Raw genomic sequence first — 72,089 nt, 5'->3', positions numbered from 1 at the left:
AAAATAAAAGCGCGTATGATATAGGTTTTAAACCTCAAATACTAAACCGATCTGAAGCTTGGTATGATAATTTACAGAAATAAAACAAGATGAAACATGTTTGGGTGAAGCATAAAAAGAATTAAAAAATGTAAGAAAGAATTTTGAATGCCGTATCTTCACAAAACGAAAAAGCAACCAATCTAAGATGAGTGTAGTCTTTTGAAATGTGAAGAAAGGAGATGCGATTGCAAATGATAATATTTCATTATAAATATTGAAAGTGAAGAGGAATATGAGAGCCATATGAAATTGTTTCCACAGACAGCATTCTGCGCAAACAGTAAAACATTTAGACAGTGCCTCGAAGGGCGTACTTACCCGCAAAATAAAACCTTCCTCGGCCACATATTGCATCCCGGCAAGAAAAGTGACACAAGTCAAAAAACGACAATTTTTAGTTTATGTCACTAGATAATACATGTGAAGCGCCCCAACGTTCAGGAGAAAAGTCACAGTTCTATCTCGCAGTTTGTCGTATTACAGTAAGTGTACATATAGGGTGACAATTATTAATCTGTATGAATGAAAGGTAAATCAGTAAATCAGTAGCAAACAACGACGCGCATCCAGTTTATTCAGCATGTAATGATGAAATGCTTACTCAAACTCAAGCGATTAGAGAGAAAAACGAACAAAGTATGGAACAGAGATAACCTAAAGTCTGAAGAACTAGTGATCCCTTATGCACGGAAAACTGATGAGATGGCATCAAACATTATTCCCGGGAGTACTAACGAGGAGTGGAAACAAATCAAAGAAGGCATACATAAAGCAGCAGAAGAATTTATTGGGAAAGCCAAACCTGTAAACAGGAAAGAGTGGATAACACCTGAAATAATTTGTCTAATGGAAGAAAGAAGACTATACAAAAATGCCTTTGACGAGCAAAGCGAAAACAAATATAGACAGCTTAGAAACCAAATAAACAGAGAATCTAGGAAAGCAAAAGAAAATTACCTCAACAGCATTTGTAAAGAGGTGGAGGAAAACATGGTTAAAGGAAAAACTGACTTGGCCTACAGAACAATAAAACAAAACTTTGCTAAACGGAAAGTAAAATCTTCAGGAACTATAAAGAACAAAGAGGGCAAGGTACTATTTGGATATGACACGCTGAAGAGATGGCAAGAATACATTGAAGAGCTATATCAAGGAGACCCTCTAACAGATAATATGATAGAATTAAGCGAAGAAGTAGAGAAAGAAGAACTAGGGGACACAATTCTGAAAGATGAATTTGAAAAAGCACTAAAAGAACTACCAGATAAGAAAGCGGCAGGTGTTGATGATATACCTTCTGAACTAATTAAGAAATCAGGAGACAAAATGAAAGCTACATTACTGCAACTCATACAGAAAATATACAAAACAGGTGAAGTTCCTGAAGACTATCAGAAATGCATCATATTCCCCATACCTAAGAAAGCATCTACTATGGACTGTGAAAACCATCGAACACTCAGTCTTCTTTCACACGCATCAAAAATTCTAATAAGAATAATCTTGAAAAGAGTTGAAAACCAATTGAATAGCACTCTAAGTGAAGACCAATTCGGTTTTAGAAGCGGTGTAGGGACGAGGGAAGCAATCTTATCTTTAAGACTAATAATTGAGAAACAAATTTCCAAAAACAAACAAGTATTTATAGCCTTCGTAGACCTCGAAAAGGCATTTGACAATGTTGTATGGCCAGAAATGTTTAGAATTCTGAAGAAGGCTGGTCTGAAATATAATGATAGAAGGATAATCTTTAAAATATACCAAAATGAAACAGCCTTAGTTAAGAAGGAAAACAAAGAAGAAACAGCAAGAATAAGGAAAGGAGTGAGACAGGGATGCCCACTATCTCCAGTAATTTTCAACGCATATATCCAAGAAGCAATAGACAAAATAAGAGAGAATATCGAAGTAGGAATAAAACTTAACGGAATGAAAATAGATATGTTGCGATATGCAGATGATATCGCCATAATTACAGAAAGGAAAGAAGATTTAGAAGCCGCACTCAATGAAATGGAAAACACCTTAAAAGAACAGTATGGAATGAAAATAAATAAGAAAAAGACTAAAGTGATGGTGAGTGGCGCCCTGAACTACAATGAACCCATACGAATAACAATAAAGGGAGAGAAACTAGGGCAGGTTACAGAATTTAACTACTTAGGTAGCAAAATAACAGCAGATGGAAGGAGCAAAAGTGACATTAAAAACAGAATACAACTTGCCAAAATAGCATTCAATGGAAAAAGAAACTTACTGACGAGTAGAAATGTTAGTTTAGACGTAAGAAAGAGAGTCATGAAAACCTATGTGTGGAGTACAGCCCTTTACGGATGTGAAACTTGGACTTGTGGAAAAGAAGAAAAGAGAAGATTAGAGGCATTCGAAATGTGGTGCTACCGGAGAATGGAAAAAATCAGCTGGCGAGACAAGGCTACAAACGAAGATGTCCTCAGAAGAGTGAAAGAAAACAGATCTCTTTGGCGAAATATACAGAAAAGAAGAATAACCTTCATAGGTCACATTTTACGGCATAACAATTTCATTAAGAGAATATTAGAAGGAATCATTGAAGGAAGAACTCGCCGAGGACGACCTAGATTAACCTACATTCAACAAGTAATAAATGACATCGGGTGCCAGACCTATGCAGATATGAAGAAGAAAGTTGACAAAAGAACGGAATGGCGTGCTGCTGCCAACCAACCTGTGGGTTGATAACCGAAGAAGAGAAGAATCGTCAGCATGTAATCGTCACTACAGATAATCGGATTTAGGTAATGACATGTTCGATATGTTCGCCATCATTGGCGACCATGCGCAAAGTAACAGCCAATTCTACAAAACCCGCTAGTGTCGGAACATCGATTCTGTCGATATATAGAGATGGGCAAACTGAAACACGTACGCTGTTTCGAAACAGTTTGTGTTTTGTAATTTAATACACCTACACATTTTATCATATTGAATGTCTACTGTATAAGTATGTCCATATAAACACAAATGAGGTGCGAGAGCGCTAATCATATCGCAGAAAGTATCAAACTATTATGCGTCTTGGCAGTTTCGTATTTCATGCAGCAAATGCGCTGCTTTCGTGTCGTGTGACTTTCGTACTTTTCAATCGGCTGAGGACAGCCATAGCTGAAGACAGAAGAACCACCACGAACGGAACTGGAGTTGAGAGCAAACTGCAGAAACAACGGATATGCTACTGGGATTCCCACATTCCGATAGTATGGGTAATATACCCATCCCGCTAATTTCCATGTACGCAAAGGGAATCATTGTGGATAAGAGGCACAGTGACTATAGAGTCACAAATTAATGCCAAATAATTAGAATAAATAACAAAATATAACAGAAAAAATTTTGTCTTTCAAATTTCGAACCGTTACTATGAATTCACCATGCTTCCCAGCCCTTCCCGTACACCATTACACTATCAGTGATATGTCAGATTGCTTGCAATTATACCTACATCAAATTTGTATATATGTCTAATAACTGTCACTCTACGCCTTTTTTTATTCAAAATGTTGTAGGCTTACTTGCGTTTCTTAATATGATTACTGTACATGAATAGAGAAGCGTATGTTATACAAAAGTGTAATTTAACTCAACGATTTTCACATATTTATTATTTTGAATGTGAATAGTATGCGTTATTTTATTGTTTGGTTAGTGTTTATAAAGCAGATGTTACGCCATTTCGGAATAGGACAGTCAGCTAGAAGCGAAGCTTTATTTTAGGATATCTTAAGCCACTTGCTATTGCTTGTCAAAAAGATTTCGACACTCTTGAAAGTGTTTCACGAAGTGGTATGTTGTGTTTCAGTATCTGTGCCGAGCCCGAATCTCGTCCTACACAGAGCTGAATGAAACATCACTGTTTCGATACAATTAGTCCGTTCCAAGCACAGGTGGACTGAAACAGCCTTATTTTGAAACAACGAAACAGTTTCTGTGTCTCGCTCGAGATCGAATCTGGCCCGGTTATCCGAGGCAGGGGCGGAATGAAACACCACTGTTTCGAAACAGTGACCACAGCCGTTCCGAAACCTGAAACAGTTCCACGTATCGATACACTGTATCGAAACATAGAAACAGTGGCCAAGCCTAGTCGATAACCTCCTGAATGGCCGGCTTCAGCTCATCTATGGTTTTGGAGTTATTGCTGTGCACCTTGTCTTTAATATAACCCCACAAAAAGGAGTTGCATGTGTCCATGTGGAGAATATGGCGGCCAATCGAGGCGCATGCCAGAGGCCCTTGGTTATCCCAGAGCCAGAATGCGGTCCCTAAACTCCTCCAGGACATCACTCTCCTGCTTCGACGGTGTCGAGCTCCGTCTTGCATGCACCGTATCTTGTCGAAATCAGGGTCACTTTGGCTAATGGGGATGAAATAATCTTCCAAAACATTCACGTACCGCTCGGTAGTTACCGCGCCATCAAAGAATATCGCACCGATTATTCCGTGACCGACACTGCACACCACACAATCACTCGTTGAGGGTGAAGAGATTACTCGATCGTAAAATGTGGATTCTCAGTCCCCCAAATGCGCAAATTTTGATTGTTGACGAACCCATCTAAATGAAAGTAGACTTCGTTGCTAACCAAATCGAATAAACTATACTAATTCCTATCATGCTGCCGGCCGATGTGGCCGTGCGGTTCTAGGCGCTGCAGTCTGGCCTCCTGCCTCGGGCATGGATGTGTGTGATGTCCTTAGGTTAGTTAGGTTTAATTGGTTCTAAGTTCAAGGCGACTGATGGCCTCAGAAGTTAAGTTGCATAGTGCTCAGAGCCATTTTTGAACCTATCATGCTCCGCGGCTAACAGTGCAGTTAGACCTGGCCGTCTTAACACAGATCGTTCAGAAGTTACGATAATTGTCATCCTGTGTCTACGGAGATCAGTGTGTTGGTTGTTTTTTCTATGGGTGAAAGAGTCTTTCCGCTAACACATCACATAATTTACTACCTGATGTTTCCGTGGTCCTAAATATCTGGGCATCCAACAATTTATTAATATACTGACAAGGTGGTAATGTGATCTTGATATGGTGGCAATGGCTATTGAAACAGGTAGCATAATTTAATAATTATGATTTTATAGTTTCAATAAATATTTTTCAATAAGTATTAACTTTTCGCAGCAATGAATACTTGAGGCAAAAGTGTCAGTGTGTCATTACCACAGTAGCGCAGCACAAAACTATTACCCTGTCAGTGCAAAAAGTTTCGGAGCTGGTTTGATAAAAACCAGATTAATGTTGAGATGGTGGGTATAATGTCTCAAGTGTTATGCATAGTTCATCTCAGCTTGAGTACGACGCACAGATCGTTCTTATGACCATGTGAAATTGTCAGGGAAGTCCTTCTTTGGAATGCTCAACAAACGTTGAATATCGCTTATTTCGTCAATGCTTTGACCCTTCATGAGAATTTCACTTCGTCATTTTGTAGTAGATTCATATTGATGACAATAAGTCTAGTCACCTGTGGTGATTTTTCCCAGAAAAGGTTTAGAATTTCAATGAAATAGCGACAGGCGCCCACGGTCTTTGTTTTTGTGCAGGATTCAATGTGTGTGGGACAGACTTTGCACACATTTGTATGTTTTTTGAAAGCCAAGATAGCTTGATTTTAAGACCTTCATTCCAATTACTATTTTCGACAGAATCGTACTGAGAACAAAAAGTCGACGACACATACATGTGAACGTATATGCAAAGTGTAATGGGCCACAACAACGTCGACACACTGCTGCCGCTCATACGCCACTAAACACTGCTTGCTTACAATTGACTGATCGAGTTGTCATTTCAAGCTGCCACCGTAGTTATTGCGCCGATCTCGCTTATACGCCAGGAATAAAATCAGTTTGGGACTTTTTGAACTGATGGTATATGCTTAAAGCTGCGACACTGCACTCGGCTTGCTTCATCTGTACGAACTAGTGCAGTGTTAAAAATTAGGATGGCAAGCGGTGATGTGGGCATTATGTAACGGTAGATTGGGATAACCCATTCCATACAAAGTTAATGAGACTTAATTTGCTGGACAATTTGAGATTGTGGCGTTAGCAAGTTGGAGGTAGGTCAAACACAAAGGCGGCAGGTGCCTGAATGTTCGTCCTTCGAACCGAAGTTCCGACTATGACGCGTGGTGATGACAGATTGATTGTTATGGTTCCAACTACGGCCAGCCGTTACTGCTATCACCGGAAGTGCGATACTGTCTGGCAGTGCGCGACCACAGAAGGAGTTACGAAGGTGATGTGTATGCGAAGCGACCCGCCAAGCTTGTGCACTGCTCAGCGCCCGTCAGTGGAGGAAGCGATTGTAGTAGTCTCCAGACAGGTTACAAAGGAAAAACGCGAAGGAACGGAGATTAGCTCAACATACAGTCGTAAGGTGCTGATTAGAGGCGGAGCAAGTCCCAGTGGATGAAGTTCGGGCCAAAAATCGGTCGTGGCCGTTTTAAACAGAGCCTTCAAGGCATTATCTATGAGCGATTTAGGAATTCGAGGAAGAAGACTACACATATGGATAGTCTGAGAGGATTTGAAACTAGGTTTTCTCGAATGCGTTGCTAGCGCCTTAAACAATGTGCATCTTACTGATATCGATTTGACAAGAAGCCAGAACCTCTTACTGTTCATGACGCATTGCTGAAGGGATATAATTTCGGATAGTACTGGGGTCTATGCGTGTAGATGGATATCTGGACATCCATGTATTTCCAAGTAAATTCATGAAGGCGCACGCCTCTAGATCGCACTATTGGCGCATAGATACGTACTTGTCCGGTGCTGCTATGCATGTAGCACCTTGTGCAAGTTACGCGTGCACTTAAAGTATTACAATTCTGATGTCACTGTGATAATAACACTAATGAAAATCAAGTTGTCTGTTGCCGCTTGGTCAGCGACCTGTCCATGTAAGGTGGCGATAGCAATTCCTTCTTGTTTACAACTGCAGAAAGACGTTCCCTAACCTCACATGTAACACATACCATTTATGATTGAATTGTCGTCCTGCCGAACACAGGTAAAGTTGTGTCCTTCTTTGCACGCTACTAACATCATATGCGTTAACCATTCTGATCACCTGCGTAGCCAAGTGGTGCCGGCACGGTAGCTCAGCGTGTTTGGCAAAAAAAAAAAAAAAAAAAAAAACAACAACCTGAGTGAATGGATCAACGATGAACTTGAATTGGTGTCATGGGACGTCCACCCCGAACAAATTCAAGGGACACTAATACAATTAGATAAAAAATGGTCAATGTAGATGGCTGCCACGCGGTGGATCCGGGTTCGAATCCCGGTACTGTCAAGAATTTTTCCTTGGTGTATCTCAGCCTCATAATGCCTCATAATGCCATCCGCGGTCTGAAAAGTCTGCGCCGGAAGACGTGCCTTAACGTGGCGAGGGTCTCGTTTCGATTATCAGGAATCTTCACTAATAATTAACATATTATTTGCCTGTCACAAAGCAGAAAGACACGAAAATCGTCTGTTGGGTGACCTGTAGTCCATTCATATCACGGTCTACAAATTTTTAACCACCTTCATTCCCATTGGGATAAGGTTAGATTGTGGTGTATGTTGTACCCTGATATTTTCTGAAGACAGATGAATGCTCAGAAAGCGGTAAATTCTGCAAACTTGTGGTGCTTTAGGCCACATGTTTTTCGCTTGGTTCAAAAAATGGTTCAAATGGCTCTAAGCACTATGGGACTTAACATCTGAGGACATCAGTCCCCTAGACTTAGAACTACTTAAACCTAACTAGCCTAAGGACATCATACACGTACATGCCCGAGGCAATATTCGAACCTGCGACCGCAGCAGTAGCGCGGTTTCGGACTGAAGCGCCTAGAACCGCTCGGCCACAGCGGTCGGCCTTTTCACTTGGTGAAGACGCCGTCAACGGAACGTGCTCAATTAGTTGTCCGCAGAGACAAGGGCACATTTAAAACTGTAAAATATCTGCTATTTTTCAGCCTTGTACTTTGTGTACAACAAAGCGTTCCACAGCCGAATTGTAACTCTCGCAGTCCTAGTATTCGTATTTCATGAAGACGTTTCGTAAATTTAGAGTGTCACTTGTCCTAGATATAATGACACATGGCATTCAATATAAATGTAAGTGGACCAAGTTAATTATCATTATGGCAGGCGAAATATGCACGTCGATGTATGCCGAGCGATCCTGGATTGGCCAATAATTATGAAGATGCAAATTGGCCAGTAATTATGAAGAAGATAATTTCAGTTAAGATCTACTTGCGGTGTGTTATTCGCTGCAGACAATACTAGTTTGAACACTTTGTATCCACTGTTTGCATTAAACTTTCATGGATTGCTTCATAATAGGTACATCAACAAATTAAAGACGGTCATGAGAATCCGCTGTCACAATTTGCTAGTAGTTTTAAGAAAGCGTTGCATGCTTTCGTCTTTGAGCACAAAGGCACTCTTTTTTGGAGAAGGTAATGTGCTGAGCGTTGAACCAGAAATCTGGCGACTGCCCATCTCAAAAAGAATTGCAGTGAAGAAAAAGTTCGTTTTCTACTTCATCATTTTCTGTTATGCTTTGTCAGTCGATAAAGCTAAGCGGTTTGCGAGCACACTCCTGTATTTCCTGGACTTGTTACTAGAAATTATTTTTGCGTGACTGTATTCGACTAATGGGCGTTGAGTAGGTATGATGAAACACATTTTTAGCAAAATCGTTGAAATCACTGCGTACTAAAGACTCCATCGAAACAATTTATTGTTGATATGAACTACTTTTTGAAAGAGAAACGTATGATTTTTCAATTTCTGGGTGAGTGAGACTAATGTGAAGATTATGCTGCAGTAAAGTTTGGGTACAATCTAAAGATTCGCTCACACTTGCATTATCTGTAGTATATAACAACTTAATTGCAATTTTCCAGGTGAGTTGTCTCCTGGCGACTGTTGCACCAGTCTGATGAAACATACATTATAGCAAATTCATTGACATTACTGACATCTAGAATCACCATTGAAGCAATTTCATACTCACGCTGACTACAATATTTCTTTGTCAAACACCATTGTGATAGGTTCCCCGAATGTACAAGTACTGTATCTTTCCACTTGTAATATTGCCTAACATTTGTCCTTTGAGTGTATTAATTTTTGTGAGAGTGACGCTGAGCTGAAGATTATCTGCAGTAGAATCTCTGCCTAATTCAGAGGTATGGACCCTCTTGAATTGGTTAGTTTACACCTGAGGACGCACTGGACCATTACCATGCCTGCTAAGAGTGGTTTATCGCCGCCAGCGTACAAGGACTGACCGAATACGTACGACAGAACTTTTGTGACGATATCACGCCTACATAGAAGTTTGGCAACTGATTTTAATTTAGCACATTTCACGAATTATGCAGGTAAATAAAATTATCATAAATATGAGCCAACTTGGAGTCCATGGACAGAAGGTGGATTTCAGATTTTACATTTTCGCCTATTACTCGTTACTGTACATACTCACAAGCTATAAAAGACTTGAAACTATGTTTCTCGAGCTGATTTTGCTTCCGCTCTTAGCTAATTTCTCGACTGCCCTTGCACGAAATTTGACGGCAAACATTGATGGGTTTTGTGTAACTTTTCTCTTCTCACGAATTTTCCAAGCCTTTGAATTAATTGTGTCGTGTATGTAATCATCCTGTGGCTGTCAGTTTCAGTCAACCGAACACATCCTCAACTCTCCGACCACACTGAGTTTGTGAGTTGCCGCTTGCCGCCTGTCATCTAGTATGCAGAAGGTACTCGCGGAGTCCATTTTTTTTTTTTTTTTGACCTGTAGTAATCATCCAAATACAGCAAGATCAGGTGCTTTTACAGACCAACTGTGGGTTCTCGATCGAAAGGTATGACCTGACGGCACAAGTAGTTTGCTACTCATCACTGCAGCAATGTTAAGGCTGTATTAACTCAAGACTGCGCCGGATCCACTATTCTCCATTTTCTACGTCTTATATTGGACATAAGATATCCCTTACGACTTTTCACTCGAAAGGAAGAACATTGAGAAACTCTTGTTTCTGAATGTTTCGCATCTCACACCAGTACCGTAAACTGACTGAACCAATGTCGTATACATCTACCGAGCGAGGTGGCACAATAGTAAGCACGTTGGACTCGCATTAGTTAGGACAACGACTCAAATCCGCTTTCGGCCATCCAGACTTAGGCTTTTCTTGATTTCCCTACATCATTTTCCCTACAAACATAATCATTCCCTACATCGGTCCAGGGAAATGCCGAGCGGATTTGAAGGGCACGTCCCATTTCTTTCCCCATCCTTGAAACAGTCCAAGCTTGTGTTCTGTCCCTAGTGACCTCGATATAGACGGGAAGTTAGACCCTAATCTAGCTTCCTTCCTTCCGTGTACGTCTGACGTTAGAAAATTGTCTGCTGGTTTCATGACGTAAGTAGACCGCCAAAATGAATTTTGAAGTGTTTCGCAGGCAGATTAAATTTGGAAACTGGATATCAATTTCCTCCAAAGCCTCTTAACAATTTTTACTCGAAATAACTCGTGAAGAGGGTTTTGCTCGTATTTTCAGTAACACGAAGGTTGCTTTTGTAAAGGCATTATCAAAAGGACAACACAAGCCATAATAAGCTAGCACAAAATGTTTTCCGGTGTATGGTGACAAAGCAAAATAAGTAGCAAAAATATCTGTTGTACTGTTGCTACAACAGATTTGGACAATACTCATAAACTCAAGATACGGAGTTACAAGTAGGAAATGATAACCAAGTCCATTTCAAAAGTGAAGAGTAAAAATTTCGGTTAAATATGTTTCTCGTTAACAACTCTTTCTATACCACAGAGGAATTCGAATAGAAATAATTTGTCATTTATACTCAAAAAAGTGCAACTACTTATTATGAAAGTTAGACGTCTATGATTCTGCTGTGTGTATATATAAAAACTCTGAGACTGAGTCAGAGTCTCGCGAATAGTAGCGATAGGGGAATCGGAAGTGGACGGACGCAGCGTGCGGTGGAGAGAAGTCGTGCCACATGAGAGGTCGCAGTCTTCCGTGATCGTGCTAGTGGCGCCGGAGGAGACTTTGGCATTAATTGATGATTTTTTGCAATTTTCCTTTTATATACATGAAGATGGTATCTGTACTTTCGGACATGGCCGAAACAACAGATACCATCGGTGACCATGCAGCTCGTTAGAATGAAATTATAATGAAATGAATGCCCCTAATTGCATACAGGCGTTGATATAAGTCAACGGGGACAGTTCATAATGTGTGGCCCGACCGGTACTCGAACCTGGGATCTCCTGCTTACATGGCAGACGCTCTATCCGCTCTATCCATCTCAGCCACCGATGAGACGGAGGATAGTGCATGCCCGAAAGTATATATAGCAATGAGTATAATGCGCAGTCGCACTATACTCTATGTTCTTGGTGGCTCAGATGGATTTGCCGGCCGGTAAGGTAGCTCAGAGTGTTCGGTCTGAGGGTTTAGTTACCCTCTGCAACTGAATAAACGGATCAACGAACAACCTGAACGAGTGTCATCAGTCGTCCGCCACGAACAGATTCAACGAACAATATGTAGAACAAAATTTAAATAAAAAAAGATGGATAGAGCGTCTGCCATGTATGCAGGATATCCTGGGTTCGAGTCCCGGTCGGAGCACACATTTTCAACTGTCCCCGTTGACTTACATCAACGCCTGCATGCAACTAGAGGTAATCATTTCATTATAATTTTCATTTACGCTGCATGTAGTTGTTGGTTGCTTGAGCACTACGGGGATTTTGTCAGATTTGTGTTGCATACATTGAGAGCTATATTCGTATCTTGTTGTTGCCAGAAACGTGTTTATTGAGTAAGGACCATGTGAAATGTCAGTGTTTAAATAATACATTTCAAATGTAATAGACATAATGGGTTTATTTTTTTTTTCGCTGTTTAAGGCTAGTTGACCAAACCTCTCCAGAGTTTTTATTATATATATATATATATATATAACAGTAGTTGTTGCAATTAGTCCATGCATTGCACTCTGCTCTGCATGAATCGCCGTGCTCAAATGGCTCTGAGCACTATTGGACTTAACTTCTGAGGTCATCAGTCCCCTAGAACTTAGAACTACTGAAACCTAACTAACCTAAGGACATCACACACATCCAAGCCCGAGGCAGGATTTGAACCTGCGACCGTAGCGGTCGCGCGGTTCCAGACTGTAGCGCCTAGAACAGATCGGACATCCCGGCCGGCGAATCGCAGTGCTGCTTTTGAAATATTTTAACACGTTGCTGATCAAGCAGCTACAGCACCAAGGCGAGGTAAGTTGTCTGTTGCGTACAGGAGCACTGCATAACAGTTGTTAGGGGACGTTAGAGCATATTTTAAAACTCGCAGTGAACTGATTACTTTGTAATTCGTATGAGGCGTTACTTGTAATTTGTTGTCACAGACGCAGCATCGTACCTGTTTCCGTATGTCTTACAAAATAATTATGAACTCATTTCAATGTTGCCAAATACACTATCTGATCGAAAGCATCCGGACACCTGGCTGGTCCGCAGCTCGTGGTCGTGTGGTAGCGTTCTCGCTTCCCACGCCCGGGTTCCCGGGTTCGATTCCCGGCGGGGTCAGGGATTTTCTCTGCCTCGTGATGACTGGGTGTTGTGTGCTGTCCTTAGGTTAGTTAGGTTTAAGTAGTTCTAAGTTCTAGGGGACTAATGACCATAGATGTTAAGTCCCATAGTGCTCAGATCCATTTGAACCATTTTGAACACCTGGCTGAAAATGACTTACAAGTTCGTGGAGACCTCCATCGGTAATGCTGGAATTCAGTATGGTGTTGGTCCACCCTTAGCCTTGATGATACCTTTCACTCCCGCAGGCACACATTCAATCAGGTGCTGGAAGGTTTCTTGGGAATGGCAGCACATTCTTCACGGAGTGCTGCACCGAGGACAGGTATCGATGTCGGTCGGTGAGGCCTGGCACGAACTCAGCGTACCAAAACATCCCAAACATGTTGTGTAGGATTCTGGTCAGAGCTCTGGGAAGGCTCTGTTATTGAAGTGTAACCACTCCGCCACAGGCCGTGCATTGTGAATAGTTGCTCGATCGTGTTGAAAGATGCCGTCGCCATCTCCGAATTGCTCTTCAACAGTGGGAAGCAAGAAGGTGCTTAAAACATCAATGTAAGCCTGTGCTGTGAGAGTACCACGCAAAACAACAAGGGGAGCAACTCCCTCCATGAAAACCACGACCACACCATAAGACCATCGCCTCCGAATTTTTCTGTTGGCACTACCCCCGCTGGCAGATGACGTTCATCGGTCATTCGCCATACCCACACCCTGCATCGGATCGCCACATTGTGTACCGTGATTCATCACTCCACAAAACATTTTTCCACTGTTCAATCGTCCATTGTTTACGCTTCTTACATCAAGTGAGGCGACTTTTTGTCATTTACCGCCGGGACGTGTGGCTTATGAGCAGCCGCTCGACCATCAAATCCAAGTTTTCTCACATCCCGCCTAACTGTCATAGTATTTGCAGTGGATCCTGATGCAGTTTGGAATTCCCGTGTGATGCTCTGGATAGATGTCTGCGTATTACACATTACGACCCTCCTCAACTGTTTCTGGTCTCTGTCAGTCAACAGACGAGGTCGGGCTGTACACTTTTGTGCTGTTTCCCTTCACGTTTCCATTTCACTGCCACATCGGAAACAGTGGAGCTATGGATGTTTAGAAGTATGGAAATCTTGGGTAGAGACGCATGACACAAGTCACACCCAATCACCTGACGACGTTCGAAGTCTGTTAGTTCTGTGGAGCGCCCAGTTCTGCTCTCTTGTGATGTCTAATAACTACTGAGGCCGCTAAGTACCTGGCAGTAGATAGCAGCACAATGCATCTAATATGAAAAACGTATATTTTTTGAGGGTGTCCGGATACCTTTGATCACATAGTGTGTATCTGTAGTATGTCTACGTCACGTTGTAACTTTTGTCGTGAATTTGATCTATGGTACACGTAATTAACTAGCTACTTACAGAAATCGAACTGTAGGCAAAATTGATGCAAACATACTGTTAATTGGGAACACATAGGCTCTGAAAGTGTCATAAAGACGAGGAACGTACGTTATTTTTCGACCTATCCAGCAGGGAGGGGGTGTCTCTGAGCACTATGGGGCTTGACATCGGTGGTCATCAGTCCACTAGAACTTAGAACTACTTAAACCAAACTAACGTAAGGACATCACACACATCCATGCCTGAGGCAGGATTCGAACCTGCGACCGTAGCAGCCGCGCGGTTCCGGACTGTAGCGCCTAGAACCGCTCGGCCACCGTGGCCGGCTATCCAGCAGGGAACTCAGTATCCGTGTTCAGTCTTGCTGACACTGGCCACCGCTCTAGCTGTAACGGTTACTGTATTTTCGCAGCAGCTGCTACTAAACCTTGACGAGGCGTTAGTTCTGCTGATCGCAGCTCCGGCGCATGTTGCGGCTGTATCTCAGTGGCTGTAAGCAGGCCGCCGAAATAAGCAGAGTGTCTCCTCACAACGGCCGACAGTAAACGCCACAGTCACTGCCGACAGCCCTGTAAACAAACCGACGCGAAAAGGTGGCCTTCCGAATAACGCAGCCTTACTTGGTCTCGTCACACGTGCTTTGGAACAGACAGATGATATACACAGTACCTCACCCCTGACCCGTTAATAGTGTTAGGGGTACACGCTCAAACAACGAACTACATACACCGATAGATCGCGAAATAAAATGTTGTGAGCTAGAACAGAAACAAATCTGAATTCCGGTCTTACACGACCCGCTGCACTGGCTTTTCACGGATGGACGGCACACGTTGCTCTCAGCATATTTTACGTTCTGCTAAAGTTGTGGCGGCAGGAACGACGTCCGGCGACAGAAATACACGCCAGACCTACGATGTACCATCGCCTACTCGTGGGTACTGCAGAATCTGAGAATGACGCCAGGACGGAGAGCAGGTCATGGATTTACTCCTCCAATGTATACACGGTGTCCCACAAAATCACCCACAAACTTTAGGGACAGGTTCTTTCTACAGAAACAAATGAAAAATGTCTGGTAAACGTGGTCCCTAAAATGCATACCTTAAGAGTTTTGAGCACTTGTTCATCTTACTTGTAGCTGCTGTGAAACAGACCTCTTTTACTGCAAGGTCTTTGCGTTCCATATTCTCGAAGTATTGACCAAAAGAAGAAAAAATGCTTGGAAAACATGAGTGTCTAAAATGCATATTTTAAGAACTGTCTGCACTTGTTTTCTTCGCTAGTATGAAACACATCTGTTTTACTGAACAAGTGCTCATAGCTCTTAAGGCGTGCATTTTAGACTCCATGTTTACTGGAGTTTTTCTCTTGATTTAGTCCGTACTGCAGCCTCCGAAAAAGTGAAAAGCAGAGAAGAGATGTATTTCATAGTATCGAAAATGAACGAGTTCTCAAACCTCATAAGTATGTGCTTTAGAGCCCTTGTTTATTAGACGTTTTATTGTTTTAGTGTAACGAGTCTGTCCTTTAAATTTCTCGACGCTTCTTTTTTTGGACCCCCTGTGTAGGACGATGGTTTGTATTCTGGACGATCATGAAGATTGCGGGATGTAGTACACGCAAAAAAACGTGGGTTTTGAGAGGGAACGTTGATGAAAAAAACACACTATTTCAAAAATGCACCAAATCCTCAGTTATGGCGATATGGCAATGAAATTTTGTACCACGCTTTACATGAAAGTAACACATTTATATATAAAATCCTTTCATTATATATTTTCAACTTTTTTATCGAATGAAAAGTGAAGTTTTATTTTCAAAAAATAATGTATGTTTCTTTTTCTCAGAAAGTATTCAAGAGATTTCTACAAAAATTTCTCTGTTTCATCTCTTTATATGTTGTAAGCTTCTCTCAAGAGTTTTTCGGAATATGTCAAATAGGAGAATTGTCATAATTTTTTAAATTATAATTCCACAAGTAGAATTTTAAATTCATACAAAATTCCAAGCACTTTGGTCCATATCTCAGCTTGCAATAGGAATTTCAAAATTTGCACTTGAGACAACGTTTATTAGGTTTCCAGAAATATGAGCAAAATTTTTCGTAATTCTAGCATTCATAGAATCTGAGGAAAAAGTACATAAACTTTAATAAACAAACTTTTCAGGAAACGCAATTTAATGTTCAATATAACTTTTTTTCCTTACGTCACTTCTTCAGAAGGCATCACATTTGTACTCTGGGTCGTCTTTTCCTTCAAGGATTCTTTTGTGATTTCTTGTTGGCTGTCTTCGTTCCTTTACCAGGTCTTCAACTGACTTTTCTGCTGCAGAGACGTAGCCTCATTGCTGGTTTGTCTTTGTTTCTCACATCTTCCATTCACTAACTCATTCAAACGCAGTTTATCCACTTTCTTATACACTCTTTGTGATCGTGGCATAACTGAATGAAGAAAGAATCGAAAGCTTGTATAAATCTCCGTCAGTATCACAAGGCCAGAAAAAAAAATTGCTTCGTCAGCTAGTTTGTTATTGTTTATAACATACGGAACAGAGTCAAAGATAATCTATAAAACCAGAGAGTATGTATCAAGGTCTTCTAGATGTATTCCGCACACGTTTGGTTGAAAGCAATATACAGAATCGTTGTTCAGTGAGCTGGTATTGAAGTGCTGCTTCATAACGTGGGCGTGGCAGGGAGGCCGCGTCACACTTTTAATTAATTTTCAGGCCATTCGGATGCGATTTCAACATTGAAACTTTGGGAACTTATTGTCCCTGAGTTGTACTAACAAATAAAAAATAAATCGAAAGTGTGACATTTTTGGTCAATTTCATCAGCGTCCCCCCTTAAATAGAAGACTTTTTCAATGAATATCGGTTACTTTTATTTTCATGATGTAAGATCACGTTTCCTCCTAACAACACAACACCACCTTTCTTCAAAACCATCAAGTCACTGTGAGTGACAGTTGGACACGAGAGAGATCGTCCCATTTGTTACGTCTACGAGAGGACTAAACGATACCGTATGTATATACGCATCTATGTTCTCCTGTATGTTTTCCTGGAATCCAGCAGAGAGTTTTCGGGTCCATCTACCATTGATTCGCCATCTATACAGGGTGATTTTGCGAAATGGAGACGAAGTGCAGGAAACAACATCTGAATGGATAAGGACCAAAATGTTATATGGACTTACTCTCAGAAATGCGCTGCTAGGGAGGTACACTCACTAGAAGGTGGAGATACAGACTGAAAGCACAAATCGGACCACACCAGAAATGTGGAAATATTCTGTCTATACAACCGTTTTAGCACTCCGCTTAAGAGGGCAGTGAGCAGCACCATCATGCAGTAGCCACATTACACTCCTTATCAGTATATGCAGCGTGGAATGGCGGCGGAGGGGTGGGGGGTGGGGTGGAGGGGGGGGGGGAAGTGCAGATATGTCTCACCTGTGAGGCGTTGTGGAAGGATGACTGGTCACAACGACTGTAGCGAGTTACCCCTGCCCACACACTGAGGCTGAACCACGGCTGATGGTTCATTGCCAGCGCGTATGACGATTCCACATAGCTCATTCGAGGCGTTGTGATGAATGACGATACCGACTCTCGTACAAGTAGCCTCATCTGTGAACAGGTCGGATGAGAGAAATCCCTGCCTCGCTAGGACCTTCGCGACGAACCAGTGCAGAGGCAAATCCATAGGTTATATGCAGCGTACGTGGTAGTTGTCGTGGAGAATGTTTCCGATCATTTGGTTTACCACACGCTGGCGAACTACGTGCCTGGTATTGATACAGGCGTCAATGTGAAATAACTTTCATGTGTACATTCCCCTGGAAAACATTTCTAGACTTCTACCACCTTTTTGCTCCTTAACCTCCCAGGTATTGTTCACTGCAGATTCTCCACATTCAGCAAAAATATATTACACATCTAACCTCATATGTTTAATTTTCATTAGAATCATAATTACGTCTTCTGCCGAAATCTCTTCCCTGATCGAGCTGGTTTCATATTTCTCACAGTTACACCCAATATGCATCTCTCCCTTGTTCGCAAAACTAACATAATTTTTAACGCTTCCCGAATTAAAAGTTCGTGTGTCGATGCCATAACTGAAAACTGATAACACAAGCACTTATAAGAAAGGAATCACTTGATTTTAAGATTTCGTTGTTATTTTATACGTCCAGCATCGCGTACTGTTTATAACATCCACAAATCACTTGGACGATTAAACAACTGATGTGATTCCCGCAGTAAATAAAAAGAAGTTTGAAAACACGTGCCGGTATATAATTTTAGTGGTTTATTGTTCTTAACGAGTGTGGTGCTGCTGAAGCGGCTGAAGTTATTTTAATTTTAACAATGTAGTCACTCTAACTAAAATTTAAGATTCTTGAAAAGGAGACGTGCATATTTTGAAGTCCAAGAATCATTTCACTTGGACGCGGAAAATAGCCACAAACATATGCAGAATGATAGAAATAAGCGGCGTACTCGAACAGGGAAGGGATTGAAACATCCTTTAAAATTACACGCAATCCATGAAGCTCCACCTCTCCGTCATGTACTCAACACACTCTTGCAGACGCGCTTAGAGAGGAGAGACGGAGAGAGAGAGAGAGAGAGAGAGAGAGAGAGACAGACAGACAGAGAGGGGCACAGAGAGAGAGGATAGTGGGATGGAGTGCCGACGGCAATGAGGTAACAAGAAGACAAAGGAAAAGAAGTCGTAAAGCCGTAATTAAACTTTCTAAAATTTAATGCTAATTGTTTTCCTGCTAGAGAGTTATCTCCCCTTCAATTTCACGTTTAAAGTCCTCTTCGCCTCCAGATGGTCATTACTAATATGATTATTACCCCAAGACAGAAATTTTAATATCTCTACTTCCATTCAATAGTGGACTTACGTTTTATAGCTTCTAGGGCGATCTAGACCTTCAAATATTATCATTTCGATATACATGTTTACGTTTTTCTATCCACTAAGATTGTCCTGTGTCTTTTTGTACGGTCCCCTCAATCTCAGAACACTGTTCTGAGATTAAATTTTTGCTCCAAGTATGATGACGAACGAACTTGTTTACATGAATGGAATTACGATATATTGGCTTAAAAACACAACTATGGGTGCTATTGGATAAGGAGCTGATGTTTCAAAAACGCAATTAGATTTCCGAATAAATCTTAAGTTTTCTTTCTCCAGCAACAAATCTGTAGTGGTATGAGAAGTCACTTAATTACACGAACATTTGTTGCAACTTTACTGCTCTGTGGCAATGAGTGCAAACGGCTCACAAAATGATATTCTGTGTACTCTTCTGCACTTCCATGAACCATAGCTCATATGCATTGCAAGAAGATAATTAGAAACATCACAAATACATATTTTTTAAATATGTCATTACACCATTAGGAAACCGTGATCTTAGTGGAGTTTATTACCGGAGAGTAGTGCTTAAGATTTCCAACGGTTTTGCCGCAGTGGTAACACCTGTTCCCGTCAGATTAGCGCAATTAAGGGGCTCCGGAACGCCCTATACTTGCAATGTTAAAATAACGCTTATAAATGACATCTTTCCTGACAAAGTATTTGAGGTAGGAAGTTGAACTTTTTACAGATTATTTATTGGAATATGGGCTACAACATAACACAGGGATTTTACAAAATTTTAGTTCAGTTATTAAAGATGATTTTTTTTCAATTGTAATGAAAATTCACAACATTTTTTTGCAATTTTTTATTTATATATTCAAAAATATACAGTTTTTTGGAAAAAGGCTGCGTTAAATTATGCAGAAGGTACTGTGTAATATTTACTGAAAGTTTGAAACAAATATGTTTGGAAGATCCTTAGAAAACATGTAATTAGTATGAGAAAATAAAAGTTTTGGGAATCGAGCGACAAAGATTGGATTAACTTTTTAGTGCATTCCAGGTCCATAGGATGGATTATCTTCATCCTCTGCAAACTCCTCCTCCAGCTTCCTCTTGTTCCTCCTCCTGTTTACTCTTGCTTGTATTTCTAGACTCTTTACAGCCCTGTCTGCAGCCCGAAGGCGTTCCTTGTCTAAAGCAAGCATCGCTCGTACCATGTTAGAACCTATCTTCATTCCCATATTTCTAAATACCTTGCACCTTACAATGTTGCCATCATTGAAAGTCGCAACAGCATCATACACACCAAAGTGAAGTGTTTCTATTCCAACAAATACAGTCTTGGAGATTCTCGACCATATAACACTATTTACACTTTCATTGGGGTTTTGAGTTTTTCCGTGAATACACTTTTTCAACAGTTCAGGTGCTGCTAAGTCTCTGAAAATAGGTTTTATCACCTCCATTATTGCATGAGGCAGACTATGCTTATGAGTGTACACTTCACCAGTTAGCAATCCTTTGTTATATTTACACTACTGTCTTCTTCTTTGGGACACAAGCTATGTTGGGGATTTTCATCGGTTGAAGAAGTATGAAAAAAAAGATCCCAAACAGCCTTCTTCATTTCGTCGACACTTTGTGTATTTTGCCTAATAGCCATTCCATAATAGTTCTGTATTTTGTCAATTACCCTATTAATTTATTATAGGTCGTAAACTTGGTTGGGGGATTTGGAAGATTCATGATGCCACAGAAAATTGCACCTGCAGTAGCACCCTTACCAACTGAACGCAAGGAATAAACAAATCTAATGTTGTGTTCGTAGATTTTGCTACCATTTTCTTCAGTTGCCACCATTTGGCAGCAGTTTAACAGCGCCACAGTGGGTCACGCCCATATAGAACACATTTCAAAAACAATTTAAAAATAGTTGTAGTCTTCGGAATTGAATAAATTATATATCTATTAAAAGGTAATAGTCTGCAGATTCAGAAAACGCAAAAAAGTAAAAATTGAACTTTTCATGATTTTGAGCCTTTCTGGAGCCCCTTAAGCGCTGTCGGACGTGGCTGCCACTTGGATGAGTGACCGTCCGGAGCTTTCGGGTGCCAGGGCACGTGGGTATTACGGGGAATAAATGAGCAGATATGGGAGCCAAGTAGGCTTGTCGCGGTGCTCCGTTAGCTCCGTGTGCCGTTCCCCTACATGCTATCCTCTGTTGAATTCAGCGTCTTACGCCGATGGGTGGCTGGGACACAATAAGCTCCGTTGCCGCAAAGCCCACAGCGCGGCCGTGGCGTACTTCTTTTAGCGGCGACGACCGGACGAAGTCCTCCTTATTCGTCTCCGCATGGGCCGCAGCTCTACAACGCATGGCTTCTTGCTACGGCGAGAGGACCCTCCAGTGTGTGGTCCTTGTGGCTTACAGATCGCCGTGCACCACATTTTAATTTACGAACTGCGCACTGAGGCATATTTTCCGACGGATCTTCCCTCTATTTTAGGTAACGTTCAAACGAATGTGACGAGAGTTTTAAGGTTTTGTGATTTGTCTAACAAGTTTCAGAATATTTTAAGGAAATGTTTACTACATGTTAACACGGTGTCTGGCTCGCATTTGGTTTGTGTAAGTGGTCAGCCAGTCACATTTCCCTGCGTCTTTCTTTTAACTCCTCTGTCGTTTTATTTCTGTTTTAATCCCACGTGTAGCACCTTGTACCCTTTCTCCGCCGTATTAGCGCGTGTGAGATTATATTCTGTGGTCAATACGACTAAGGTAGGAATGAGTGCATGAGTGCCATTTTATAAGTTTCTTCCTCAATGTAAGACAACATTTTCGTAATTTTATCCGTATTCGGTTCCTTTAAAATGCTTGAGGGCGCTGATAACCTCGCCATTGGGCGCCCGTAAACCCAAAACACACACACTCTCTCTCTCTCTCTCTCTCTCTCTCTCTCTCTCTCTCTCTCTCCCTCTCTCTCTCTCAATCATAGCAGTTACTTTCGTACACTACTGGCCATCAAAATTGCTACACCAAGAAGAAATGTAGGTGATAAACGGGTATTCATTGGACAAATATATTATACTAGAGCTGACATGTGATAACATTTTCACGCAATTTGGGCGCATAGATCCTGAGAAATCAGTACCCAGAACAACCACCTCTGGCCGTAATAACGGCCTTGATACGCCTGGACATTGAGTCAGAGCTTGGCTGGCGTGTACAGGTGCAGTTGCCCATGCAGATTCAACACGATATACACAGTAGTGACTGGCGTATTGTGACGAACCAGTTGCTCGGCCACCATTGACCAGACGTTTTCAATTGGTGAGAGATCTGGAGAATGTGCTGGCAAGGGCAGCAGTCGAACATTTTCTGTTTCCAGAAAGGCCCATACAGGACCTGAAACGTCGTGCATTATCCTGCTTAAATGTAGGGTTTCTCAGGGATCGAATGAATGGTAGATCTACGGGTCGTAACACATCTGTAATGTAACGTCCACTGTTCAAAGTGCCGTCAATGCGAACAAGAGGTAACAGAGACGTGTAGCCAATGGCACCCCATACCATCACGCCGGGTGATACGCCAGTATGGCGATGACGAATACACGCTTCCAATGAGCGTTCACCGCGATGTCGCCAAACACGGATGCGACAATCATGATGCTGTAAACAGAACCTGGATTCATCCGAAAAAATGACGTTTTGCCATTCGTGCACCCAGGTTCGTTGTTGAGTACACCATCGCAGGTGCTCCTGTCTGTGATGCAACGTTAAGGGTAACCGCAGGCGTGGTGTCCGAGCTGATAGTCCATGCTGCTGCAAACGTCGTCGAATTGTTCGTGCAGATGGTTGTTGTCTTGCAAACGTCCCCATCTGTTGACTCAGGGATCGAGACGTGGCTGCACGATCCGTTACAGCCATGCGGATAAGATGCGTGTCAACTCGACTGCTAGTGATACGAGGCAGTTCGTACCCAGCAAGGCGTTCTGTATTACCCTCCTGAACCCACCGATTCCATATTCTGCTAACATCCATTGGATCTCGACCAACGCGAGCAGCAATGTCGCGATACGATAAACCGCAATCGCGATAGGCTGGAATCCGACCTTTATCAAATTCGGAAACGTGATGGTACGCATTTCTCCTCCTTACACGAGGCATCACAACAACGTTTCACCAGGCAACGGCGATCAACTGTTGTTTGTGTATGAGAAAGCAGTTGGAACCCTTCCTTATATCAGCACGTTGTAGGTGTCGCCGCCGGCGCCAGCCTTGTGTGAATGCTCTGAAAAGCTACTCATTTACATATCACAGCATCTTCTTCCTGTCGGTTAAATTTCGCGTCTGTAGCACGTCATCTTCGTGGTGTAGCAACTTTAATGGCCAGTAGTGTATAAGCTACCGTTTTGGTATACGTCAAGCATTGTGTTAATGTCGTACGGTGTCAAAGCGACATTTGACATTTATACGCGAGATTTACGTTATATTTTTTAAAAAGATTACTTAATCTGTAGGAAATGACGCAATTTAATCTGTGTATAGTAACTCGTTTTGTGTCAGTTGACTCTTTTTAGACTTCGTAAAATTGTAAACTTCATCAGCGACCATTTTGTGATAGCCGTTATGATTCGGAGCAATATTTTGCAATCAGCGAAGTTCCTTTTCCACTTCACTGACATTCAGTGGCATTTTAATGAGTCTGTTTATTGCAGAACGAAATAAGTCATTTTTCTATTGAGCTGGATGGCTCAATGGCGGAAAATCTGGGGTTATGATAAATGTCTATAAGATGGGACTTCAGTTATAGAGAGTAAATATGAAATGAACCATTATCTATACGTAATATCTCAGTTGGTGGTTTCGTAAGTACGGAATTTTTATTTTATTTTATCTTTTTTTCTTTCTTTTTTTTACAGCCGTCCCTTTATCGATTAAGCGTTCCAAATCTGCATCTAGTTCATCCACAAATTCGGAATTTAGAAACGAACCTTCCTAAATGATAAACTGAAGCTTTGAGTTGGACCCTCAAATTCTTCGGGGTTGCTGAACGGTAGTTCTAAAATGACGGGGGTCTGAATCCCAGTCTGGCATGAAGTGTCCCTCAATCGTTCAAAGTAATCAGTGCTTAGCCAGTATTTTAATGGCCTGTCAAAATTCGCTAGTCAGTAGAAGTGGAAAGATTAGCTCGATCCAGATCGTAATATGTAACGTTCAGTTTTTCCCGAGCCTTTATGGTCACAGTTGCGTACACGATAGATCTCATACAGAGTATTTTAAGGCAGTCAGTTACTTCAGTCAATAAGAGGTTTTCAGCGAGCAATGCCCGTAGACAACTGTTTGTAAACTGCTTATATCTCACAACAAACAATGGTCTGACGAAAAGACGTTGATGGCACTGCCTGAAAGAACGATACACAGTCGTGTATGATGGAGCCTGCCAATGTCTGTAGCTTATAACTGGCTGAAGGTGGAGCGTTACTCGTTACCTTAACTTACAGACATTGTTTTAATTTACGGTGCAACAGGATATAGGAAAGCTGAACGGATGCAGTAGAGACAATTTTTTTGCAATAGCAGTCAAATTGGAAAATATTTAAGACCTTCTAAAGAAAATTCCGAGAAAATGTATCGTTGAGTCCTGAGATTTAACGAGATAATGATGTACTGTATGGCAGAAGAGTCAACTCCACTGTGAACCGCATCCTTCGGAAAATGCAGAGGGGAGATAATGGCAGAGCAGAAATTAAACCCCAGTATAAATCGTGTGTGCAATGAATGGGTTCGAATTATTTTTAACCCAGAGCTCAGTCCTCTCAGTAAATTATCATATGTGGTACTCCTCTGACCAAGTTCCTTCAGCCTGCATTGATTACTTCGAAAATTCTCATGAAGGTCCCTCTATAGTGTGTAAGTTACGTCGAATTCCGATCATTAGTACCTTATCTCAACGTGAGTTTAAAATTACCAACTACATAATTTTGACCCTATATGTGTGGGACACCTTGTAAAGGAATGAAAAATGACAAAAATTCTATAAATTGTCGCAACGCTATGTACTTCAAAAGTGACTTTTCCAATCCAAGGATTAACTTTTACCGTTAAGTCTAGTGTGGCTGCATTATAAATGCAAAGATAATTCGACGCACTCGCCAGCGAATTGCTGTTTTGTACGATTATAAGTAGTACGTGCTCAGTGAGCACTGCTGTAAGAATACAGCAAACTGTTGCAGCCAGCAGCACCTACTGTGGTCTCTAAAAATTACCGGTGCGAATCTTACACTCTGTTAACCCCACTTCATGATTACAATACTTCTTTATATTTTGCGAGTAGGAATGATTCAAGTCTAAATACAGATAAAGCTTGTGTGCGTAAAACACGATTTTTGATCGGTGTCGGACTGACGTCAAAGAGGTAGCTGACGTGTGTGCAAAAGTCAGTGAATTTCAAAAGTAACAGCAAACCATCAGATAAAGCGTTTATGTTACCCGTTACACAAAACAAATTAATATATGATCGGTAATTACTAGTTCATTAATTGCAGATTATTCCACGAAACATCCTGTCATGTTTGCTGTTTAACGGATTTATTGGTTTAATACAAACTAAAACTTTCCAGAGAATATCACGAATTCACTCTCTGTTATATAGCTGAGCACATTCAATGGTGGCCAATATTGTGCGCATTTATGTATACCTTTTGCCAATTACAGTGTTTGCTAGCTACTGGTACACTTCACGGAAGGACTAGAAAGAGTATTAATGAAATGGAAAAAATGCTTTGTTATTGGCGTTATACACTGATACAGAAAATTTATGGGTTCAAAGGAAAAGAAAGGTAAATAATAGAATAAGACCCGTTGTCCATCACAATAAAGGTGATACACTATCTGATCAAAAGTATCCGCACACCCACAAAAACATACGTTTTTCATATTAGGGGCATTGTGCTGCCATCTACTGCCAGGTACTCCATATCAGCAACCTCAGTAGTCATTAGAAATCGTGAGAGAACAGAACGAGGAGCTCCGAGGGGCTCACGGACTTCGAACGTCGTCACCTGATTGGGTGTCATTTGAGTAATTGGGTGTCACTCGAGTCATACGTCTTACACGAGATTTCCACACTCCTAAAAATCCCTATGTCCACTGTTTCCGATGTGATAGTGAAGTGGAAACGCAAAGGGACACGTACAGCACAAAACCGTGCAGGCCGACCTAATCTGTTGACAGAAACCGCGGACAGTTGAAGAGGATCGTAATGTGTAATAGGCAGACATCTGTCCAGTCCATCACATACGAATTCTAATTTGCCTCAGGATCCACTGCAAGTACTATGACAGTTAGACGGGAGGTGAGAAAACTTGGATTTGGTGGTCCAGCGGCTGCTTATAAGCCGCACATCACGCCAGTAAATGCCAAACGCGTCTCGCTTGGTGTAAGGAGCGTGAATATTGGACGATTGAACAGTGGAAAAACATTCTGTGGAGTGAAGAATCACGGTACACAATGTGGTGATCCGAAGGCAGGGTGTGAGTGTGGCGAATTCCCGATGAACGTCATCTGCCAGCGTGTGTAGTGCCAACAGTGAATTTTGGAGGCGGTGACGTTATGGTGTGGTCACGTTTTTCATGGAGGGGGCTTGCGCCCTTGTTGTTTTGTGTGGCACTATCACACCACAGGCCTACATTGCTTGAAGAGCAATTCGGATATGGCGATTGCATCTTTCAACACGATCTAACACCTGTTCATAATGCACGGCCTGTAGCGAAGTGGTTACATAATAATAACATCCTTGTAATGCACTGGCGTGCACAGAGTCCTAACTTGAATCGTATAAGAACACGTTTGGGTTGTTTTGGAACACGGACATCTTGCCAGGCCTCACCGAGCAACATCGATACCTCTCCTCAGCGCAGCACTCCGTGAAGAATTGGCTGCCATTCCCCAAGAAACCTTCCAACACCTGATTGAACGTATGCCTGCGAGAGTGGAAGCCATCATCAAGGCTAAGGGTGGGCCAAAATTATATTGAATGCCAGCATTACCGATGGAGTGTGCCACAAACTTATAAATCATTTTCAGCCAAGTGTCCATTTACTTTTGATTACATGGTGTACATTTAAGACAGTACCGGTTCCGCGATTGTGTCGATTTTCAGGTTTCTATAAATTCATTATCATGTTCGCACATTCAGTGTTGGGACAAGCCCGAAACAGGTCACGTTTTAAATAAATCACCTTCAGTTGTGATTGACAGTGGATCTAATTCAACTCTCCATATAGAAATAATCACGGAGTTCAACGGCCTCCATTATGGAGAAAATTCACTCAAATAACGTACGTACAGCAACAGAGCACAACAAATGGAACGCGTGTGTGCGTAGTTTATTTAAGACCCCATTAATCTCGAAATTCTATAGCAAACATTCGAAGTCCAACAGCACAATTTCTCACTATTAATCGCGACACGATACTGAAGTTCACGATCCTAAAGAAGCACTGCGCAAACAACCTGTAGTGAAATATGTAAAGCCATCTAAAGCCTACTAATAAAGTGCGTACGTACGTTCAAACCCAATCATCGAAACCACCGTCAAGTATTCTGTTCAGCGAATAGCTGGACCTGCGCTGAGCAAAATTATTTTCAGCGAAAAGTTAAAGGATGAGCCAACGCTGTTCAGAAATATTCCAACATTGGCCATCCCAACAAACTTAAAGTGTCTTAGTGTGGCTGCTTCGCCCCCAGATTATCTCGACTGCCCACAAACAACCCACTGTCACAATACCAGTCGCAAATGATGAAACCTTCCAAGGAGGATAGGCTACTGACTAAAGATTGCTAGTCCTTAAATACTTTCTGTGATGTCACACTGAAACGTCCCCTTAGAAAAATTATACAAGACTGAGCTTAAACTGACACACAATATTTTTTTTAGCGCAACGCAATCTGACTTTCAAAAATCTCTACAAAAGAATGGCCCTGACTAACATTAACCTATACTTTTCACAAATCACTTACCTCACCAAAAATCTTCGTTACTCGAACTACTGCAATACAGCGAGCGCCACTACTGCCAGCTAAATAAAAGATTCAAACTACTGAAGGCACTAACTACTGATAGGCATAGTTAGCAAATGAAAGATTTTGATAGAGAACAAACAATGTATCTACCTTAATAATCATAATATATATAGCAGTTCATGCCATCCAGTCTTACAAATTTCAAATCTCCGCCATTTGCACACAGCACATCCAGTCATTTTTCATACAGAGCGCTACGTGGCATTACCAATAAGAAAACCTATACAGTCTACTTACATAGCCCCCATGCTCCCCACAAAAAATTTTACAAATTGTTTTGGGCACTGCCCAATACAGATTGAAAAAATTGTTCATAATTACAGTAAGATAGATATCAAATGCACACACTTATTAATACAATGTTGGTCAAAAGCTAAAATTTTCTCACAGTCCATAAAGACAGTCCTGATCATCCATCACAGTAAAATTTCAGTGTTTTTTTTTTTTCAAAGTCTGAGCAGTAAAAGAAAATGCACACGGAAGTAGTGGATTTCCATGCAGTCTTGAACAAGTAGTGTTGTCCTTCCAACGGAAAGACAGGGCTGACTCTTGACATGCAGACAGGTGTTGGGCCACAACAGAGCAAACCCACAGCAGCGTCATTTGACGTTTTGAAGAAAATTGATAGGTAGGTCATCACAGAGCAGACCACTGTAGTCCTGATAGAGATTACGGTATTGGTGGGCCACCAGAGGTGCAGACCCACTGCTGTCCTTGTAGAAATAATGGTATTGGTGGGTCATCAAAGATGCAGACCCACTGTAGTCCCTGTAGAGACGGCCAGCAGCCATATGTTGTGACTGTGCAGGTGCACAATCACCACTGAAGAGTCTTGCGGATAATATAGCAAGTCCATAACCACTACTTGTGCACTCACAAACTTTTTGGAATTATCCTTCGAACCAGCAATGCTGTTATCCAGTCCCTTGCTGAATTATTAACACACGTGCAAACACTATCAGTCCCTACTTCTTACATGTTGTCCATATACTATAATCAACAGAAACGTGTGCAGTGAAATAAAACTTACAAGTTACTTAATTTGATGAACTGTTGTCAATTACAATTTTATAACATAAGAATGCAATAATAATGGTACAAAATACATCACTAAAAACATAACAGTACAGATAACATTTGTAGTAACACGGACTTTACAAAAGAATAGAAATAAACATATACATCAGTGTTACAAGAATTATGACATAAGTAAATAAATAAAATAATGAGAATAGTTTTCGAAACATTAATTTCACACATGAGAAATGAAACAGAACAGAATTAATAATGTGTAAACATCTTTACAAAGAAAATGACATATTATAAATGCAAATTATATTTGAGGATAACAGTATTCCTCGTCATTAGTGAATGTAGCTTAGTACCAGAAAAATTCTACAACATAAATCATATTAGCTAAACATAAAAAGACAGGAAGAACATAAATACACAAGGGTACACAAACATATAGTGTAATAATACAAGGAAAGGACAGGGTTTGTTTTACTGCAGTATTTTGCAAACAAAACTTTCTTTACTTCTTGGAGATCTCCTTTCGTTCTTCATTGTTTCCAAAAGTCCTATCTATACCTGCTTTCTGTACTTTTCTCGTATAGCCTCTCAGTGCATTTCTTCAAATTCATCGCAACTCATTCTCTTATAGGCTACACCCTCTTAAGCTAACTTAAATCTACTGAGCTCAGATATATGTATATATCAAGGGACGAGGCAATGCAGCAGCTCATAACAAATTAACACAAACAGCAATGACAAAAAAAATTCACATTGGCAAAGCAATTTCAATATTACAACTAATATAAGGCACTGTGCAGCAAACAAGAAAAATAAATCCGTAGTAAAAGTGGCTTAACAGCATAATACAAAGTCAAATTCAGTAACATTATGCTTGGCAAACAGCAGCAGCAAAGGCAATAACTTACATCTAAACATGACAAAGCTCAAGCAGAAAAAATATTACAGTAAAAATGGCCATGTTTAATACCTATGTCACATCTTAACACTAGAGTGATGCATCACTGTAACTTGCTCTAGCAGACAAGTTACCAAGTCACTGACAAAAATTATGTTTGCAATTCCTGTGAAGTGGAAATGTCTTATTGTGCTCCCTCATTTTTTTTGAGTACAGCCATCATAAAGTTATTTTTTACTGGATCTGTAGGCATAAAATATTTATATTAGTACATCTATAAAATTTTATTTTAACCAATGCTGCAGTGCAGCTAGGAACTAGATATTAAACAAAATGAGTAAATAAATACATAAAGCAAGCCATATGGCATTTCTCTCAACTAGCAAGACAATAGTCATGAAATGTTTCTCATCGTTTCATTAGGCATTTTAGTAAATATCATAAATTAAGAACTCCACAGTATAATCATATGTTTTCAAGTTTGAGCGTGTCATATTTGCGATGCTTTCTACAAAGGAATGTCAATAGCGAGGATAATGGCCTCCCTTTTTTTTTCTACCTGTGCCTCTGAAAGGCACACACTAATGGCTTTTTTCCAGGTGTCTTTCGTGCAGCTGGGTGCCCACAATGCATTACGTGAAGGTGGTCACTTAACTTTCTTACCGAAATATTTACGACAGCAGTTTCTGCTACAGTGACAGTCTCATATACATAATTTCACAGGTCGAGAATTTGCGTTGCAAATGTGTAGAAACAAAATCTTATGAATATAGCAGTGTCCAAAAAATTTTTGCCGGCATTGTGATACATTCACGCATTTACACACATTTCATAACTCTTAAAATACGATTCTTGGTTTCCAACAACCTTTTTCACAAGTCAGAGTCCCTAACCACTATTCATTACTCCTTACCTTAATACACATATACATATTCGTCGACACTTCTTCAATATTTCATCTTAATAAATACGTAGCATAATCAAATTCCTCATATAACATTGGCTTATTGATCATAAACATACCTCAACAGCATAATACACATCGTCATCGTAAAAATAACAACATAACACCTCAGTCAAATCTCATCAACGTCGTAGCTTTCTGCAATAACGTCAAAACCTAAAAAAAAAATTCTCTGCTCATTTCAATAGTGTCATCCACCTCAAATGTACTTTAAAAATCATGATCCCATACCAAATACATCATTCAAAGCTCTCATAGTATTACAATGGTTCCGAAAAAATGTGAACAGTTCACAAAGTACAAACAAAATACAATTTCATAAGTGTGAAGTTATCCAGCTGAGTAATTACCTAAACATCTGTCACTGACATAGTAAAAAAATTTGTCTCTCTCAGTTAAATGATCAGATAGCTGTGTAATTATGTGTTAGAGAAATATGGTACTGATGTGTAAAGTTGTGTAAGCAAATACCATATTAGCTAGGGCACCTTGTGCTTGCCAAACACATGGTACACAAAGTAAGCGTGTACCCCCCTGAGGATTAATGTAATTATACCCTCAGGTGTTACAGATTACAGCAATGGAATGAAATGTATCACGGAAAACTTTCTATGTAATTCAAAAATCTTTAAAAATAAATGTTTTAAGTACAAAATTAATCACTCAAATACGTGTACTGTAGCGCTAAACTGTGCATCTTGTTGTAAGATAATCTCTGTGGAAGTGTCGCAGTTATCGTCCTCTGAAAGCTAAGTTCCGCAAAAGTCAATGTACTTACCTCATGATAAACAAAAGTGAAATGCTTTGCGTATAGACATCTTACTTATTACGCTTATTGCCATGATGAAGAAGGTGCTGTGCTGTAACGTATTGTTGTGCTACGGAAAAGGCTGTCTCATTGTAGGTATACCACAAAAGTTACTACTAAAACATGTTTTGCTTTCCTGAATAATTCAGAAAAACTGTGCAGATATGAAAGAGAAACACCGCAAAAGCAACATTGTAAATTGTCACTCATTAGTAGCGTCGTGATAAAATCGTGTAGTTGTCACATAAACTAACCACTGTGTCATCTGGTATCTCACAGAAAGTACTTTAAATCCAGAATGTATTTTCAAGTAAACCAAAATGTTGCATTAAAATCTCATTAGCAGTGTAAGTAGGCTGTTTATGTTTTCTTTATGTAAGTAGGCTGTTTATGTTTTCTTTATGTAAGTAGGCTGTTTATGTTTTCTTATTGGTAACGTTACGTAGCGCTCTATATGAAAATCACTGGCTGTGCTGTGTGCAGTCTGTGGCTAGTTTGCATTGTTGTCTGCCATTGTAGTGTTGGGCAGCTGCAGCTGGATGTGAACAGCGCTTAGCGTTGCGCAGTTGGAGGTGAGCCGCCAGCAGTGGTGGATGTGGGGAGAGAGATGGCGGAGTTTTGTAATTTGTCATGACTGCTATATATATTATGACTATTAAGGTAAATACATTGTTTGTTCTCTATTAATATCTTTCATTTTCTAACTATCCCTATCAGTAGTTAGTGCCTTCGGTAGTTTGAATCTTTTATTTAGCTGGCAGTAGTAGCGCTCGCTGTATTGCAGTAGTTCGAGTAATGAAGATTTTTGTGAGGTAAGTGATTTCTGAAAGGTATAGTTTAATGTTACTCAGGGCCATTCTTTTGCAGGGATCTTTGATAGTCAGATTGCATTGCGCTAAAAATATTGTGTGTCAGTTTAAGCACAGTCATGTATAAATTGTACTAAGGGGACGTTACATATGGGTTTGACAGGTACTAATTCTTGTGCAACATGTCTTCAAAATATTTGACAAGACTGGAAAATTCAGATTGTTCAAAGTGTTTCATCATCATGATACTATGTTTTACTCGGTCTTGTGAAGCTTGTGACCAATATGCTGAGAGGAACGCATGGTAAAATACTCCTTCACTGTGACAATCGTGAATGACCGATCGCATTCTTACAGCTGATTCATTCTCCAAGTAGCCACACACAAATTCTAACCTGTGCTCCAATGACCAGTTGGGAGGAAAACAATGAGAGAATTGATGGAGCCACGCTTGTGGATGAATGTCGTTGGCAGAATTCTTAAACGTTTTGAATTTACGTGTAGTAATGAACAGCTTATAGTCAAAATCAGCGTGTCGGCAAGTCGCATATCGGTCATTGGTTCGTCGTGTCGGCGGTTCCATCTCAAAATTCGGTGTACCTTGCCAATTTCTTTCATAATTTCCGAAGTGCCCTGAGTTATTATTTTGTGGCTGTTCCGTATTTCTATGTCCCTCTTCCCGTATTGGAGCGCGAGTGGCCTCTGAAATACGGACTTCTTTTATTACCTGTGTTAGCTGATCTTGTACTTCCCGGATTTCTCTTTGGTGTTGCGTATTAATTTGATTCTGATTTTGTTTGAATTTCCTAATTTGTTCGCACTCTTCTGTGTCAGTGACGGCTACAGGTCTTGTGTCATTCAGATCATCATCTACCTTTGCAGATAAGTTAGTGAACTGATCCGAAAGTTCGGCTACTTTCTCCGATAGTGTACTTATTTCCTCAGTGTGTTTTTCTGAACCAAGTTTCAGAGTGTCCATTTGTGTTGAAATCGTATCTACTGTGTCCTTTAAGTTTTCCTGAGTTTTTGCAAGTTGCGTAACCGAATCGATAGATGCAACTGAGTCAATTTTAGCCCACAAGGTCTCATGATTTTCATGAACAATGGTTTGCAGTTCTTTTATGGCTGCTTCGTGATTCTGTAATGCATTTTCACGCCGCGAAAAAATAGGTTGAAAATGCTCACAAATTTGTGTTTTTACGTCATTACAGACTTTTTGACATTTCGATTCAATGTTATGTAATACAGTAGTTAAATCTTCACGTGTTTGTTCAAGTGTGGTGTCTAACTTTTGAAGATTTTGTTCCATTGTGTCTAATTTTTTAAGATTTTGTTCCATTGTGTCTAACTTTTGAAGCTTTTGCTGTGTTTGTCTCTGATTTTGTTCCATTTGTTGGATTAATTGTTATAGTAATGTATTAGTGTCTGGAATCTGTTTCTCTATGCTTTTTGGCAGTGCATTTTCACCGGCAACATTCACATTTTGACAAGCAGAAAATGTGTCTTGACTCATTTGAGAAAACGGTGAGGACCCAAAACCGAAGTCTACAGTATTTGCAGTATTGTGTTCTGTCATTTCGGATTCCTGAGGCAAGCTGTTGCCGACCAATCGATCGATAATGCTTCCCTGTTCACTACCTGTTTCACTGTCTACACCATTATTTGCCGCCCGCTCCATTTCCCTATGCACAGTTACCAAATTACTACTTTGAATATTAGTTAATTCATTACATGGTGGCGTTAACACACTGCTTTCGTCTTCACTGTCATTTCTCAGTTTACTTTGGAGCCTAGTGTTACGTTTTTCACACGCCATTATTGTCACAATATTTCACACGACAACACAGAAAAACAGAATTTGAAGAGCAAAAATAGGGGAACACATTAACATAGCACTGAAAATAATACGTAGTTAATTGCAGGCGCAGCTGCGAAATACTTGGTGCAAATCTACATGCATGCCACAACTGTTTTACTGTACAACAATGAAAAACTACAACTACAAAGGAAATTCTCTCTAAAATTACGCGCTAGCAATAAACAAAAGCTACACTAATTACACAAACTACAAGAAAAAATCAGAAGATTCCAGTGAGGTATCCTAGGCTAAGGGTCGACATATGAAACGCCCCCTTTGAACAATTTATACATGACTGTGCTTAAACTGACACAAATATTTTTTAGCGCAACGCAATCTGACTATCAAAGATCCCTGCAAAAGAATGGCCCTGAGTAACATTAAACTATACCTTTCAGAAATCACTTACCTCACAAAAATCTTCATTACTCGAACTACTGCAATACAGCGAGCGCTACTACTGCCAGCTAAATAAAAGATTCAAACTACCGAAGGCACTAACTACTGATAGGGCTAGTTAGCAAATGAAAGATATTAATAGAGAACAAACAATGTATTTACCTTAATAGTCATAATATACACTCCTGGAAATTGAAATAAGAACACTGTGAATTCATTGTCCCAGGAAGGGGAAACTTTATTGACACATTCCTGGGGTCAGATACATCACATGATCACACTGACAGAACCACAGGCACATAGACACAGGCAACAGAGCATGCACAATGTCGGCACTAGTACAGTGTATATCCACCTTTCGCAGCAATGCAGGCTGCTATTCTCCCATGGAGACGATCGTAGAGATGCTGGATGTAGTCCTGTGGAACGGCTTGCCATGCCATTTCCACCTGGCGCCTCAGTTGGACCAGCGTTCGTGCTGGACGTGCAGACCGCGTGAGACGACGCTTCATCCAGTCCCAAACATGCCCAATGGGGGACAGTTCCGGAGATCTTGCTGGCCAGGGTAGTTGACTTACACCTTCTAGAGCACGTTGGGTGGCACGGGATACATGCGGACGTGAATTGTCCTGTTGGAACAGCAAGTTCCCTTGCCAGTCTAGGAATGGTAGAACGATGGGTTCGATGACGGTTTGGATGTACCGTGCACTATTCAGTGTCCCCTCGACGATCACCAGTGGTGTACGGCCAGTGTAGGAGATCGCTCCCCACACCATGATGCCGGGTGTTGGCCCTGTGTGCCTCGGTCGTATGCAGTCCTGACTGTGGCGCTCACCTGCACGGCGCCAAACACGCATACTACCATCATTGGCACCAAGGCAGAAGCGACTCTCATCGCTGAAGACGACACGCCTCCATTCGTCCCTCCATTCACGCCTGTCGCGACACCACTGGAGGCGGGCTGCACGATGTTGGGGCGTGAGCGGAAGACGGCCTAACGGTGTGCGGGACCGTAGCACAGCTTCATGGAGACGGTTGCGAATGGTCCTCGCCGATACCCCAGGAGCAACAGTGTCCCTAATTTGCTGGGAAGTGGCGGTGCGGTCCCCTACGGCACTGCGTAGGATCCTACGGTCTTGGCGTGCATCCATGCGTCGCTGCGGTCCGGTCCCAGGTCGACGGGCACGGGCACCTTCCGCCGACCACTGGCGACAACATCGATGTACTGTGGAGACCTCACGCCCCACGTGTTGAGCAATTCGGCGGTACGTCCACCCAGCCTCCCGCATGCCCACTATACGCCCTCGCTCAAAGTCCGTCAACTGCACATACGGTTCACGTCCACGCTGTCGCGGCATGCTACCAGTGTTAAAGACTGCGATGGAGCTCCGTATGCCACGGCAAACTGGCTGACACTGACGGCGGCGGTGCACAAATGCTGCGCAGCTAGCGCCATTCGACGGCCAACACCGCGGTTCCTGGTGTGTCCGCTGTGCCGTGCGTGTGATCATTGCTTGTACAGCCCTCTCGCAGTGTCCGGAGCAAGTATGGTGGGTCTGACACACCGGTGTCAATGTGTTCTTTTTTCCATTTCCAGGAGTGTATATAGCAGTTCATGACAAATTACAAAACTCTGCCATCTCTCTCCCCACATCCACCACTGCTGGCGGCTCACCTCCAACTGCTCACCGCTAAGCGCAGTTCACATCCAGCTGCAGCTGCCCAACACTACAATGGCAGACAACAGTGCAAACTAGCCACAGCCTGCACACAGCACAGCCAGTGATTTTCATATAGAGCGCTACGTAACGTTACCAATAAGAAAACATAAACAGCCTACTTACATAAAGAAAACATAAACAGCCTACTTACATAAAGAAAACATAAACAGCCTACTTACAGCAGTACTGGTAAATGTTCGAAGTATGTGAGCCTTATAGTCATTACGTAATCGTGCAACTAACAAGCAAGAATGTACACACACAATAACACTGCGTCGTCTGTTCACTATAACAATGCACTCGTAAATACTGTCTAAATACGTTCCCTAGGTTCTAGACTAGATAGTTAACTTCAAAACATTGTTTCATGTTAACAGTTTCGCAGTGTGACAAATTGTACTAGCAGCGTGAAGTGAAAAATTTTATGGCAAAGACCAAGTTAAAAAGCAGATTATCTCTCAATAAACGGTTTCACATGTGAAATGTGGTGCATTCCGTTACTCTTCCTAGTACACAGAAGTTCAACTTGAACGCAATTATCACGCGGTATACGTCGGTCAGGAATGCTAAAATTTTTCTCAAGGTCAGCGTCTATGTTATGTTTCTGTGGGCCAGCCGGTGCACGTGGCTGCCTGCGGTGCAAGTCATTGTCTGTCTCTTTGTTGGCGCGCATTGTTATTGGGATTTGGAGATCTAACTTCTACAAATTCACGTTGTCGAGAGTGCCCTGCTCTGTTTGAATCCCGCCAGTTCTGATAAAATGCAGGTCTGTCGTTATGATTATATCGTCTGTCGTCATGTCGGTAGATTCCATAATTTCTTTCTTGTTGGTCACGTGGTGGTGAATTTCTCCCTGAATCATAACTGCACGCTGGACTGTTGCGTCTAAAGTTATTCTGTCTCCCTTGATAATAATTATTTTGGTTCCCATATTGTCTGTTTCTCTGATTGTCTCTGTGATAGTCACTACCGCAGAGAGGTTATCTTTCCCTGTAATTATTACTACTCTGCCAACGGTTGTCATACGGGTGGTGTCTATTTTGGTCACGATTTGTGTGGTGAGAATAGTCTTGTCGTGTCCAGTTATTATTTCTTTCATCGCGGAATTGCGACAAATGTGACCTGTAATTGTTGTGTTCCTGTTTTCGCGTTCCGTGATTGTCAGTGTCAATTTCTAATTCTTGTAAGAGTCCCTGAAAAGCTTCAATGTCGTCTTTGCAAAGTCCTGCCAAAATAATATGTCGTAAATGTTCAGGTAGTTTGATTAAGCAAATGCGGATGAGTTCTGAGGGGCTGTATGGGTTTGACAGGTACTGATTCTTGTGCAACATGTCTTCAAAATATTTGACAAGACTGGAAAATTCAGATTGTTCAAAGTGTTTCATCATCATGATACTATGTTTTACTCGGTCTTGTGTAGCTTGTGACCAATATGCTGAGAGGAACGCATGGTAAAATACTCCTTCACTGTGACAATCGTGAATGACCGATCGCATTCTTTCAGCTGGTTCATTCTCTAAGTAGCCACACATAAATTCTAATCTGTGCTCTAACGACCAGTTTGGAGGAAAACAATGAGAGAATTGATGGAGCCATGCTTGCGGATGAATGTCGTTGCCAGAATTCTTAAATGTTTTGAATTTACATGTAGTAATGAACAGCTTATAGTCAAAATCATCATGTCGGCGAGTCGCATGTCGGTCATTGTTACGTCGTTTCGGCGGTTCCATCTCAAAATTCGGTGCGCCTTGCCAATTTCTTTCATAATTTCCGAAATGCCCTGTGTTATTATTTTGTGGCTTTTCCGTATTTCTAAGTCCCTCTTTCTGTATTGGAGCGCGAGTGTCCTCTGAAATATGTAATTCTTGTAGTACCTGTGTCAACTGATCTTGTACTTCCCAGATTTCTCTTTGGTGTTGTGTATTAATTTGATTCTGATTTTGTGTGAATTTCCTAATTTGTTTGTATTCTTCTGTGTCATTAAAGACTACCGGTCTTGCGTCATTCAGATTATCATCTACCTTCGTAGATAAATTATTTAGCTGATCTGAAAGTTCGACTACTTTCTCTGATAATGAACTAATTTCCTCCATGCGTCTTTCTGAACCAATTTTCAGAATAGCTACTGTGTCCTTTAAGTTATCCTATGTTTTAGCAAGTAGTGTAACCGAATCGATAGATGCAACTTAGTCAGTTTTAGCCCACAAGGTCTCATGATTTTCATGAACAATGGCCTTCAGTTCTATTATGGCTGCTTCGTGATTCTGTAATGCATTTTCAGGCCGCGAAAAAATAGGTTGAAAATGCTCACAAATTTGTGTTTTTACGTAATTACAGACTTTTTGACATTTCGATTCAATGTTATGTAACTCAGTAGTTAAATCTTCACATGTTTGTTCAAGTGTGGTGTCTAACTTTTGAAGCTTTTGCTGTGTTTGTCTCTGATTTTGTTCCATTGTGTCTAACTGTTGCTGTGTTTGTCTCTGGTGTTGTTCCATTGTGTCTAACTGTTGCTGTGTTTGTCTCTGGTGTTGTTCCATTGTGTCTAACTTTTGAAGATTTTGTTCCATTGTGTCTAACTTTTGAAGCTTTTGTCCCATTTGTTACATTAATTGTAATAACAATGCACTGGTGTCTGAAACATGTTCCTCAGAGCTATTCGGCAATGCATTTGAACCGCCAATATTCGCATTTTGAAAAGCGGAAAATGTGTCTTGGCTTATTTGAGAAAATGGCGAGGACGCAAAACCTGAATCTACAGTATTTGCAAGATTGTGTCCTGTCATTTCGGATTCCTGAGGCAAGCTGTTGCCGACCGATCGATCGATAATGCTTCCCTGTTCACTAATTGTTTCATTGCCTACACCATTATTTGCAGCCCACTCCATTTCCCTATGTACAATTACAAATTACTACTTTGAACATTAGTTAATTCATTACACGGTGGCGCCAACACACTGCTTTCGTCTTCACTGTCATTTCTCAGTTTACTTTGGAGCCTAGTATTACGTTTTTCACACGCCATTATTGTCACAATCTTTCACACGATAACACAGAAAAGCACAATTTGAAGAGCAAAATAAGAAAACACATTAACATAGCACTGAAAATAATATCTAGTTAGTTTCAAGCGCAGCTGCGAAATACTTAGTGCAAATCTACATGCAAGCCACAACTGTTTTACTGTACAAGAATGAAAACTACAACTACAAAGGAAATTCTCTCTATGATTATGCGCTAGCAATAAACAATAGCTACACTAATTACACAAACTACAAGAACAAAATGAGAAGATTCCAGTGAGGTATCCTGGCAGGGTCTCCATATGAAACGACCTCTTAGAAAAATTATACAAGACTGAGCTTAAACTGACACACAATATTTTTTTTTAGCGCAACGCAATCTGACTTTCAAAAATCTCTACAAAAGAATGGCCCTGACTAACATTAACCTATACCTTTCACAAATCACTTACCTCACCAAAAATCTTCGTTACTCGAACTACTGCAATACAGCGAGCGCCACTACCGCCAGCTAAATAAAAGATTCAAACTACTGAAGGCACTAACTACTGATAGGCATAGTTAGCAAATGAAAGATTTTGATAGAGAACAAACAATGTATTTACCTCAATAATCATAATATATATAGCAGATCATGCCATACAGTCTTACAAATTTCAAATCTCCGCCATTTCTCTCCCCACATCCACCACTGCTGGCGGCTCACCTCCAACTGCCAACGCTACACGCTGTTAACAGCCAACTGCCCAACGCTACAATGGCAGACAACAATGCAAACTAGCCACAGACTGCACACAGCACATCCAGTCATTTTTCATACAGAGCGCTACCTGGCGTTACCAATACGAAAACCTATACAGTCTACTTACAACACTCTATTGAATCCAAGTTAATCATTGAAACACTGGCCACCATCCGAAACTAATGCTTTTTACACAAATTATTGGAACTTCACACTTCCATAGCGATTTAATATAACCTTTATTAATGGCAAATTGCGTAACTAATCATTAATTTAGTAGTTGACTACAGGTAGTCATTATCCATGATGACTGGTGAAGAACTAGGCAATGCATGCAGCTGTCGTACTACATGTTATTGTGGAGGATTTATGGCTGTGGCCGATTTGCATGGGTGACTTTTATATAATCTACTTAACATCTACATCTACGTCTGTACTCCACAAGCCACCTTAAGATGTGTGGTGGAAGGTACTTCGCATGCCACTGTCACTTCCCCGCCTTTCCCCTTCCGGTCGATTATGGTTCGTGGGAAGACGATTTCTGGTAAGCCTAGATTCGAATCTCTGTAACTGCATCTTCATGTTCTCGCAAGACATGCATAGGAGAATGCAATTTGTTGATTGACTCTTCTAGAAACGTACGCTCTTGTAACTTTATCAGGAGACCATACCATGATATGGAAAGCCTCTCTGGCAGCAGCCTCTGCCACCGGAATTGAGCGAGGGTCTCCGTGATGCTATCGAGGTTACTACGAGGTTCATTTCAAAAGCTATCCATACTGTAAATACACTACTGACCATTAAAATGGCTACACCACGAAGAGGACGTGCTACAGACGCGAAATTTAACCGACAGGAAAAGATGCTGTGGTATGCAAATGATTAGATTTTCAGAATATTCACACAAGGTTGGCGCCGGTGGCGACACCTACAACGTGCTGACATGAGGGAAGTTTCCAACCAAACAACAGTTGACCGGCGTTGCCTGGTGAAACGTTGTTGTGGTGCCTCGTGTAAGGAGGAGAAATGCGTACCATCACGTTTCCGACTTTGATAAAGGTCGGAATCCAGCCTATCGCGATTGCGGTTTATTGTATCGCGACATTGCTGCTCGCGTTGGTCGAAATCCAATGACTGTTAGCAGAATATGGAATCGGTGGGATCAGGACGGTAATACGGAACGCCGTGCTGGATCCCAACGGCAGTCGAGATGACAGGCATCTTATCCGCATGGCTGTAACGGATCGTGCAGCCACGTCTCGATCCCTGAGTCAACGGATGGGGACGTTTGCAAGACAACAACCATCTGCACGAACAGTTCGACGAAGTTTGCAGCGGGATGGACTATCAGCTCGGAGACCATGGCTGCAGTAACCCTTGACGCTGCATCACAGACAGGAGCGCCTGCGATGGTGTACTCAACGACGAACCTGGGTGCACGAATGGCCAAACGTAATTTTTTGGGATGTATCTAGATTCTGTTTACAGCATCATGATGGTCGCATCCGTGTTTGGCGACATTGCGGTGAACGCACATTGGAAGCGGTATTTTTCATCGCCATACTGGCGTATATCCCGGCGTGATGGTATGGGGTGCCATTGGTTTCACGTCTCGGTCACCTCTTGTTCGCACTGACGGCACTTTGAGCAGTGGACGTTACATTTCAGATGTGTTACGACCCGTAGCTCTACCCTTCATTCGATCCCCGCGAAACCCTACATTTCAGCAGGATAAAGCACGACCGCATATTGCAGTTCCTGTACGGGCCTTTCTGGATACAGAAAATGTTCGACTGCTGCCCTGGCCAGCACATTCTCCAGATCTCTCACCAATTGAAAACGTCTGGTCAGTGGTGGCTCGTCACAATACGCCAGTCACTACTCTTGAAGAACTGTGGTGTCGTGTTGAAGCTGCATGGGCAGCTGCACCTGTACACACCATCCAAGCTCTGTTTGACTCAATGCCTAGGTTTTTTTTTCTTAATTGAGTTTCGATTCCCCCCGAAGGGGGCGGGCTGGCAGCAGCTTAGTACGCTGCTCTTCAGCCTACAGAATTTTTTTAAAAAGGTGAATATAACAAACAATAAAAATAGGCGATAAAATCGGAGACTTAAATGGTAGTATGACGGAAAAAACTAGAACTTAAAACATAGAAAAAAAGCGATGATGTTGCTAATAAAAATATATATGAAGCAGACAGGGAAAATAATAGACAATTAAAAAAACACGGGGACAGTCTGGTTTCTGTTCGCGAGATACATAAAATTCACACCCAGCGACTGCATGATATCTGTTCGCAACACTTTGGAGAGACGAACAACACTGAATATTCAGTTGAACACTGCACTAAAAAGTTGGTTCAAATGTCTCTGAGCACTATGGGACTTAACTTATAAGGTCATCGGTCCCCTAGAACTTAGAACTACTTAAACCTAACTAACCTAAGGACATCACTCACATCCATGCCCGAGGCAGGATTCGAACCTGCGACCGTAGTGGTCACGCGGTTCCAGACTGTAGCGACTAGAACCACTCGGCCACCCCGGCCGGCCAAAAAGGTGGCAAATAGGACATACCACAGCCGAGGGCAGGTGAGGGGAAGCTGGACAGATGATCGGAAAATAAAAAAAGGAGGGAAGGGAAATGCCCAGGCGTATCAAGGCCGTTATTACGGCCAGAGGTGGTTGTTCTGGGTACTGATTTCTCAGGATCTATACACCCAAACTGCGTGAAAATGTAATCACGTGTCAGTTGTAGTATAACATATTGGTCCAATGAATACCCGTTTATCAGCTGCATTTCTTCTTGGTGTAGCAATGTTAATGGCCAGTAGCGTAGAATTGAAGAAAATATTTTTCAAAATAACTTTACAGGCCTCCAATATAATCTCCATTCTTGCTTATGACAGTCCTCTAACGCTTTGGTAACTTCTGTATTCCGGACAGGGCACCTTCATTGTTGAGCTGTGTGATTGCTCGGGTCACCTCACTGGAAGCTTCATCAGTCGTATCAAAACGCTTTCCACGGAGCTGTTCCTTAAATTTGTGGAAGTGCTTCTTTCACTGGTAGGGCAATGTGCGGTCTTGTATTATCGTATGAAATAAGGTCACCAGCTGCAAGCAAGTCAGGCCTTCTTTGACGAATTATTTTCCTAAAATAATTTTGCAGAAACATCTTGTGGTACGCACCTGTTACAAGCGTCCCCTGTGGTACTATTTGTAGCTAACACTCCATATATGTCATTAGTTTCACCTCTGATTGTTGGAGGCGTAATTTTTTCGTGCGTGGAGAATCGTAACTTTTCCATTATGACCACTGAGACTTCAGTTTTAGCTTAAAATCTCGTATTCAGTTTTCATCAATCGCAACAATCATTTCCAGAAACTGATATTTTGTTCGATGACGTTGAAGCAATTCTTCCGCGATTTTTTTTGCGACCTGCTTTCTGCTCTTCACTCAGATCATGCGCAACCATCTGGCAGCAACTCCTCTAATCTCTAAATTTTCAGTATGATTCTGTGAACTGAAATGACAGACATTCTTGTCTCATATCAGTTTCCTCACATATCTTTCGTCGATCCTCTCTCAAAATGTCATTAAAAATAGCATGAGAGGTATAGTCTGTTACAGCCGATGGCCTTCCACCTCTTGGGTTGCCCTCAGTGCTCAGCCTACACATGGTCAACATGGGTTTAGAAAAAATCGTTCATGTGAAACACAACTAGCTCTCTATCACATGAAGTGTTGAGTGCTATTGACACGGGATTTCAGATCGATTCCGTATTTCTGTATTTTCGGAAGGCTTTTGACACTGTACCACACAAGCGAATCGTAGTGAAACTGCGTGCTTGCGGAATATCGTCTCTGTTATGTGACTGGATTTATGATTTCCTGTCAGAGAGGTCACAGTTCGTAGTAATTGACGGAAAGCCATCGAGTAAGACAGAAGCGATTTCAGGCGTTCCCCAAGGTAGTGTTATAGGCCCTTTGCTGTTCCTTATCTATATAATCGAATTGGGAGACAATCTGAGCAGCCGTCTTCAATTGTTTGCAGATGACGTTGTCGTTTATCGACTAATAAAGTCATCAGAAGATCAAAACAAACTGCAAAACGATTTAGAAAAAATATATGAATGGTGCGAAAAGTGTCAGTTGACCCTAAATAACCAAAAGTGTGCGGTCATCGACATGAGTGCTAAAAGAAACTTGTTAAACTTCTGTTACACGATAAATCAATCTAATCTAAAAGCCGAAAATTCAACTAAACACCTAGGTTTTACAATTACGAACAACTTAAATTGGAAAGAACACACAGAAAATGTTGTGGGGAGGGTAATCAAAGGCTGCGTCCTATTGACAGGCCACCTATAAAATGTAACAGACGTACTAAGGAGACTGACTACAATTCGCTTGTCCGTTCTCTTTTAGAATACTGCTCCGCGGTGTGGGATCCTTACCAGATAGGACTGACGGAGTACATCAAAAAAGTTCAAAGAAAAGCAGCACGTTTTGTATTATCGCGAAATATGGAACAGAGTGTCACAGAAATGATACAGGATTTGGGCTGGACATCATCAAAAGAAAGGAGCTTTTCGTTGCGACGGAATATCCTCACGAAATTCCAAACACCAACTTTCTCCTCCGAATGCGAAAATATTTTGTTGACACCGACCTACGTAGGGAGGAACGATCACCACGATAAAATAAGGGCCGGCCGGTGTGGCCATGCGGTTCTAGGCGCTTCAGGCTGGAACCGCGTGACCGCTACGGCCGTAGGTTCGAATCCTGCCTCGGGCATGGATGTGTGTGATGACCTTAGGTTAGTTACGTTGAAGTAGTTCTAAGTTCTAGGGGACTGATGACCACAGATGTTAAGCCCATCGTGCTCAGAGCCATTTGAACCATTTTTTTGATAAAATAAGGGAAATCAGAGCTCGTACGGAAAGATATAGGTGTTCATTCTTTTCGCGCCCTATACGAGATTGGAATAGTAGAGAATTGTGAAGGTTTGCCTCTCCCAGGCACTTAAATGTGGTTTGCAGAGTATCGATGTAGATGTAGATGTAGATGTACCCGACCTTCACGGAAACGGTCACCCCACAGTGATACTGTGCTACGATATACTACACTATTCCCATACAACTCTCTCAAAGTTGTGTGTATTTCCGCTGGATTCTTTTCAAGCAGGGATTCGATTTTGATGTAGGAACATTGGTTACTACGTTTAGTCCGACCTGACTCGGTTTCAGCTTCCTTATTACAACTGATTTACTCAGGACACCGCAACGCCAAAAGTCTCGCTTGCAATTGATAAGAATTTCAGCTTGGTCATACCACCGTAACGATCGCGCATACACATGACTCTCGTAAATGAACCTGTAACGAAACGTGCCACTCTTCTGTGGATTTTCTCGTATAACTTGTATTCCGGTACGGATCCCATACTGCCGAGCAGTATTCTGGTATTTGTAAGATACTTCCTGTGTTGATGGAGTGCATTTCCTGAGGATTGTTCCAATGAATCTCGTTCTGCCTTTCTCGAGATCAATTTTCTGTGGGCCTTCCACTTCAGATCGCCCCGTACGCGTATTCCTAGATATGTTATGGAAGTAAATGCTTTTTTTGATTGTTCTGCAATTTTCTAATCACAAAATAAAGGGTCTTTCTGTCTATGTATTCGCAGTACGTTACGTTTGTTTGCGTTGAGGGTCAATTGCCATCCCCTATAGAAACGTCGATCTTCTACTGGTCTTCCTGCATTTTGCTACAATATTCTAGTGTCGCAACTTCTCTGCGTACAACAACAACAACAACAACAACCGTGAAAAACCTCATGGAACTTCCGACGTTATCTACCAGTTCATTTGTATACATCTGGAAAGGTAATGGTCCCGTAACACTCCCCTGAGGAAGGTCAGAATTTACTTTCACGTCTGATGACTTCTCTTCGTTAAGAATGAGTTGCTGAGTTCTGTTTGCTAGAAACTCTTCACTCCCATTACAAAGTTGGTCTGGTATCCTGTATATTTTGTACATTAGACGGCAGTGCTGAACTGTATCGAGCGCCATCCAGAAGTGAAGGAACTCGGAATCTACTTGGGCCCCTGTATCTACTGCTTTGTCGGTCATGCGAACGAACAGAGTGAGCTGGGTTTCACACTATCATTGTTTTGGGAACTGATTTTGGTTCCTACTGAGGAGAATTTCGGTCTCCAGATGTATCAAAATAGGCTAAAGTACGACATGTTCCAAAGGTCTTCGACAGACGGCGTCAGAGATAAAGGCTCATAGTTTTTTGCGCCTGTTCGACAACACTTCTTGGGAAAGTTTTGTGGCTTTTCCTATCATTACAGACGCTTCGCTCCTCTTGAGACCTACGGTACACTGCCGCTAAAAGAGGGGCAACTTCTTTCGCATACCCGGTTTAGAATCGAACTGGTATCCCGTCAGCAAGTGATTTCAGTTCCTTTCTGTCCCTTTGGCCACTTATTTCGATGTATGTCATTTTGCTGGTTGTACGACCGTTTAAAGGAGAAACAGCAGTCCGAATTTCATCTTGGTAAGAGTTTTGTCGCTCTTGCCGTACAGAAATCTTCTTGCCCTTTTTGGCCCTTGGAACAATTTCACGTAATTCTCTGTCGCTACTTTTTTTTTTTTAATCACAGTCTTCTGACTGGTTTAATGTGGCCCGCCACGAATTCCTCGCCTGCGCCAACCTCTTCATCTCAGAATAGCATTTACAGTCCACGTCCTCAATTTTTTGCTGGATATACTCCAATCTCTGTCTTCCTCTAGAGTTTTTGCCCTCTAAAGTTCCATCTAGTACCGAGGAAGTCATTCCCTACTACCCCTCTTAATCACTTGAGTATCCTACGTTATAGCTGGTAAGATCTCCACCTAAAACTATAACGTGACCAGGAAATTTATGCGACACGTGCTCCAAGTTTCTCTTCAATTTTTGAAAGTTACGCAGGAAGTAAAATATAGCCAATTTTAGTGTCCAATGAAGTCACCAGCTTTCATTTGACACTTCATATGATGTGATCACTCTAGTGGTTCAGTCGTTATGAAGTTCTGCTCGTACTTTCCAGCATGGTAATCACAATCAAAAACTGTTATAACATTCTTAATACTTGTCTCTGAATCGTGCTTAAAGTTACAACGAGATCATCTTACCGTTCAATTTTTGTTGTGTATTTCTAACATTCTGCGTGGTTTCTGTTTGTTCTGAGTCGTGTCTCCCTACCACTTTCGCGCAGCGACGCTCTGAGCGTGTTTTTTAGGGAATTGACTAGTTTGAACCGGGGATCTGATGCTGGTAAGGAGACGCCAGACCACACATGACATGTAGAGTTTAGAAGAACTCAGTGAGACTAGCGATGATATAATCAAATACTTAATGATTTCAGCGTCAGTTCCACTGCACTCCCTGTAAAAGAATCTTAATACTAACTAAATTTAGTGGCAGGGTTCAAGGCTGTCCTATTTTTAGTTAGCTGGTAAAATAACGTCGAAAAAGCAGTTAAGTTTACCATTGGAATTTTTATTCTACTCACAAAACATTGTTTATAAATTGCGCTATTGATAAAAGGAAATATTTTAATAGAAGATGATAAAAAACAACTACTTTCAACAGAAATGTGAACGAATATTCCCTGAATGGGTTTCCAAGTTCTACAATGAAACGAAGGATGACCTATGCCATATCACATCTATAATCTAGGTGTAAATTAAGTTTCATAAAAGAGAAAACTATCAAAAATGGTCTACAGTAACCCTCAATTATCTTTAATTATTCATTTAACTTCTCGTAAATTACAGTGGCTGATGTGGCTTCACAATAATTATATAACAGAAAAATCATCGCGTTTCAGATTTTAACTTCAAGTAGCAAATGTGAATACCATGAGCTTTAATTGACGATCGACACTAATATTACGTAAAAGGGGAATGTAACAGATGAGACTTCTGCAGTTCTGAGTGAAACCTTATGCGCTCTTATGCGGCATCGCGTGCGTTCATTACCTTGTCGGTGGTTAGGCATCGTCAGGGGGCGGCGGGCGGCACAGCCCCAGACACTTCGCCGTCTCGGAAGCAACTCTCTCGAACTTCTCCTTACTACAATTTACCGAAGTTGGTTTAAGAAAAAGGTATCTGGCTGTGTTTTCAACTGACAAATCAGGGTCTCAATGTTAACCTTAAGCTCCGCCTACAAAAATTCGGTCTATCGGACGAGAAACGTTATACTTTTTGTGGTGGGGCAATGTTTTTAATGTTTGCAACGTAACAGAGACGCATATAGTCTCACACTAAAACTTGCAGCTGGTGTGGCCCTTTTAGTGTTATCGTAAGATCTATACTGTTCTTCTGGAGGGCTCTATCTTTTAACATGGGCTGGGGGTTGCTCTTGGCAGTTGGCCGGAGATGTGGGTGTCCGTCCCTTATCGTAGGGCCTTCTAGCTTACACGACTCTGCTCTCGGCTTCTGTTCTCGTTTCTCCCCTCAGAACTGCGTCTGTTTCACGGTGGGAAGGTATGACATGCATTTAGGCGTTCTTGTGTTAGTCTGTGGTATTCCATTTCCTCGCTTGTTGATTGTATTACTTTGGTTAATTTAATGTTAGGATTTATTCGGAGCTATGTGACATACAGCCGCATTTGCTATCATGTCAGGGTTTTCATGAAAGGTGTTGGATTTGCCTGACACCTTACATATTCTGTTTTTATTGTGGCGTGTTTGCGAGGTTTGCAACATAATTTCGTTGAAAGTGCAACATCCATCACATACTTCGTTCACGCTAGTCACCACTGCGTCTAGTCCAAACGCTTCAGACATGCCTACGTGAACCTGCCGGAGAAAATCCGCATCCACAGGTCACTGCTTAACTGAGCCAGTCCTGCGCTCCGTCAAGTTTCGCTGCGCGAACTGACTACTCGTATTGTCACGCTGTACTCATTTAGGAAGCTGATTTGGATCTCATAGTGATTTCCTAAGCTGGAGGTTGTACGATGGAGCACGGCGCCATTTGGTTTTTCCACATCAACCCATCAGTGTCAGAGGTGAAAGAAGAGACTGCAGATTCGTCCTCATACCTTCAGATTTGTCGTTATTTTCATCCCATACACAATGCGACTGTTCAGAAGTCTCATGAAGGAGGCTCCACATATAAATCTGCCCCAAAAAGTCTTAAGGAGCACTTCAAGGAAAACAACATATCGTTTTCAAGGAGATATCCAACTTGATCCGTATGTTCCGTCCAGATAGCATCGAAAAGAAAGCGTAAAATCATTAGTGTTTGAAGCTACGTCTCTTCGGCATAAATTAGTGGCAGATCTTCGACTAACGCACCAATACGTCTTTTGGGAAAACCATCTCAGGCTCTACATATCACCTTCCACCCCTTTCCTCTTCCATTTGCGAATGTTGCACTGAGTAGTCGACTGTGCTGGAATTTTTACAGTTTTACTGTGGCAATCGTTTTGCGTGGTATGTGTGTGATAATTAGTACGTTGCTATTCTTCTTGCAACTGATGCTCTTCGAAATTTTGACCGTCAGACTCTCTGTGAAATAGCTCAGTAGCAGATTCCGCGAAGCCCTCGATTCCAGTTACCGTGAAGAAACGCACTTCATTCGTATGAATTCTCTATAGCATTAATCCTACCTATTAAGGGTTCCATACCGACGAGTAATATTCAGAGAATCGGGAGAGTGGAGGTTTTTAGCGCTGCTCCTATCGTCGATAAATTGCATTTCATTAGGATTCTTTCGACGAATCGCAGTCTGGCGCTTGCCTTTCCCCTAAGTAATCCAATGTCATCGGTCCACTTGAGATCGGTGCAGAAGCACGCTTATCATCATTATCATCAACCTTTCAGGAGGCGTTAGGACCTCAAGCCCGTTCCTGTGTCAATCGGTCTTTGCCTCTGTCTTCCTGGGTCTCTTCTGCCACTCTGTATGGCAGTACCATTTTCGGGATCCTTCAAATCTTCATTATTTCTAAAATGTTCTTCCCATTTGCTTCTATATTCATCCATTTCCTTGCGTATTTCAAATATTTGTAACAGATTCCGTATATCCAGGTTCCTTACTTTATAAAAGCGTGTGTGTCCCAGTAGTGTCCTATGGAATTTCATTTTTTGGCCGGCCGGAGTGCCCGTGCGGTTCTGGGCGCTACAGTCTGGAACCGAGCGACCGCTGCGGTCGCAGGTTCGAATCCTGCCTCGGGCATGGATATGTGTGATGTCCTTAGGTTAGTTAGGTTTAATTAGTTCTAAGTTCTAGGCGACTGATGACCTCAGAAGTTAAGTCGCATAGTGCTCAGAGCCAGCCATCATTTTTGTGACATGTATATGACTGTGGTCTCTCTGTCTTAACATCCACCTTTCTCTGTGATATACACTAAGGCGACAAAAGTCATGGGACATTCCTAATGTCTTCGTATATCCATATTTAAATTGGATGATGGTGGGCCATAAGCTGGTATAATTTTTATTAAAAAGGAAACTCCTCCAGCTGTACTTAAGATTTCATATTTATTTGGCTACGAGTTTCGACGTTGCATCTACGCTATCTTCAGACCCATACACTTTGATGAAATAAATTGTGTGTGTCTGAGTACTAGAAGTCCGCGGTGAGACCAATTCGTGCTCCACATGGATGGCGGGCAGTAACTAGAGTGAAGTTTAAACCAGTGGGTCAAAGATAGTAAACAGAAGTTATCTGTTTATGGCGGGCAGTAACTAGACTGAAGTTTAAACCAGTGGGTCAAAGATAGTAAACAGAAGTTATCTGTTTACTATCTTTGATTCACTGGTTTAAACTTCACACTAGTTACTGTCCGCCTTCCATGTGGAGCACGTATTCGTCTCACCTCGGACTTCCAGTACACAGCCACACACAACTGATTTCATCAAAGTGTACGGACCTGAAGATGGCGTTGACGCAACGTCGAAACTAGTAGCCAAATAAATATGAAATCTTAAGTACAGCTGCAGGAGTTTCATTTTTAATAATAAAAAAAATCTCCTAATGTCGTGTCGACCACTTTCTGCCGGCGTAGTACATCATCTCGACCTGGCATAGACGTCCACGGTCGGTGTCTTGATAATTAAAGTTCTTCTAGGTCACTGTATAAATTACTTTAATTGTAAACTACAAAACCGACGTTTCAATATCTGGAAGTAAACATGCCCACTGGAAGCCAAGCGCTGATTTTCAGACTACCACCAATCATTGATAAGTGGATACTCCATTAATAGCTTCCTTTCTACCCGCTCGCTTTGGTCATGACTTTCCCATTATACTGCACGGCCGATAATGTTTTGCAAGTATGACATATTGACACCGATTGTCTGGAATAAATAGAAGCACGTTCCCTCCACCAAAACCAGCCTTACCCTGAGAAGGCCATTGTAGTACGGTCGAAACGTTGGCTTTATAGGTTATAATTACTTTTACAAAATGAAATGGTACAGGACCCATAATAATTTTAAACATCAATGGTACAGTTCTTTATTCAATTTAAGATTCTAATGCAAAATTTCATTCTGCCTAGCATGTTCAATCTGGCCTGAAAGGAATGCACAGTATATCACACTGCAGAGAAGAGCATTTCTGCATCGCCCGCAGTCAGAGGACATCATCGCAAACAAAAACTGAAAAATAAATAATATGTTGCGCAGTCCACATTGCTTGAACAAATACTGGAAAAGGAGAAACTCTACGTAAACGCCTGGTCGAGTTGTGTACACTGGATCCCTTCCGTGGACAAATACCGATTCGATTCAGTGGAATATGAAATCAGAACTATATATATATATATATATATATATATATATATATATATATATATATATATATATATATATAATATGAGCCGTATAAAAACGATATGGTGTAAAAACTGTTACTATCGTGTCGCATTAAAATGTGCACTAGGGCGGGTGGAGTATGGAGGATGGGTAGGAGTGGATGGGAGGATGGGAGGGGGATGAGGAGGCGAGGGGAGGGCACTGATTGTGCGGTACCTGCGTCAGTTGTTGGAAACTATCGACATTTTCAAAACAAGAGAGAACAGTTTGAAATAGTTACAGCCACTGGAGGCTACATCGGTTTCTGTCAGTCTAGTTGCGTAATTTTTTACGACAGTTCGGTGGCAATGTAAACTTCTTACTGTGTGGTACTGTGTGTATGGAGAACAAACGAATTAATTTATTTATAACCTGTTAGCTAGTGCTCTAAAGTGGGTTAGATTTTCTACCTACAGATATATTCATGCATTCGGATTAAGTTAAATAACGTCATTAAATGAGAGTGGAGGTTCGTAGGAATTTCCATGGTCCTATTTAAGAACATTTATCTGATGTACTTCTCTAACGAATAATATTCAAACTGAGAGTGTCGCAGTATCTTGCTGTGAAATAGCGAGTTACCGACAGCGATCCTGAAGTATCGTCTTTAATGTAAATATACACACATTTTCAGAAAAAAAAACAGAACACCTTGTACGACTAGAGACAGGACGTTAATATTCGCAGGACATGCACACTAGTAAGTTCTGCAGAAATGATTAGCATTTTAGTCACCTCGGTTCATCATGTGTCCTGTTAGTGGGCACAGCATCCGCCATGGGTCCTGGTAACTTGTTCCATACGTGATGGCATCGACTTGTAAGAGGTACGAATGGTGTCCTGTGGTATAATCATCCATGCTGCATCCACCTGGTTCCAAAGTTTGTGTGTGGTGGTTGTCATTGGGTGACAGCGCTGCACCTGGTGGTTCACGATATTTCACTCATTTTAGATCGTTAGAACTCGCCATTTCACCATTCCACACACATCTTCGATCGTCAGAACCCGTCATTTCACCATACCCCACACATCTTCGATCGTCAGGTGATCTGGCGGACAGGGGCGAAAGGATTACATCCTGTGACATCAACAAGGCACGTGTTCTTGCAGGAACATGCAGTCGTGCATTGTCTTGCTGAAAAATGGCGGCTGGGGTGTTGTGCAGAAAGGGTGTGGCTACAGGTCGCAGGATGTCATTTACATAGGTCACACTGGTCACAGTGACCTGGACACGCACCAACTGTCATTTGTGGCTGTACGCAATTTCACCCCACACCATAAGGCCACGAACTGGAGCCGTTTGTCTTGTGCGAATGCAGTCACTGTGATGCCCCTCCCCCTGTCTACGGGGAACCAAAATGCGGCCATCATCTGATGCCATTCCTGTTCCCAGTAACGTCGTTCCATACACGATTGTCGCCTAACATGTTTCTGCACACGTAGGCGGAGAAGTGTACGTGGCGCACGTAGCCCATGCTGTAATAAACGGCGACGGACTGTCATCCTTGATAGTATATAATGTGTTCCCTGTTCCACTGTTGAATCAGAGCCGAGGAAGAAACAGATCTGTCCTGCATTGCCATTTGGGTGAGATGTGTAGATGCAGTTGCTGCTAAAAAAAAGACAAAAATCATTCAGCGCATATTTTGATCACACCAAATCGAAAGGCACCGAAGAATTTTATTGCAGAACTCGGCTAAAGAAAGGATTCGGTTGACAGAACATATACTACATGGTGAAAAGTATCTGGACACCCCCCCCCCCCAAAACATATGTTATTATTGTAAGGTGCGTTGTGTTGCCACCTAATGCCAGGTGCTCCATATCAGCGACCTCAGTAGTAATTATACATCGTGAGAGAGCAGAACTTATGGTCTTCGAACGTGGTCAGGTGATTGGGTGTCACTTGTGTCATACGTCTGTATGCGAGATATCCACACTCCTAAACACCCCTGCGTCCACTATTTTTGATGTGATAGTGAAGTTTAAACGTGAAGGGACACATACAGCACAAAAGCGTACAGGCCGACCTCATCTGTTGAGTGTCAGAGACCGCAAACAGTTGAAAAGGGTCGCAATGTGTAATAGGCAGACATCAATCCAGACCATCACACAGGAATTCCAAACTGCATCACGATCCACTGCAAGTAGTATGATAGTTGGGCGGGAGGTGAGAAAACTTGCATTTCATAGTCGAGCGGCTGCTCATAGGCCACACATCACGCCGGTAAATTCCAAACGACGCCTTGCTTGGTGTAAGGAGCCTAAACTTTGAACAGTGAAAAAACGCTATATGGAGTGACAAATCAAGGTGCATGATGTGGCGATCCGATGTCAGGGTGTGGGTATGGCGAATGCCCAATGATCATCATCTGCCAGCATGTGTAGTGCCAATAGTAAAATTCGGAGGCGATGGTGTTATGGTGTGGTCGTGTTTTTCATGGATGGGGCTTGCTCCCCTTGTTGTTTTTTGCTTGGCACTATCACAGCACAGGCCTACATTGATGTTTTAAGCACCTTCTCGCTTCCCAGTGTTGAAGGGCTATTCGGGGATGGTGATTGCATTTTTCAACATGCTCGAGCACCTATTCATAATGCTTGTGGCGTAGTGGTTACACGACATCTCTGAAATGGACTGGCCTGGACAGAGTCAGACCTCAATCCTATAGAACACCTTTGGAATGTTTTGAAGCACCGACTTCGGGCCAAGACTCACCAACCGACACCGATACATTTCCTCAGTGCAGCACTCCATAAAGAATAGCTGCCATTCCCCAAGACACTGATTGAACGTATGGCTACGAGAGTGGAAGCTGTCATCAAGGCTAACAACATACTGAATTCCAGCATTACAGATGGAGGGCGCCACGAACTTGTAAGTAATTTTCGGCCAGGTTTCTGGATACTTTTGATCACATAGTGTATCATGGGGCATCAATAAAGTTATTTTTGGTAATGGGGCAAAGTGTAGTGGGACTGGGGTGGGGAGGCTAAGGATTGAAGAGAGAGACAGACTCGAGAAAGGTGACCAGATTGAATTAGATGTAGGATGCATTAATTATCCACAGATAAAGAGAATTTTACAACACAGATTAGAGTGTGTAGCTATATTTACAGGATGAAGACCACACGATAGTCGTTTGTCACTGGCACAGGCCGCTTTTCAGGGTGGCATACATCCAGGGCTTGTTATTCGGCAGAAGGTTGCGAGAATGGCGGCTGACCTCTCGACAATCTGGGGAGAAGGGCGAGGTCGTCCAGTCGTCTTGAAACAGAGCTCCATTCACTGCGACGCCACCCTAAAGTGCCGGGGCGACGCAAACAGGCGGCCGCTGAGTCCCTGGACGGACTGCTGCGCATACTGCCGTCTCGCCGTACACTGCGCCACAGCGGCACGTCCCTCCCCCTCCCCCTGGCCCTCCTACCGCCCAGCCACAGGCCACAATAGGGCGCAATAGGACCGCAACAGCCTCTATCGTCAGCCTGGGACGTGTTACGACTAGGGGCGGGAAGGGGCGCGCCGACATCTGAGCGCACACACACACATACACACACATGCAAGGGACTGACGACGTCGGTACGTTTACACACACTCAGAGCACTCAGGTCTCTGTTGTCGCTCACTTCCAGAAAAGACATCGCTGATCGACGTGAGCAAATGCGCCTACGCCATAACTCTTTACTGTTTATGAAGTACTTCGTAGAAGGCTCTTCTGTGCTGTTGCACGTAGAGAAGTATGCTATTGCACTTACAGACCTCGATCTCTAAAAGGAATAATTTATCTGTGTGTCGAGATCATTTAATGCTTGAACCTACATTTTCAACTGTCTCTCCGACCTTCAACGTATTACAAGTTTACGAGTTGATAAATATTCAACGTCTGTAGATGAAAACGTAAATGGAGTTTGAAATTTCACTTCAGTTTTCTAGAACTGATAATGGCTGTGATGGTTAGAAATCGCACTGTTATAACTAATGAGACATTCTTTTGTTTCTACAGATCGTCTTTACCCACCCGTTTACTTTCTTGAATGTTTCTGTCTATAGTATAATAAAATAATGAAATAGATGATAATAATATGCGTGGCTTCTTAAAATGTATTGAATTAATGAGATTAATTTTTCGGCGTGAATGACAAGCACAATAAGCTGAGCTGTGCCTGGAAATAAGTCCGTATTAGTTCATATTATTTTGCAGGGCGGAGTAGTTTCTTTCTCCGCTGTAGATTTGTGCTTACCATTCTTTATAATACTATGTTTGGTCGCCGCGTTCACCTTTGAAGTCTTGACCGTGTTCCTATTAAGCTTATCGGATCTTCGTAATTTTCCAAAGTACACAGGTGGGCTTCAGTGGTTGTAATTATTGCACTATTTGAAATAACAACTCACACGACCTTTCTGTTAATAAAACAATACTGTATTTTTCTGAACGGTGCACATATAAAATCCACACTCCTCACTTATTCATAGCGACCCCAAAATGGCGGTCTACAATTACTCGCTAAAATATTGACGTGCTTCTCACTCTTTCACTAGCCGAGCGCGAATCCCTCCTTGCTCCTACCGGTACCAGAAAAAATCCTCTGTTTATTAACAACTAAAAGTCAAAAAATACATGACGGTAGGCATAGGCTCTATGATGGGCTACCGCTTCATCTTGTCTCTTTGCCTTTAAGGAAGACGAAAACATAAAGAAAATGCAAAAGGTTTATCACAAATGCCCCCCTACTGTATACTGTCGGAAATAAGTCTCTTTATTTAGGGAGACAGTATACAGTAGTCTTATTAACCTTGGGGCTCATAGTTCAGTCACTTGGTGCACGTCAATGGAGTTTTAATACCCTTATGTTACTACAAATATATCTAAAAAGCTCATTTTCTTGGCCATTACAAGTTCATACATATAAATACATTCACATATACTTATATCACGTAATTACATTCACATATATTCATATTACCTATCGCACGTCCATGGCGTGCTAATGTCGTAGTCTCTTATTTCTCCTTACATTTGTTAAGCAGTATTACCAGGAGGAAAATGTTACATTTCTTAAATTGTCCTTTCACTATATTTTAATAGTTGTTTTTCTCCTTGGCTTTTGGTTCATTAGCCATTCAGAGAAGCTGTCCTTTCGGCACACGTTATCTCATTGTTCGCTGCACTTATGGCTAGCAGCAGCTCATTGTTTAACGCGCCCGATTCAGTGACGCAAGCGCCACGTGAGCAGCAGCAGTGTCCGCGCCCACACTGTAATGTCGCTCCAGGCTCGTGAAGTCGGTGTTGTATTTGCCCTCCAGTCCGGTGACTGGATACGACGGATTCAGCTCCAACGCTCAACCGAAGAACACCAATACCTCATCTCGCGCCTGGGCGAGGTTTTCGGCCAGTGACATTGAAGGTAAGAGCCGCACTGCAGGATACGGCATTATCTTCCGTCGCGCATTATAGTTCAGCGGTTCTCACACCTCAACTCGTGGTTATACGGATTTCCTCTGATATCTCCGTCGCACACGCATCACACTTTGCTAGACTGTAGCGTTTACTCATATTACGGCTGAGCCGTTATTTTCAATATTTTTGTATCTCTTCACACGTGCGAGTATTTTACTCGATCGTCGCGTTGCACTTCACATACATACATAATTTGTTCTTCTTCAAGTATAAAATCTCGCATAAAATTGATAATAGTGCATACATAGACACAAACATTGACAATAATAGAGTTGACACATAAATTTACAATTCACATTCACATTTCATATACGGACTCCATGACATGCACCCTCTTACATACTAATATGTAAATCAGAAGGTATCTTTCATTTATTCTGAATATTGGCATTCTCTACTCTTGTCTTGCAGGACCGACCTCCTGCGCGTTTTTACGTCCATAACTACACATACAAAAGAAGAAAAGAGTACATACATACATTTTACATAGACATCGACATTAACAATAATATAGTTGGCAAATAAATGTCCAATTCACATTCACATTTCGTACATGGACTCTATGTTAAGCAGCATCTGACTCAGCAATAAGTAAATCAGAAGGAATCTTGCAATTGTTCTGAATGTTTGCTCTTTCTTGATATTGTCTTGCAGGACCGACCTCCTGCGCGTTTTTACATCCACAACTACAATACAAAATACTACAAACATATTTTCATAGACATCGACATTGACAATAGTAAAGTTGACACATAAATGTACAAGTCACATTCACATTTCCTAAATGGGTTCTATGTTAGGCATCATCCATCTTACACACTAATAAGTAAATTAGAAGGAATCTCTCATTTGTTCTGAATTTTTGTTTTTCTTTTGACTTGCAGGTCCAACCTCCTGCGTCTTTTTAGCATCAAAAATACACATAGAAAATACGTTCCAGCACTACTCACTACATGGAAAACAGGATTTGCTAAGGTCTGCTTCAGAGATCAAGCTACTTCTAGGATTGCTATTTGTAGTGCGTCGTTAGTGTACTTATTCTATCTTTGGCATTTGATAAATCTTCATACTATGTATAATATTTACAAATGCTCGTTTGTGAGCGAGTGTGGTGAATGTTTTATCCCTTGACAAACTGACTTCATCACTACTTGTTAATCGTCGTAATATTCCACATTCGTAAATATATATTTCAAGCCATATTTCTGCCTTATTGATTCGACGACATGTACATGTTTACCTTTGTGACGTGTGACCGATAATTTTACCGTATTTTTTTCATATGTTGCTCCACTCATAATTCATTACCGATAGATAAGAACGCGCAAGTGCTAAAATGATGCTTTCGCTTCTGCGTGCAAGAACTCAGTGTAGAAAATATTGTTTCACTGCATTTTGTGTTCATTCCTCATACGAATCGTGTATCATATTTTCATTTATATTAACCTTATAGTTTCTCGAGCTGTAACAGTTAGTCGCTAAGGAAATATTTTTCATACTGTGTGGTTTTACATTCTGATGTCTGTGTAGCAAATCACTGTGCTGTGGTGTGTTTTAAATGTTTACCATGTACCATTGTTACTATCGACTTCACTGTTTCTCCTATACTACTCACTGCTTCTTCGTGATGTTCGTTTTCATAATTACTTACCGTACATGCATCATCATACTTTGCTTTCCCCACTCATACAACCATTCATTCTAAGACTTAAAACTATATAGTGTATTCTTTCTTACGTCAGCTTCGTGGCCCTTTCCTAGGTACCCTTGTAACATTAATCTTCATATTCGTCGCCGTATACCCGTATAATTATTCATTAAAAATATTCCACATAAATCGCCATTTATACTCCTGTACTACCTACCGGGTTCTCACACTAGAACCACCGCACTATTTATTTCTTTCCACAAATATAAATAAACTCGTATTACTCTAATACACTTTCATTCTCTTCCTAGATTCACTCCATGCACGGTAAGTCACCACAAACGTAGATTAACTAATTAATACCTTCAATCGAATCTAATAAAACCTTTCACTCTCTCTACTTCAAAATATTATCCAGCAGTGAAATTTCATTTATTTCTCCATATCGCTTTTGTAAACATACAGTACTTACCTCAGTTCTTTTGTTTTAAGTTCATGTAATTACGTTGTGTGCGTATTGGTTGGTTTTTGTATTTACTTAGCTTATCTCCCGCGTGTTGTTCAATTCATGTTTACAGCTTTATTTTGCTGCTTATACTATAAGGTATCGTGTAATTAATAGCAGCTAACATAGGTGAGCTCTGTAATAACAAATTTGTGGATATGTATTCTCCCTGTACATTAAGCTCACTACTTCTAATGTTGTCTGTAAAGAAGTGTAGTTCTACGATATGTTATTTTATAGTTTATGCCTCAGTCACACGCACGTCTCAGTCACACGCATTTTTCTATGTTTATGTCTCATTCTACCTTTCACATCTTCGCTCGCGTATGTGTTGTATGTAAGTCGCTTAGTTCTTAAGTTATGTGCTAATCGCGTTCTTTCAAGTGTACATGTTGTTACTTCCTTTTTCAACTTGTCTTAGTCCTGTTGTATATAGTCGGATAGGTCATTTACTTCGAATACTTATACTTATTCCTAGCTATGTACATTCAATAGAATATGTTGAGTTCACAAATTTAGCGTATTCTACTCTCCTTATAGCTTACTTGCGTCCATGTGCTCATTTTCTTAAAGCTGCATATGCTTAAACTAATGATTTACCCTTAACATTAATGCTCTTTACAGTATAGTCACCGACTTAGGAATAAATGTCTCTGCTCGTTTAGTTTGTGTTGCTCATCTACGTCAGAGTAACTAGCTGATAGGTACTCTATTTCCTATTGCTCCTATTTTGTCCAGCTGGTTAGGCGGTGTGGATGCCGATTCGCTTAAATTCTAGAATGGTTTCCGTCGCGGTGCGCAGTGTGTCTTTGCGCATCGTACAGGGGACACTGAACTCAACCTTGATTTTTGCCTACTTGGCCCCTACGATCAGCTGTTAAGCCGCTCCGTATATAATTGTTGAAGTACGCTCTGCTTTAAGCGCGGCAGCACGGCTCAGTATACCCCATCGCTCTTGCCTCTCGCTTAAAGCTCGCGCGCTGTGAATTAAATCTTAAGAAAGTACAATATCAAAATACAAGAAAAGTTTATTTTCACTAGGCTGAATCTCACTCTCTGCATGTTAGTTAGTAAAAGAAGATTGAACATTCCTTATTGATTAAGCAGGATAGTAGAAGAGGGAGAGGGCACCGGAAGTATAAATATTGTACCCCCTAGCTGGAGAGGAACCGAGCGCCAGTCGGTTTATTCGTCGAAGAGCGACAAACCTCCTACCTTCTTGCGTTTTACTGATGCAACAGATAAGGACAGAATGAGATTTGAATTTTCATTTAATAAATTTCCGCAAATCTTTATGTGGATACATGCCTTTTATTTTACCATTCTTTATATTTCCTATCAAGTAGCACCCCGGATGTGGCTTGTCAACAATGATATACGGACCAACATATAACAGTTGCCATTTTCTATTCAATGCCTTTAATTTCGATGATTTCGGATGCGTTCTTAGCAGTACCTCCTGTCCAATCTGGAATTCTGTTACGTTTTTCAATTTCCTGTCGTAAATTCCTTTCCTTATCTGAGCTTGCTCTTCCAATGTTATTAGCGCTCGCCGTACTTTCTCTTCTAAGATTACGTCTTTGTGCCTTAATTTAGGTATCGGTTTTGCCCATTCATCTAGCTCCATCTTTTCAAACATTAGTTCGGCCGGTGTGTGCCCTGTGGATGTGTGTGGTAAGTGATTTACTATGTGCTGAAACGGACCCAGGTATTCTATCCATTTCCTTTGGTTCTGTGGTATATATGTGCGGATAAACCTATTAAATTCACGGAAGCACCGTTCGACGGGACTTGCTTCCGGGTGGAACTTGGATACTAAAATATGACGTATGTTTTGTGATTTTAAAAATGATTTCCATTGGTCACATGTAAAATTTGAGGCGTTATCAGTTAGGACTGCCTGTGGTTTCCCGATGCGTGGTATGTAGCCTTCCAGAATTCGCCTTATAATTGGCCCTGACCTAACTGTTTTGACTGCGTACAGCTGGAGATACTTACTAAAAACATCATACAGGGCTACGATGTATTTAACTCCGCCGCGGGCTTGGGGATAAGGACCTGCGGCGTCAATAGATACAAGATCTCTTGGTTGCTTTGGTATTATTGGGTTTAGTGCGTTAAGACTGGTCCTATTCTGATGTTTGACCTTTTGACACACCGCACAGCGTCTGATTACTTGCTCTATACGTCGCCTCATATTAGGGAAATAACAATACGTAGAAATTTTGGCGGCACACTTCAGCACTCCATAGTGCCCCCATGTGCGGTGCGTGTGTTGAATTAAGTTTTCCACGTATTCCTGAGGTATGCACACACACCACTTATCCATTCGTCGATCTCTTCTGTGAAAGAGGACGCCATTATGTATAATGTAATACTGCTCTAAACGTTCGTGTGTTCTAGCTTGCAATTTTTTCCTTACCTTGCTCCATCTCGGGTCTTCTTCCTGTAAACGTTGCATGTTTTTGCACATTTTAATATAATATGGTTTAAAAGTTCCATCCTCTATTAAAAGGACCTTGAAGTCTGATGTTTGTTCCTCTAACTCGTGGAAATCGGTAAGACCTTGAGGTAACCGTGATAGTGCATCTGCCAAAACATTCTGTTCCCCTTTTATGTACACTATCTCAAAATCAAACTCTTGGACATACAGGCACCACCTCGCTATTCTCTTATGTAACAACTTGCACGTCAGAAGAAAAGACAAGGCTTGATGATCACAGTAAACTTTGGTATGTTTTCCCCAAAGGTAATATTGAAATTTACGAAACGCCCAAACTACTGCTAATGCTTCTAGCTCAGTTACGGAATAAGATCTTTCACATTCTGTGAGGGTTCTACTGGCAAAACTGATTACATTGACTTCTTCCTTACCATCCTTTGTTATTATTTGAAACAGGCACGCACCGAGCCCCTGATAACTAGCATCGGTGCTTAAACAAAAATCCAATTCCATATTTGGGTGTTTCAGGATAGGCGCGTTAATCAGCGCCTGCTTAATCTGCTGAAAATCATTTTCACATTCTTTAGTCCACAACCAACTGTGGTTTTTACGCAGTAAGTTTAATAGTGAACTACTGTTCAATAATTGTTGTGGCAGGAACTTCCTGAAAAACGAGGCCATACCTAGAAAACCTTTTAATTGTTTCTTAGTATAGGGTGTTGGGAAATTCCGTATCGCATCTAGTTTACTGGGGTCAGGTAGAATTCCTACTGGTGAAATAATGTGCCCTAAGAATTTTACTTTTTCCTTTCCGAATTCAGACTTTTTAAAGTTAACTGTGACATTGTATTCATCAAATTTTTGCAAAATCCTTTCCAAAATACTTACATGTTCATCCCATGTTTGAGTTGCAATTAATAAATCATCAACGTAGAGTGTAACCTGGCTAAGCAGTTCCGGTCCAAGAACCCTGTCTAATGCTTCCATAAAGACACCAGCGCTCACATTTAATCCGAAAGGCAGCACCCTAAATTGGTAGCTCCTCCCGGCATTTATGAAAGCTGTATACTTTCTACTCTCTTCATGTAATAAAATTTGCCAGTACGAAGCTTTCAAATCAAGGGATGTTAAATACTTAACGCCATGGAACTTTAATAACTGCTCTTCTAGATTCTCTGGCCTTGTTCTTAGAGGAACGATGATTTTGTTTATTTCCCTCGCGTCTAACACCAACCGCACCGTTCCGTCAGTTTTACCAACTGCGAGAATCGGACTGCAGTAAGGTGAGTGCGATGTTTCAATAACCCTCCAACTAATCATGCGCTCTATTTCCTCTCTTACTGCCTCTTTCTTTGCCCAAGGGGTGCCATAAGACGTTCTACAATAAGTTTCATGCGGGTATACTTCCATTTTATATTCATAACCCTTAATAACACTAGGTTGTTTACGAAAAATGTTATGATATTTGAAGAGTAATTTTGTCAGTTCACTTCGCTGTTCATTGTTAAGACAAGTGGATTTATTTATTTTACTGTCTACTATTTGCTCATCGAGGATCTCCCTACCAGAGTCATCAAGTTCCATCTCCTTTACCACTATGGGTTGAGGGTAGACAAATTTAACATTAATGTCTGGTATCGGCCTAACCTGATTTGTCATTGTAGTTCTTATTAAGTCCAGTCAGCGTGCGCTCCCCTACATGAAACTGGCATTCCCCGCTGCCAATATCTATTTTTATCCCATATCTTCTGAACACCTCCATACCAAGCATACAGTTCACTATAAGTTTGTCTACCAACAAGAAAGTACACTGCAAAATTACGCCACATATGCTAATGGGTATGCTGGCCTGTAATTTTATAACTTTAGATTTACTTCCCGTCGCCGTTACGATCTTACAGTTCTCTACAGGTAGTGTGGGAACATTTACTTCCCTCGCTATCTCTTTGAACAAGCTAGTAGACATCAGGCTTGTCGACGCGCCAGTATCCAAAACAACTAGTACATCTATGTTTCCCACCTTTACCTTTATTATTGCTTGAATAATTTCACTTACCTTGCGTGTTGTTTCTTTCTCTTCGATAAACAAGTCTTCTTTCATTTCTGCGCCCTTATCATACCTTAAAAATAGATTCCGGATATGCTGTATGTGTAGGTTTGTTTCAGTGTCTGCTTCCTCCTTTCCGTTCCTGTTCGCTTTAGTGTTTAAGTCTCTCATATTAGTACTGTGGCACACTGACAGTTCATTACCTTCTTCCTCTAGTCACGCTCGATTATTATTTCCTGGGGCCGGTAAAGGTATTGTTTCATTTTCTGCCGTCACTTCTACTATGTTTACTGTATGTTCGCGTGCTCGCCAGTTCGTGTCCCGGTTGTTTCGATTTGACTGTACGGGCTGCCTGTTATCTCTCGGATCCCTGTGTTGCATATTCCGTTCCTGGTAATTTGCATTTCCTTGTCGCCCATTGTCGAAGTTTTCCCTCGAGTTTCTATTGTCTCTGCCATTACCGTACCTATACGGCTGATATTTAGTTTCGTACGACCCTCGGCCACTCTGTGGCTGGTAGGTAGACCGATTGTACGGATTTCCGTTGTGGCGCGGCGGTACATATGGATGCCATTCATTCATACGCACACGACCGTTATAATTTCCAAAGCCGTTGCCGTTACCGTAGTTCTTCCCGTTTGGGTTGTGCTCATTACCGTTACGATAACTAGGTGTGGCTTGCCCATCCTCATGAATCAGATCTATTGAGTCGATCACTGAAAGAAAATACTCCAGATCATATTCGGGAACAGTTATTAATTTTTCCCTAACATTTGCAGGTAACTTGTTCTTTAAGATTTTCAGTACATCGACATGAGATATCGGATTATTCCAGTAACGGGTCTTGTTTAGGTATTTTTCAAAACAGCTTCTTAGCCCCCCGAATTTTGAATGATATGGTACTGGGTTAAATACCTCTCGTCTTAACCTCTCCTGGATAGCTGTTGACCAGTATTTATCTAAAAATGCATTCTCAAACTGCTCATATGTCTCGCAAAGTTCTGACATCTCCGTAGCCCACAAAAGGGCATCACCCTCGGTGTGTCCTACTACATATTTAATTTTTTGAGCTTCTGTCCAAGTCCTGGGCAGTACGTTTCTAAAGGCTCGGACAAACACCACTGGGTGCGTTCGCTTTTTCTCATTTGAGAATACGGGAAACTGTCGATGTTTTATTAAGCTCTCATCCATTAACAACGCTGTCCAGCACGGCGGAACAGCATTTCCCTGCGGTGATGGTATATTTGTTTCAGCAAAGTTTTTCCCCGCTGCTCGCGTCGCGCGTCGACATGCGGTCGCGCGGCGTGGGTTGGGCATTGTTGTCCGCGCCACTGATTCCTCCCATTGGCGGATGGCTGTTTATCGCTCCGCTTACCGCCCCAGGCGATGATATTACCGTACTTTGTTTGTTAACTATTTCGTCTCTTAACCGTTGTTCTAACTGCCTGATATCATGTTCTACGCGTTTTAAGATTTCTTCTTCCTTGTCCCCCATTACTTCCTTTACTGCTTCCACATAGGTACGCTGTTCACGTACGCATTTTTCTGCGAACGTTGTATTGTCGTCCTTTGCATTGCTCTTTACCGATTCATAAAGGTGCACAATGTCTGAGTTGATCCTCTTGTTTTCTAACTTAAGTAATCCTACCTCCAATGTGATTTTTTCTACATTTTCTGGCAAGTCGTTACAGAAAGAATGTAGTTTCGCTACTTCTGATTGTACATTGTCTAAGTTGACCTGCGTATTCTTTTGCATTGCCTGTAAATTCTCTTGGGTTTCTCTAATTCCGGATAGCTCCTGTCGATACGTGTGTGTTAGTGTTTCAAATTTTTCGCCCACTATGCCTTTTAATTTCTTACCCATATCGTGAACCGAAATTTGTACTTGTTCATTAATTTTACTATCCACCTCCATGGAGATTTGTGAAATCTGCTGTGTGAACTTCGTGTCCAGACTATTGAGTTCTGTGCGCAAATTTTTTACGTCGTCTGAAATGTGTGTCATGTTTGTATTAACCTTCTCGATCTCGGACTTCACTGTGGTCATGTCTGCTTTCATGTTAGTCATGTCTGCTTGTATCGTTTGTAAACTTGACATTTTAGTCTCTAAGCCCGACATTTTTGAATTTATGTCTGCTTTCATTGCATTCATGCTTGTTTGTATGGATTCTGTTAAGGCTCGAAATAAGGCTTGCATATCTTCCGTATTCACTTCCGGCCTACGCCTGTCAGCATCTGCGTCCGTACTACGCGTACTGCTCTCATTTAAAATATTCTCTGGCCTCGAGGTGCCATTAGTTACGTCTACTGTAATTAACGTATTGCTTGTAATTAAATGTTCTGTATTCACGGGCGTCGAATGCAACAATGGCATGTCGCGCCCAGCATCCAAATAATCACCGTTAAACAGTTCCAAACCACTCATTGTTGCATTTTGTAAATGAACATCCACTACATTCGCATTATGATTTTCGAATGACATTTCCTTATTGTTTTGACCCTCCATTATAGAAATCCTTATACCACTGCAGTTATCAAAATAAAATTTTCTTTTTTAAGATTTTACTTCCGCGCTACTTCTCACGCGAAAAAAAAATGCATATACAGTTGTATGTAATTATAGTCTCAGCTATTCTTTAGTCAATATACTTTCTATACTAATAAAGAAATGTCATTATCTCCACTTGACTACAATAGCGTTAATATCTGAAGCTTTAGGTTCTGGAATTTAGGAAATAGGTGGATGGATTTTCTAATAGGTCTACTGGGAACGCATTCTCTATATGCATTGCGCAGTCCTACCTGATTGTTGTCTTGTAAATCGTACTTCCTCTATTGTGCTTTGTTGTGTGCTCTCGGTACTGTCGCCTTTTTTCCTTCTAATTTATTTATTATTTCCTTTTTATAGCATTTCTTCAGTACCACATCATCGTCTCCGTCACATCATCAGCGTACATGGAACATAAAGAAATCGTTAACATACATGTATATTCATTTTCCTAACAATACTAGTACTCACAGTTTTGCCCACTGCGTATCGTCCTGTCACGGTCGCCACTTTATAGTATAATAAAATAATGAAATAGATGATAATAATATGCGTGGCTTCTTAAAATGTATTGAATTAATGAGATTAATTTTTCGGCGTGAATGACAAGCACAATAAGCTGAGCTGTGCCTGGAAATAAGTCCGTATTAGTTCATATTATTTTGCAGGGCGGAGTAGTTTCTTTCTCCGCTGTAGATTTGTGCTTACCATTCTTTATAATACTATGTTTGGTCGCCGCGTTCACCTTTGAAGTCTTGACCGTGTTCCTATTAAGCTTATCGGATCTTCGTAATTTTCCAAAGTACACAGGTGGGCTTCAGTGGTTGTAATTATTGCACTATTTGAAATAACAACTCACACGACCTTTCTGTTAATAAAACAATACTGTATTTTTCTGAACGGTGCACATATAAAATCCACACTCCTCACTTATTCATAGCGACCCCAAAATGGCGGTCTACAATTACTCGCTAAAATATTGACGTGCTTCTCACTCTTTCACTAGCCGAGCGCGAATCCCTCCTTGCTCCTACCGGTACCAGAAAAAATCCTCTGTTTATTAACAACTGAAAGTCAAAAAATACATGACGGTAGGCATAGGCTCTATGATGGGCTACCGCTTCATCTTGTCTCTTTGCCTTTAAGGAAGACGAAAACATAAAGAAAATGCAAAAGGTTTATCACATGTCTCTTTTCACCCTTTGATAAAGCTTTTATAGTAACTTTAATAATCAAATCACAGTTTTCGTAGAATCAGAACACACATCTTCTTTTTATGGAGGCTATAACACTGTACAGAATTAAGCTAGTGATTCTAATATTTTTTCATTCTCAATGTTTCACATTGCCTTTTCCAATTAAATCTCACACTGTCAATATATTATGGTGGCGATAATAGTTTATAGTGTTCTTCCTTATAGCATTACCCTTAACTCATTTTGTTTCAGGATTCGTTAATGATATTCACAATTAAAAATATTCTCCTGGCACTATTTTCCAAGTGTGCCTTTGTCACCCACCAGAGGATTCTCGTTGTGAATAACAATCAAGTTTTATGATTTATTTGCATAAAATATAGAATATTTATGAGGAAATATTATGGTTATAAGAAAAGAGATTAGTGAGCTAAAATACTAGGAGACGGACAGAGAGAGGGGAGGAAGAAATGTACTGAGAGAGGGAGAGGAGAAGATGGAGTAAGAGAGTGGGAGGAGAAGATGGACTGAGAGATGGGAGGAGGATATGGAAAGAGAGAAGGTGAGAGCGTATAAGATGCAGAAGAAGATAGAGGGGGCAGAAGGAGCTAGAGGGGGAGGAGGAGATAGAGGGCGAAGGAGCTTTTAGGCAGATAAGGAAGGAGCAGATGGACAAAGAGAGTGGGGAGGTTCAGTAGGACAGTAGAGGGGCGGGAAGAGATTGACAGAAAGTGGAGGTGGAGGAGGTGGACTAATGGAAATGAAATAAATACATACCCGACAACGTCAAGTACTCAGCTGGTCTCTCATACTTCAGTACTGTGTTCACTCAATTATCAACAGTTAATATAATGTATAAATTCAGGTGAGTGTACAGAGACACAAACATACATTAGTTGAGCAGTTAATACATTTTATTGCGCACTAAATCCGGGAGACATATTTTCTTGTTAGGCTTTGGGACAATGCAGCAGCCGACCGTTGTGTCTGAGCGGTTCTAGGCGCTTCAGTTCGGAACCGCGGTGGTGCTACGGTCGCAGGTTCGAATCCTGCCTTGGGCATGGATGTGTGTGATGTCCTTAGGTTAGTTAGGTTTAAAGTAGTTCTAAGTCTAGGGGACTGACGACCTCAGAAGTTAAGTCCCATAGTGCTTAGAGCCATTTGAACCATGTGCAGCAGACTGTAAACAACACTTTCCACAATCTTAATAATGTTCTATCTATTGAAAAGCACTGCACGGAATACCACTTGTTGCTCTGTGAGTTTCAGGTCTGCTACATGCAACATTTGATTCATAACTTTCTCCCAAGTCACAATCTGCCTTAAGCTGATTCGATTCTCCTTCACTGAAATTCAACCAACAATTCTTCCAGTTTGTCTTCATATACAACCAACGAACCAACCAACTATTTAACGAAGTTCGCGTATAACTGGTACTCCACCCAAGAACATCTCTTCAGCGTCCTTTGCTTCTACATCGGTATATTGAAAATTTTGTTTCTGTGTGGATCTATATTTTCTAAACGTTTTACAAATGGAAACATGGTCCGCTGTAGTCTGTATATGAATGTCCTTTATTTAACTTGTTCGATTAGCTACTTTCAACATTGCATCATTTTCAAGCACATGCGTGACATTAACTTACGTGCATCACGTTTTAAAATGTGTAAGTATCAGATTCGTCTTAGACATAAGTGACTACACGTCGTAATCCATAAAATAGATAGAATCGAAATCAAAATGGTACTTTGAGACATGGCACATAATAGTAACTGTTACTACGAGTAATACCACTGACGAATTATCGAAATTAGCTAATTTTATAAATTCAATAAAGAACATTAGTATGCAGCCTACAGCGGACTATGCTTTCATTTGTTAAATTTGGTTATTTCTTGCCTCATTTGCGTATTAACTGCATTTTTTGACCAAGACATAATCTTTTCATAAATTTATACTATATCCAAAGAGATTCCTGGTCCATGTAAAAGCTTTCATTGACTTCATTGTTCTATAATTAGTTGTATAGCACATGCTGGATGCTGGCAAAGTTTCGGTGTCACAGCGTAAATCAATACAAATTGTGTAAAAGTGTGTGAAGTGATGTACTAGCTGGTCATCAAAATGGAAGCAGACAAATGGACACTAACGAAAAAAACCGCCCATTCTGTCGCAAGCCAGCACTCAGTATTATGCTGGAAATAGTGATGTAACTCCCAGAAAACCATCGGAAGTTGAACCTGAAAAGGTTCGAAAACCGGTTCATGAAATGATAAACAACTATTCAAAAAAGTAAATGGTTGCAGTTTTATGTGTTTACATTCAGTTAACAGTGACTGGTTCTAAAATATCCGTAATGGATAAGGTTAATCTAAAGCTTCAACATTTTTGCCCTACTTTTGTTTAGCGCCAGAACTGGATGTGACTGTTGAAGTCACCGATAATGAATGGTGCTTTTTGTTTATCCAAGTTTTCTGGTAACTTAAAGCAGAAATTTTCATTTGGAGGCTTATATACAGAGGTCACTGTATTCCACAAACTCAGATGTGAAGATGTCACTGTTTTGACCTCGGTATGGCATGTGGCTCTAACGTGGAAGTCTGCTGTGGTGAACACTGCACTCTCATTTTCCGTGAGTGATTCAACTGATTTCAAACCTGGAGCTTTAGGACAGCGATGGGAGTTGTCCCTATGCTTTTTCCGCACATGAAGTGCATCATATTTATTTATTTGATGTAACTCGTGTCGCAGTTGTTATTTGGAAGATGAAAGACCTTCCATACTCATAGAGTTGATGGTCAAAACTGGTTCACATAAGAGCCTGTTAGGTTCCTTGCGAGGCATTTCACGTTAGTGACACGGAAGCTTCTGGTTTGAGATAATTAGCCAGCTGTAACCAAGGGAATGCTGAATGTAGTAGTTCGCTCTGCACAGAGGGTTCTCTCATGAAAACTAGGATTTAACAATGTATTTTGTGAAGATTGTTCCACAATGGTCGTAACAATTTAAAAAACGTCGTGCCTCATCCATTGTTGAAAGCTGTATGATCCAAGACAAATAAAAAAAATAAAACGTCGCTCGACGAAGACATTATCCGAATGGGAAGGAAATCGGCAGAGGTGATGTACACTTGACAGCAAAAAAAGTGGGTCACTGCCGAATATGACCAACATAACGTAGCTGTGTTGCAGGTCCTCTAAACACCAAAACCCCGTGAGGTACAGTCGTTTGACTACACACAATGGGTACCGCAAGAGACTACTAGAGACCAAAGATCTTCATGACAATCAATCTAAGCGTCAAATAATATCGTCATACAAAACATATTAGAAAACACGTTCTTAGCGATGAGACACTCCATAACACTCATAAACTAACCTTCATTACAACAAATGACATTCTAAAAGTTCTGAGAAAATAGATTATTTTACATATATCGTACAGTAATCCTTAGTCAAAATTAAATACTTGACACAATATATGGAGTTACAAAGCTGTACGGCAATTGGAAAAAAGTTTTTCGCTCTTGAAAAGGTTTTCCATCCACGTGCTGAACGTCGCTCAACGGCGAGTGGCTCTGGAAACTGGATTTTGGACGATCAGTGAAAAAACGCGATTAACGGCAACAAGCACTGTACAGAAATCTCAACATTAACTGCGAATCACCAGTAATATCATTATTCTCGTAACACATCAACAGATATGTGTACACAAATTTGAATTTTAAATGACATGAACAACGTCGTCGTTCTGGACATTGATTAAGTTTGTGCCTTATTGAGACCTGATCACTAGGCATAAAGAGGCGTGAAGTATAGACTTTTCCACCAGTATCAGTTATCAATTCAGATCCTGTAAATAAATGACGAAAATATTTGTACTGAACTGGGAATCCTGTCATAACAGTTACCTTCCTGGGAACTACCCCCAACGACGTTTAATATGGTGTCATTTACGAGGAACAAGGTATGCTCATGTTTAAAATTGAAATGCCATCATGTAAAGCTTGTGACAGAGATGCGAACCCAGC

The sequence above is a fragment of the Schistocerca cancellata genome, chromosome 2 (genome assembly GCF_023864275.1).
Source record: "Schistocerca cancellata isolate TAMUIC-IGC-003103 chromosome 2, iqSchCanc2.1, whole genome shotgun sequence".
NCBI lineage: Eukaryota > Metazoa > Arthropoda > Insecta > Orthoptera > Acrididae > Schistocerca > Schistocerca cancellata.
This window is presented reverse-complemented; position numbering follows the sequence as displayed.